Genomic DNA, 60,351 nt, shown 5'->3' with positions numbered 1-60,351 from the left:
AAAAGTGGTCCATCAAACTTTTATGTGGTTACAATTCAGTTCCCAACCACGTGTTTTTGTTTCCAAGTAGAATGATTTATTATGAAGCTTTAAAGTACAGTTTTTCTTTTTTCTTTTTTCAGACAACTTTCTCTTTTTTGTGTTTTTGAATGTGTTTTATGTATAAAAAAAAAGTAAATTACGTTGAAGGTGACTAAATTATAAGTTTATCTTTACGTTGAAGGTGACTAAATTATAAGTTTATCTTTTGATAATTCAACTTCAAAAATTATAAAATAATCAGTGAATTATTCGAATATTTTTATTTAAGTTATTGGACCATTATGTTTTTTTTTTTTAAAGTTTAGTTGACGTGATTCAAGTAAGGCTTCGATGATTAATATGGTGAAACAGTTGCCATTGACGAGTAAAAGAATCGGTTTCTTTAGGAGAAGTCTTTGAAGTGTTGTCCTTGAGAACACTGATCCGATTCCTCAAAAATAGAAGGTATAATTGCCCCGCAAGAGGATTTTGTCTCCCCTATACGGAGAGTCATGTACGTTTCACAAGTAGGAGTGTCTCAACCGACCACCCGCCAAGAGGCAATGTGAGAGTCTCACCTTGATGGGATTCAAACCCCTAACCTTTATTAAATAGGTCAATTGTTGGTGTATATAGTACCACTTTGACTAAAATACCTTCCATTGTTAAAGAACCGGGTTGGTGTCCTCGAGGACGACATTTAGAAAACTTCTCCCGGAGGAATCGATTCCTCCTCAACAAACATATATTTCAAATCCAAGCTGATTTGATGGCCAATGTTGAAGATTGAAGAAGAAAATCGTTCATATTTTAATTCGTAAATCGATGAAGTTCAAAGTCCTTTTATAAAAAAAAATTGTAAAAGAGAACGGAAAGTTTACTTTTTCAATTGGTGTCGAAAGTGAGAACAAATAAGGTCATACATAGACCATTTTAAAAGCTCGATAAGTTAAATAAAACTTTCAAATAATATAACAAACATTTTATAACTTTTTAAACTTAAATGACTAAAACATAAATTTATAATAATTTAATAATAATTTTTTAAAAATATATATATATTTAAAGAGATGTATTTTGGTTTATTTATAATAATGCATTAGAATAATGAAGAGCACAAGGAAATAAGGAATTATATTAGGAATATTTTAGAAATTCATTTTAAACTGCATATCGGGACAAGCTGTCGGGCAATCTTTGCTGTAAAAATCCAAATAAATGATGTAGTTTTAGTTTGCTGTTAATTGAAAGGCACAACTCTGCCACCAATTGGTTCTCGATTAAATTAAGATTCGAATCAAATTCTTTTAGAACACTTAGATAAGTTTAGAGTTGTAAATAAGACACTAATATTCACAAGTTATTCGAGTTCGATTAAAAAAAAATCGAATTCAATTCGGTAGTTATCGTTTGCTCAAACTATCGACTGAGTCGAATTCGAACTTAATAATAATTAACTTGAACAATTTGCGAGCCTTAGTTTTTTTTATATTTTATATTATTAAATTACGTTATTATCCTTAATATATATTATTAACCCCAAATTTCATTATTGAATCAAGTTCGAGCTCAAGTAACTTGACTATATCTTGAATCGAGATCAAGCTTGATAGTATTCTAATTTAGTTTGACTCGATTATACCCCTAGATAAGCCATAATGAATTTATATTTAATATTTTGAATATAAATGCAAGTATTTAGGTATATTTTTACTAAAATTTAGTGTTATGCATAAAACCACTTTAAAAAATTTATTTTTCTAATAAACTATTTTCAATAAATTCATATATGCATTAAAATGTAAATTAATTTAACATTTTTAAAATATTTTTCTTTTATATTAAAATTAAGGACTTTCATGAATAAAAATATTAAGTTAAGGACTTAAATAAAATATAATAATTTAAAGAATTTTAAATATATTAACATTTTTAAATATATTTTTAAATTTATCTTTAACCCAATATTTAATTGATAATACCAGACGTTACATGTGTACAAGTTTAATCGAACAACTCTCAAGAATCTTCAATAATATCGAACTGGTGTACGTGATGTTTAAAAATATTGAATCATAGGGACCATTTCAAGGTAGAATTTAAAGAAGCAGTACTAATTTTGCTATGTTGCCTGTATTGCTGAATCATTTTACCTTTTAACATTACCATAAATTCCTACTCATTTACTACTACCAAACAACAAATAATATATCCGTAAGTTATGTCCGAGATCATTAAATTATTAATAAATTTACGCTTTTAGTTATTTAACGTTAAAAATATTATAAAATAGCTATTAAACTATTCAAAAATTTTATCTAAGTTACTTTTTTATAATTAAAAAAAGTCTAGATAACGAGCTCCAAGTTACAATTTGACGACCGGTACAATGGGTCAATACCCATCGACAAGTAGAAGAACATACCTTAGATCCAAGCCGATTTGACGATCAACGTTGAAGATCGAATAAAAAGGCTATTTAGATTTTGATTTGCAGATTGATAACGTTCAAAGCTATTTTATAAGAAAAAAAAAAACTTAACTGTAAAAGAGAAAGGAATGAAAGTTTTCAGTTATTGCTGCCGGTGCGAACTAACTTAAATAAAAACTTTCAAATAGTTCAACAAACTGTTTTATAATTTTTTTACAGTTGAATGATTAAAACGTAAATTTACTAATAATTTAATAACATCGAATATAATTTATCCTAATATATATCTTTTTTATAACCATAAATATTCTCATTCCTTTTAAGTTTTAATTAAGAATGATAATAACTTTAAGATTCAAACTTAACCCGAATATTCGAAGAAAATCCCACATTCACCTTTTTCAACTAATTATTAATATGTGGTAACAATTTGTATAATGGACCCCATGATGTTCATAAAAATGGAAACGGTTAATATTAATTTTTCATCTTCAGCTACCCCACTAACAAGTTTTCTCAATATAAAATAATCAATAGGTCAATAGTCAATATTGGAACTTGTTCTGTCACAACTTTTGGCCAGCAGAGTTGATAGTTACATGACATCCTAATCCACAGTAAATTTAAATAAAATGGACTGAGGGAGGAAGGAGAATTATTTTTCCCAAAATGTAAAAAAAATTAATTTTTTAAATATAATTTAATTATACATATAATTATTTTTAAAAGATATAATTTAAAAGATTTAAAATTCAAACACGACAAGAGTAAAATATAATAGTAAGGATTGTTACATTTTAGAGAAAGATAGGAGTAGTAAAAAGTAAAAACTCATTTTCGATAAATTCGACTTGATTTTATAATATTATATTTTTTTTTAATTTTAAGATCGGGTTCAAGATAAATTGAAGTGACGGATGTCTTTTTAATAGTAATCGGATTGGGTCGGATCTAAATATTGAGAAAACCTAATTTCTATTATTTGTGCCACTCACCTTTGTATTCTTCTTCCATTTTTTACTTTATTTTTATATCTCTTTCATCTTTTTAATTAACTTAAAATATAAAGACAAAAGTTAATGAAAAAATAGAAATTATATTTCATACACATTAATACTATATTAAAAAATTGAAAATTTTCAAAATATGTATTAAAATGTGAAAATTTTGCATATTGATTCAGGTTGGGGTTAGGTACATTATTTATTTTTGGGATGGATTACAATTTTTTTTAAGTCAAAATCAGGTCACTTTCGAGGCATAGGTCAAGGTGGGCAAAAATCGGACCCATTTCACTTTGTTACCATTCTTAAAAAAAACTCAAATCCAAACCTTAAATATAACATTATTAGAGATATAGCCACGAACTTTAAACAACGAATACGAAAAATACCCTTAAATTAATATTTATTGCTTTATTAAAAAAAACCCGATTATAAATGACACCAGAATTATCTTAACTCGAATATTAACTTTATAATATTAATTTCAATTTTGAATCCATTGGTATGAACATGCATTGATCCATACCCCTATTGTGATTCATCTACATCTTCTTTAGTCACCAATATTTAAATTAAATTATTTTAAATTTAAACCCCCAAAAAAATTAAGATGTTAATGAAAGTGGATCTAAATCACATTTGAGGCACTTTGACTTCATACCTCCACATGATGAACTTTATCTCTCATACAAATTAAATTGGAATCAAGGTTAGTAGGCAACAAATGGGTCATATTAATTAGTTTATTTAAGATTGATGATTTATATATATAGAAGGATAGATTTATTTATACTGTGTAAAAATAAAATTAATTTTATATATTTTATAATTATTTATGTTATTAACTGTTGAATATATTAATATAATTGTACTTGTTATACATATAAACTTTCAAATGGATCTGCTATATATATCGTATCGATTTAGGTTTTAAATTTGGGTTGCATGTACTTGGTATTATTGTTGGTTTTAGATTTGGGTTGCATGAGACTTGCACATGACAGAGAGAAGGTATGTACTATTGTACTTTAATTACAATATGTATGCCATGTGATGAATAATTCAATTAAAAAAATAAAGCAAGATTCAAACAATTTAGAAAAGAAAAAAATAGGGAATTTTATTTTCCTATTGTATAACATAATTAATTGTAATTTAAAAAAAGAAATATTAGTTGTTGTTATAATGTGTAAAAATTCATAATTTGAGGTATTAAGATTTTTCATTTTATTTAATAATTTTAATTTTTAAAATGTTATGAATTAGTAAATCTTTAAAAAAAATATCAGTCGATGAGCTCCAAGAGATTGTTTGGCAAATATTGGAACAATACCTATCATGAGTAGAAGAATATACCTTAGATCCAAGTCAATTTGTCAATCAATGTCAAAGATTAGAGAAGAAAATTGTTCAGATTTTAGTTCATAGATTCATGACGTTTAAAGCCGTTTCATGAAACAGACTAAATTGTAAAAAAAGGAAGGAAAAAAAGCTTTCGATTAGATGTAATTTACCGTAATTTTTTTAATATATTTTTTTAAGATTAATCTCATCATAGATTACTGTTCTTTCTGATACAAAGTCTCGAATTATCTATAGCCCCTCCTCAACCATTAAATAGGAGAATAATGCGCTCCTACATACTCAAACTCACGCTCTTTTATACTCGTAACAATGTACATACCAATTGAACTAAAACTCAATTAGATTTTTAATATATATTTATGTTATATAATAATTAACTTATGAATGATGATGGGCAAGAAATGGGCCCTAGAAGAAATAATGGAGTGAGACAAAGGGTAATAATCAAACTCACCTTTTAGCCAATTTGTACTTAGCACACGTGCAATTGGATAAATCTAACACCATTACCATACAATTTATTATTATTATTTAATTCTAAAAACCCTAACCAAACACTATAATGACAAACCCAAATTACCCTTTAATTTTTTGATAAATTTTTAAAATAGTCACTTTTGTTTATTTCAGATTACATTTTAATCACTTACGCTTTAGTCACTTACGTTATCGTTTTGTTATGAAATGATCACTCTACCATTAAACTATGTTATCTCCCTAACGGCAATCCTACGTGACAGTCCAAATGAGTTTTAAATGCCAACTTAAATATCCAGTTATTGGATGAAAATAGGTTTTTGATTAAATAAATCTAATTTAGACTACCACGCAGGATATCCACCTAGGATCGCCATTAACAGTAGAGTGACATTTATAACAAAACAATAACATAAATAATTAAAATGTAATTTGAAGTAAACAAAAATAATTATTTTTATAATTTTTACTTAACTTTTGAATAATGCATAGACGAAAATCTCAAAAGGGAGTACTGTCTAATCAATCAAAGATAAATTCCATTATCTTTTCATATTGGGGCTCTTTATTTTCTCAAAAATGGGTCCCTCAAAGGGTCTTCTTTTTTTGTGAGTTTACATTCATTGTAACTTAATTCTTGCCTAATGTTGTATAGTTTATGGGTCTAGTTTTCCTTGTAATCATGAATCTACAAATTATTCAACCTCCACTTACTTGAAAATCAAATTATGAAGCTTCAAATCCCAATATTTTTTCTTTTTAATTTATTGGGTTAAATATTAAATTTATATATAAATTTTGGTTTAATTATAATTTAATACATAAATTTTAATTTGATGTAATTATACATTTTGAAGAATTGAATATGAACAATTATTTTTATATTGTTTGTCCATGCAATTAGAGGTGATCATAGGCCGAGCAGAGCCTCAATATATTTTTAAGCTCGTTTTCTAGGCCCAGCCCAAAAAATAGTCCTAAAATTTTGCCAAGTCCGATTCCAACCTGGCCCTATTAAATTTTTTATATAAAAACAAATTTAAAAAATATAATACATCAAATACACTAAAAACATTAAAATAAATATTTCTTAAAAAATTGAAAATAAATTAAAAAATTACTTATACTTAAATAACACTAAAATATATGCAACTTAGTAAGTAAATTCCTCTAAAATAGTAGCAAAATTATTAATAAAATAAGAATTATACAACATCCAAACAATAACAATAAAATACTAGTAATATAATAGCGAAACAACAACAAAAAAAAACAGGATTCTTTACTTGGGTTGGGCCTAGACCAAAAAAAGCTTATTTGAGCCCTGGGCTGTCTAGAAAATGGGCCTCGTTTTTTGCCCAAGCTCATTTTTCGGACATATATTTTTATCAAAATCTTCTCACTTTTCGGATGAACCTTCAGGCCAAGCCGGATGACTCAATCCCTGATCAAGTCTAAATATAATATATCAATATAAAATAATATTAATTCGATAATATTATTATAATAATTTATAAAAATTAAATCAAATTAAAATTTCGTATTATTATATATCCAACCAAAGTTTTTTGCCAAAAAAATTATAAAGAGATAATAAAATTCCTACTTTAATTTTAGTCGGCTGATTTAATTTTCCTGTTTTTCTGCCTTTTTTTTGCAACTTTTCTTTTCGTCTCTTTTCAAGTAAAAGCTCAATTTGAGATTTTCTTCATATAGAAAATATGAACTTTATTCCCATGGGTCATTAACTAATGCCAATCTCCTTTAATTTCTTTATATATTTTCTATATAATATACATTAATAATTCTAGCTTTGATTTTTGTTAATGGACCCTTTTGCTTCCTATAATTTTAGTTATAAAAATATTAAATCGAGAATTGATCAATATATTAATTTAGAATAAGATAAAAATCGATTAATCAATACAGCTCAAATTAACCAGCAATTAAATCAATTGAATTAACACTTTTTAACGTGGTATTCGTGTTATTTTCTTATCTAATTTTGATACTTAAAAATAACCAGTTAAATAGATAAATCGAGTTGTGAAGAGGTTGCATTGCAATAATAAAAACAAAGGGTTAGGTTTGGTGATAGCGTAAGCTCCATATTTAAAGGTCAAATCATGGTCCCCTAATCAAAATTTTGTTTTCCTAATCTTTCCCTAATTTCAGGCTGTGGGTTCCCAACATATCTTCCCTTTCATAATTATGGGTTTAAAGTGACATCAAGCTCTTAATACTTAAGCTTTGAAGCCCTCATTATTTGGTCAAATTTTGTGTACTAAAGAGATTAAATTAATTGATTATAGCCTCAACCTAATGGTGTATAGGTGTTTGTGACTCACAATTTCAAAAAGTTTTTCAACTCAAAACATAAAATATTGAAAATTAATATTTGGGTTAAATTAATAGTTAGTCCCTGAGCTTTGTAATTTTTTTCCAATTTGATTTCTAAACTTTTTTCTTGGTCCGAAGTTTGACAATTTTTTTATAATTTGACCCTTGAATTTAGATTTCGTTAAAGTGGGATGATGGGATATTATGAAATTATGTCACGTTATCCTTGAAAACTTTATATAAAATCTAAAAATAATTCAAAATGATAAGGAAATTTAAAATTTTATAAAATTTTAAAGACCAAAATTCAGGTATCAAATTGAAAAAAAACTGTTAAATTTTAAGAATGTGAACAAATCAAAATAAGAAAATTACTGAATTTAAGGACTAAATAATACTTTTCCTTAATATTTCATAATTTTTATAATTAAATTAAATTAAATATTATATTATTTTTATTATTAATTAGAAATTTTGGCTTGAATTGAAGATTCTCCGATCTAAAGCATGTTTAGATTTGCCGGCTTGACTTCGAGAATGTGCTATTTAAAGCATGATTAGATTTTTTTATATAATATTGAATCGAATTTAAAATCTTTTATATAAAATTAAAAAGTTTAATAATTCGAACCTCAAAAGATTTAAACCAAAATAATCAGAATAAGTGATTTAAAATGATTTTAAATAACATAAACTTGAGATGATTAATTCAAAGATCTCGATTGGAAAACTCGAACGATTTGAATTCAAAATGACTTTAATTGAAATGATCAAAATTCAAAATAACTCGAGATTGATCCAAATTCAAAATTACTTAAACCTCAAAATGATCCAAATGATCTGAACCTAACAAAATTTAAGAGTAAAGTACAATTAAGGTTACTAAAGTGTTAGTATGCTTACGTTTTGGTCACTAAACATCAAATGGTCATTGAAATATTCGGAAGCTTTCATTCAAGTCACTGGGCTATTAAAATCGTTGTTGTATAGCCTTTTTTGTTCGAACTGCTTGCATCAACCGAAAGCTCTCCTTCTCTTCTCTTCTACTATTCTTTTTTTTTTTCATGAAACAGTTTTAAATGTCACAAATCTATGAATCAAAATATAGAGAGTTTTCTCCTTTAAGCTCCAACATTGACTGTCAAATTGACTTGGATCTAAGGCATGCTTTTCTAACATCGATGGGTACTAATTCATTGTACTAATTGTCAAATCATCGCTTAGAACTCGCCAATTAAACTTTAAAAAGAAAACTTAACAGCTTAATTATTTTAAAAAAAACTTGAATGAAAATTTTTTAAATGATTCATTAACTATTTTATACCAAATTAACTGATGAACAAGTAAAATCCAAATTGGACTGAATCCTTGAACTACCCAATTGATAAGTGTAAGCCCTAACCCATATAAATTAAATTGATTAAACCGAAGGAATAATAACCCAATTTTCAGAAAAGATTCCATCGTTATTTTGCTTTGAGACATAACATGTTTGCATGTGAATCAACTTTGTTGAAAATTCCAAATTTGAGAGATTATGTGTTTAAACTATAATATCATTAACACTAAATTAATAGGTGGTTGGGTTGTCGGGTGTAATGGCAAGGCACATTGTACTTTTAAAGGGAGCGCATAAGTTTAAATCTTAAAGACAATATTATTGAAAAGAACAGCCACGAATCCTAAACAGAAATTGTAAAACGAACATGCATGATATAAAAAAAAAATCAATAGGTCAAACCAACATGCAAAGATTGATGAAATTAATCGTGTTATTTTGCTTCTTGCTTTGAACATCACCCACAATAATCTTTTTTTTATTGCTTGTAGATTTTTTTTTTCTTAATTTCTTCAACACAAAGAAATTTGAGAAGAGTATTGATTGAGTCTTAATTTAATTGGTATGGGCATTATTGCCAACACAAGAGGATGTGAGTTTAAATGCGTTGAAGCGCATTATACTCTTATTTATAGGTTAGGGAGGGGCTATGAGTAGTTTTAGACACTGTGTAAAAAAAACAGATATGATCAGAATTTCTAATAAGATTATTCAAAAAAAATGTGAGAAGGATTGGGAGTGAAAATGTGCAGTTTAATACCATTTTCCAATTTTAAAATATCCAAAAAAAAATTGGGAATTTTCCAAAAGTTTAACCTTTTGTGGAGAAAAGACATCAAATTTAAATGTGTATTTATTTTACCATAACAATTTTTTTTTCACTTTTTGTGTTTATTTTGTGGCAAATAATTTGGTGAATAAATAATTATTTAAAGTTAACGGAACTTTTAAAAAATTATCTTTTTCAATAAATTTTTCAATGGAAATTTTTCTTATAAGTAAAATTAATTTGAATCGAACAAAATATTACTATTTTAGTAATTCTTAAATTTAATTTTTAAGATATCAAAACTATTGATCCCAAATATTTTAATGTTAATAATATTATTTAATTATATATAATAAATTGTTCATATAATTAATATTGTTTACAATTTAAATTAAATTAAAATAATAAATTAAAATTTAAATAGTTTTATTAATAAATATTTAGAGTGCGATTTATAAATATTTAGTCAAAATATTTTATAATATAAATATGAATCTTGTTTAAATCATATTTACCTTCATTTGTTCATTCTAATTTTAATGTTTTACTATTCCTTCTCGTATATGTAACTTCAGAATTAAATTTTAATCTGATATAGATTTATCGAATAATTATCACATACATTATAGTGAAGAGTAGAAATTTTGCATTGGTTATTATTCACTATAACATAAATGATAGGAATGTTCAAACGATCAATTTGGTTATTACCCAATTCAAACTATTATTAATCGAATTAACCGAAATTCTAAAACTCCAAACTGTTAACCTGATCAGATAAATTTCGATTAATTCAATTAATTAACCGAAATAATCAAACTTTATAACTAAATTTCTTTTTCAAACAAGTTTGAAACATGAAAATAACATAATAACACTAAATTTTACATTAAAATATATTAGCATTACATTAAAGCAATATTCATGAATATTGTTCTTCATCAAAGTTTTTTCTTGGGCCCATCATACCAATAGTTAAAGGTCCATTTAGCTTATCTATAATGGACAAATATTTTGAGTTATAGATATATAATATATAATATTAACTTTGATTAATTAACTCAACTAAGTTTTAGTTTAATTGGTATCAGCATTGTTGCCGTTGTAAAAAAACATAAGTGCATTGAAATGCATTTATCTTTCTATTTAAAGGTTGGAAAGAATTGTGAGTAGTTATCAATGCTGACCAAAACTTAGAAAATTCAGCTCGATCAACTCAAACTCGAACTCAACCTGATTTTATCATAAAAGAAAAATCAACCACCTAAACTTGAATTAATCCAAACCAAAAGCAGCTCGAAACCAAAACTTGAACCCAAATTAATTTGAACCATAATGACTCAACCAGAAAAAATAAGTAAAATGATCCAAACTAGAAAAATAGCTCGAACTTGAAATTAACCCAAACCCAGAACTGACATGAACTAAAATGATCCGAAAATTTTAAAAATTAAATTGACTCAATCCAAATTGACACAACCAAAACAAACTTGACTCGCCCAATTGACAAACTACACATATGGCTAGAGATATGTGTCCAACATGATTATGTTGATTTCTTTTTAAGTTTTTCATGTACAGCTATATAAAGCATATAACATGGGCAATGGCAGCTTCAATTTGCATCCAAGATCCAACATAAAACACTACACAATAAATCAACAAGAGCGCCTATGTAATTCGGGTAAATCTCATTAATGAAGCCAATAGGCTCAACTTTCACCCTTCAACAGTTTTAGGTCATAATCTCTGTATGAAAATGAACTAAAAACCTATGTGCTCGGACTCTTCATTTTCTTGAAATACCTGTGTCCAACATTCATGTCGAACACACAGATATGAGAATGTTACCTTCAAGGATCTGCTAAATACATGAAAAAAACCTTAGAATATCTAACCATACCTGTATTGGTTATATCTGTATCCGACCAAGTCTGAACAACATAGCTACCCACTAAACGAAAGAACCAGAACCGTGGGTACTTAGGCTTAGGTTAGGATATTGTATGAAAATATGAGTGGCAAACTGGTAATAAACCAAAATGAAGCGAATTCATCTATTAATGGATCCAAATTTTGATGCAGATAAAAGGTACACTTTTTGCGGTTTTTCTTCAGAAAATACAAGAAAATGACAGCATGGAAGCAACAAAACATGTAACTAAGACCATCTAACGACTCAAAACAAGTATACAAGTCAAAAACAAAGGTGGAAGGTGGCCAGGTCACCTGCCAAAACAGCTAGTTATTGAAGAGGTAAGAGCCGATGTAAGAAATTTCAGCCCGGCAGATCCACCAGGGAAGTAAGAGATAGCGTAGTAAGAAAGGGCAAGAACCTACAAGTTTCGTGGAAACATCAAGAATTGATTTCAAAACTGGATGCTCATGCAGGCACTAAGCCAATAACTATATATCAGACAATGATTCGATAAATCTAACATGTTTAAGGTAAAATAATAATAATCAAACAAAAATGACAGGGTGCATTATACCTGTAACACAGAAAAGAGAACGGAAAGAATGTAGCTGTGAAGCACCATGGAAACATATATGGTACCCACCATACTTCCAATAAATCCCAGTGTAAAAGGAAGCCTCTGCAGCAATGGTGTGAAACATATATATTAGATATACACAATCGAAGAAGAAGAAGAAGAAGAATCGAAGTATAGCGTAATACCTCTTTTGATGACATGTGAGCTAACTGATTCTTTGGGCCTCTTAGAGCAAAGAATGACCCGATGATAAAGCCACATCCAAGAGTAAAGCATATTGCAAATTTTTGGGGCATGATCACCATGACCGGCAGAAACATGGTAAAAGCGATGAAAACAAAAAAGATCCCGCTTGCCAGAAATAAACCAAAATAGAGAAGTGCTTTTCCTGAAGGGACACTAATCGTGGCGGATTGGAAGTTTCCGGGAATATCCCTCACACCTTTTGAAACGCTGGAGAACCAAGAACCAAACAAAAAATACATTAACAGATAAAAGAATAAATGATCTTATGACATAGAGAAATCAAGATTAACATGGTCATTGCACTCGTAAGTCCTGAATCGAAACATTAAATACCATGGTTCATTAAATTAGAGCATCACATAATTGGAGGTTCTCTCGAGAGCTAAAACTCATATCAAGCAAGCTGGCTTGGGCTTAGTTCTCCATTGTTGTTGTAATTGAAAAGTGCTTTTAGAAAAAAGTGTTCTTCAAAAGTGCTGTAAAAAAATATGGTTTGTTAATTTCAAGTGTTCTTCATCGCTGCCAAAAATTACAGTGAGAAGTTAAAATGACTATTTTAGACATGATGTTGGAAAGTAAATAATAGATTAATTTAAATGATGTTTAAAAATTTTACATAATAGTACATAAATATAAAAAGTTAAATACTTTTTAAATAATTAGTATAAATTACTTGTTAAATTTTAAATTAAGCATAAAAACTATATTTTGCTAAAGTATTTGCTTAATTATTTATGGATTCATCAAAATTCATTAAAGATGATAATATAGCAATAGTTGTTAACATAACATTAATTTCACCTAATGACTACTCTCCCACCAATTGTTAAATATTTAATATTAAAAATTCAAAAATAAAATTCAAAAAGGAAATAAGTGAGCAGAAAACCTACATGTTGTTAGAAGCATGACCATTAAAATGGGATGTTTTGGTAATTTTATTACCTAAACGTGATACGCAGAAGCTAGAAGCAGCTGTATACCACCCAGATGTTTTTTTTCTCAAACACACTGTGTTTTCCATTGCTTCTGCTGTGTAAAAGTGCTTTTACCATTGCAAAAGCAATGAAGAACGGCCCCCTTAAACTATATAACATGAAGGACTCCTATCCAAAATATGAAGCAGATATGTTCTTCATTGTCGACTATGCAGTTTGATAAAGACAAATTAAGACCATTCTTTGGAATGGCACATTATGACATGGCTTTAAACGGCATGATCCGGATAAGGAAGATACCACCCTTCTAATTCATCATTAAACCAAGTTAAAAATCCTCTTCCACTGTGAGTCACATCGTTTCCAACCCATAAACCACCCGTCTAAACCATTATTTGCTTACTCTAGAACCAACTAATGCCATAAATCCTATGTTTTTTTATCCTATAACACTCAACAGAATAGAGAAAAGCCTTGAACCAAGGGTTCCATATATATATATATACATAACATACAGATTCATTTCTACATATCTATCATGCAAAGAGATGATTGTTACAAAATCATATCACCCTGACTTTACCCATATCCTAAATCCTAAAATTGATGATAAATTAACAAATAACCATAATTCAAAAATCAATTTTAGTAGCATCCAACAATAGCAAAGCAAGTTCTATTACTAAATCAACATGCTTTAAAATCCCAAAATCCTAAAGCCCTAATTCCCATAAAATCAAATACCCAATACCCATCATCCAAATGGAAATCACCTAGTAAAACACACAAACGCAATGCTAAACTTGCAATTACATAAAAAAAATCAAATCCCAAACTCAAATCAACCCTAAAAAACACGTTAAAAATCGAAGCTTTAATCGAAATTCCCCAGATCAAAAAAGAAGAGAGTGATGAGGGCTTACACGTTGAAGGTACCAGAGACAGTATCATTGGCAGACCTCATAGCAGACTCAAGATCGAACCCAAACGCAGAGCCATCTTCTGATTCTCTTGAAGCTGCATAAGAGTTCCAATCAGCTAAAAGCGATGATCCTTCTTTTCCCTGCCCATCACCTACACTACTGCTCCCTGAGAACCAAGCTTGCATCTTTTTTCTGGGGTTTGTTCGAAAGCAACAGGTCTAAAGCTTCAAAATTTTCGGTGGGTTTTATTTATTTTTTATGGATTATTTAAAGCTTAAGTGCAAGGGAGTGGTCAGGTTTGCTGTGTGAGAATAACTGTCCCCCTATGGAACTTAGAAATGAAGAAAAGGTGGAACTTCTATGTTTTTTCCGTTGTTGCTTTGACAAGGTCAGAACGGTGCCGTTTTCTGTGAAAGGCTGTTGGATATTGAATAATTCCGAATAGTGAATGTTTATTAATTATTATATTAAAATTGAGTCCAATCTCGATACGATTATCGCATGTGTTTAGAGAGGATAACAAGATAGTGGATGGATTGGTAAATATAGCGTTCTAAAGACAATTGAAAAAAATGTTTTCAAGCAACCATGGAATGAAATCCTTCAAGTATTACAAGATGAAATTCTTCAAGTAAAATAGATTTCATTTGTTTATGGATATATTTATTTGTAATGTTCATAGTGTGATATATTTTAATCCTTAGTGAATGATGGATTATGCACGTGTGACTCATATACTGTGATATCCTAAGTTCAAATAAGTAAAGAACCGAAAGCTGGTGTTTTGGATATACAATTTTTGCAGTATGTAACATCATTTATAATAGCGGAATTCATAAGCCAACTAATGGGTTGAAAAGTAAACGTTATCACAGGTCGTTTGTCTTTGTGATAAATGACTTGATTATTATTTGATAGTAATTGTCTTTTCATGAAAGAAAATACAATGGCTATCATGAGATAAAATAGGATCATGTTGTGATAAAGATATCTTATGAATGTAACACATTTATGAGAAGGTCATTGGACGAGCACTGATTAAGTAGATTTCGTAATGACAAAAAATTAGGGAAAGCTCGGTTACTATACTATAACAGAACGACTTCATGACTAAATAAATTTATAATTAATATGTAAAAAGTTGAAACTTAATTATAAATTATTTGAGCCTTAATTATATATGTCAAATCAGTTCATCTACTAGCTCGTGAAACTAGAAATGAAATACATGTAACACCAAATGAACGTAAATGATAAAGTTAGAGAACTGGGTCACATGAATCCGTTTTCTCATTGAGTATAGAAATGACTTGAGAATTAATTTAAGGTTTTTGAATTATTTCTTAATCAATTATAAATAAATATTTGAAGTTCGAAAATAAAATTAAACTAATTAGTCATAATAAATCCATTAAATATAGAAATTAAAGATATTTCTTTATAGATTCTTCTAAGATAAAATTGTCATGTTTTTAACAAAATTAAAATTGAATTGAGAAAATTATTTAATTAGGATATTAATTTAGTTAATTTAATTAATTAAATTAACAAAATCCACCTCATATGATAAGTGAGGGGCAACAAGCTTAGTAATATTTACTGGGTGTGTCGCCTATCATTCTCTTAATTTAATCATAGTTAAACTCTTTAAACTCTCCCTATATAAAGAGAGTCTTAAGTCATTATTCTCTGAAGAGAATATTTTAGAAAATTTCTAGATATATTTTCTGATTATGACTTAACTCAAAAGTTTAGAGAAATTATAAAATTACCCCACTGGTAATTTTTGTGAAAAATTTTCTTATTCAAAGTGAGTTCACACTTGGCAAACATGAGCTTGAGGATAACGGAGAAGGCTACTAGGTTGAAGTGCTCATCCTAGACGGATAAAAAATATACAATTTTGATTAAGTGTTTAATATCACAATCTTGATATTATTTTGGAAAAATTGTTCAAACTCTAGTTTTTCCCTAAATTTATTTTCTATTGTATTTTCTAAACTCATTTTTTCCAACACACCTCTAACAATAATGTCCATACCAATCGGGTTAATAAAATATCATGTTAGCAATTTACTCGTAATTTAACAAAAATTGTATCACATAGATAACATGGTCAATAAAATAAGAAAATTAAACCAAAATTAAATTTTGATGTGTATAAATACATCAAACTAATATTGATATATAACATTACAAATTAAATAAAATTTTATGTATAATTTTGATATTTACCGAATCAAACTATAATATATTTCTATTTTTTAATGAATTTGTATGCCACAAATTAATCTAAAAATTCCTATATCCATATTTATCCAAATTTAATTTATAATGTATTTTAATAAATTTTCATGTATTATTTTTTGGATAATCTCATTATAAGTTCAGATTATATCTGCTTTTTTGACATAATGTCTAAAATTACCTATAGTCCGTTTTCAACTCATAAATAGGAGAATAATACGTTTTAGCGTACTCAAATTCACGTCCTTCTACATTAACAATAATATATATTTTAATCAAGTTAAAACTTGATCAACATATATTATTATATGTTTGGATTTTTTTCCTTGACTTCTGTTTTGGGTTTATCTAATTGTCTTCTCTTTCCATGGGAAGAATAAAATATCTCAGACCCAAAACACTATTAATATTAAATAATATTTTTAATGTTATAATAATAAAATATAATATTATAGTATAGTGTAATGAGCATCTTCTATATTACTTTCAAACTTTGGGGTTGGCATTTGTTGTATTTTAATAATTAATTATTTATATAAGTTAATTGAATTATGTTTAAATTTGATAATTTTGTTTTGATAAGGTATAATAATAAATTTAGTTTTTAATATTTAGATTTTTTAATTTAACTTTTATTTCTTTTTTAATTAAATTAAATTATTAATTTTTTAAAAAGTTCAAATAATTTTTCTTTAACGAAAATGTTAATTAAAATATTATTTTTATATATGTTACGTCAATAAATACTTTAAAAATTATAAAAATTAAAATTTAAATTTAAATATTTATGAAAATTAAAAAAGGACAAAAAGATTTCATAAGCTATTTTTTGAAAACGCGTAGTCTTTTATTTATTTTTATTTTCCAAATAAAAATAATAACATAAAAATTGATATTAACAGATTTTTTATTTAAATTAAAATTTATAATTTAATTAAAAGAATAATTAATAAATTAAATCTCAATAAACTGTTTTCCAAACATTGCCAGCAAATCACTTGTCCACTGTCACCATGCCGTTTGCCAGCTCATCTTCCCGTTGCCGTTATCTGTTCCTCTTCCACGTCTTCGCCTCATCACTACGTACATTTCTCTGTCAAATGTGAATTTATTAATAAATTTTTAATAGTTTTTTTTGGCTTAGTACATTATTTGGTATGTAACACTTTTATTGTTGATTCGATTGCTAATTTAGATATTAAAATGTTACATTCGTTGCCGAAGCAACTTTAAAGAAATTTGGTTCGATTCCTTTATAATTTTAAGCTAACATGATCAATTGATGTTTATAATAAAGTCTCAATTGATTTTTCAGGCTTTAATCGAGCTTTCGTTAGCTCTTTCAATTATTTCAGGTCAAGTAGTGATTAATTTGTAAATCTTTTAAAAATTCAAGGGTAACGCCGGAACTTCTAGAATCTCTACATCGTGACGTGATTGTTTGATTTGTGCTCGTCGCAACCTCGATTATGTTTTTGCCTGTTTTCCATCCTGCAATTTATCAACTAGGACTTCATTAATTTATTTTATACCTTTTTTATTTTTATTTTTATTTTTTTGTGAAAAGACATGAACAGAAAGGCTACTTAAAAGGCTTTAAGATAAACTAAAAGGTTTATCTTGTTAGATAGATGTAGCCACCCTATCAGGGGGGACTTCAAATATCTGGAGAGAGGTCTGCCAAGAGAGGCTTATCTTCGCTAGATTGTCAGCAACTAGATTATACTCTCTAGGAACATACATGATTTCCTACTGTCCTTCAGAATGCAGAAGTCTTTTGACTCTTCTAAGCAAGGTAATGTCGTAGTCCACATTTTCTTCCATATTTAAGGCTCTGACCACTTCCATATTGTTCGTCTGGATCCTGACTCTCTTATACCTCTTATTTAAAAGAATGAGGATGCCATGAAGAATACCACAAAGTTCTGATTCCAAAGGTGAACATCTGCCCAGATAATATGTGAACCCCAAAATCCAATTTCCATCCTAATCATGAACCACTCCACTCGCTGAGGCATTCTCGGAGGTTCTGGTTACTGCTCCACCCGTAAATAGGAACACCCAATCTTCTGAGCAATGATGGTGAATCTTTAAATGCCTAGATCCATTCTTGGTTCCAAGCAGAAAAGATTCAAAATGTTGAGCCCAACTGAGAGACGACTTGAGGACATCCTATATGTACATGTATTTATATAATAATCTTTGACCTTCAATATGGCATGCTTAGATGTAACATTAATTATTCTTTCACTCTTTATACATATACTTTTAACAAAATTATTTTCTTGAGTAGTAGTTACTAAATTATTTATATCTCAGCCTACATAATTCGAAATTAAGATCTGCTTTTTGCTTTTGAAACTAGGCTCAATGAACTTTTTACCATAAATATTTCAGAATTTCTGCTTAAGCCAATTAATATAGTTTTTCTTCAAATATTCCCCTGCTATATTGTTAGGTTGCTCTGACCCTTATTCATTAAAAATTAAATATCTTTCAATACAAGTCTCGTATTATGTTGTCATTTATTTCCTTAAAAATAGACTCATTAAGATTTTAAGCATATAAATTTTGTCTTCTAAATTTTTTGTATAATTTATAATGATTTTTCAAAGTTAGAATAGGGAAACTTAAAATCATATTGGCATTGTCTTATAAAAAACATTTTATCTCAAAATCTACAATTCCATTGCTTGCTTTTATGTAGAACTAGACTTAATAAACTTTAATTTCAAATTTGATTCAAATAAACTCAATTTCTACAATTTTTGGTGAATTGTTTACTGAAACATTTTGGTCTTCTATGATTTGATAAATAAGTTCTTCTCATTTCATTATCCATACTTTTTTTTGAACAATCTCATCATAGTAACTTCTTAATAATTTATCTCACTTTAACATCAAATTGAAGGTAAACCTTCGTGAATTCAATAAGGTGCTTACCTATTTTCTTCCCGTGAATTCAACATTTCTCTTTTCAATCTAAAGTTTACCTTCATCTATTTCTTTTTCCCCTCCCATTATCCTTCACTTTCTCTTTGCTTCACCAAGCTTTTCTTCACTTTCTTCTTCAACTAGTTGATTTTCATAGTAGAAAACAATCTCATAACACTGTAGGATGTGAAATTAGGCTATGGTTTTAAGGTAGAACTCAAAAAAAACTCATGGAAGATTTTCTCTCTTTTTCTTTCTTTCTTCTCTCCCTTTTATTTTTTGTTGTCTAGTTGCTGCCGTCCCACCTTTCTCCTCCCTTTTATTTTTTGCTGTCGTCCCACCTTTCTCCCCTCTAGAAATCTCTATACTTTTCTTTTATTTCAATTTTAGTCCTTGTACTATCAACCAATCAAATTCCACCACATTTCAAGCATTATTTCCATAAATTCCCCTTTTTCTTTACACCTCATCACTTAGATATTCTAACCTCATGATTGCGTATCCAAATATTATTTAATAATGGAAATTTTTCACTTAGGTCCTTCACCCACAATTTGAAAAAAATTACACTTTAATCTCTGTACTTTTTCACTTTATTCAATTTAGTCCATATTTCGATTTTCAAACTTTATATATCAATATGTCTCCATTTCAAATTCATTAAAAAATATTTACAAAATTTTCACCCATTTTCTTAAAATGGTAAATTTTCACTTTTGCCCCCTTAACCTTTTCATATTTATATTTTATCCTCATACTTTCTAAATTTTTACGTTAGGGTCATAACACTTTTCATATTTTTACAATTTAGTCCCTTTCTTAATTTAATACATTATGCCATACTTCTTGATTCAACTTTCTTTAATTTTATACATTATTTCACCAATATTTTTATCTCGTATTATTTACAACCAAGGGGATTTTTGGGATATTACAAGGTACTTGTGTTTGACATTTTTTTAATATGGTACTTGTGTTTTTTTATCTAATGTGGCACTTGTATTTAACAAAAGTTATACATTTTGGTGATTAGAGTAATTATGTTAACTTTTGACTGTTTAATTTATGTTTTAGAGTTGATGGAAATTCATAATTTACTATTAATATTAGCAACTAATCAACTCGAAAAAAAAATCATAGTCATCATATTAAATTTAATCAGACCTTAAACCAAATTTAAATTGGTAAAAGTTGTCAAGTTTTGAAATTAACATGGACAAATAAGTTTAGGGACCATATTGAGAAAATTTGTTAAATTCAAGAACTAAATATTGTTTTATCCCTCAATTATATGATACACGAGTATGGCATAAATATAATTAAATATAGACTAGATTATGAAGCATCCACGGTGTGGGTGAATAAAATTACGAAACAAATATACTTATTAAATGTTTTTTTTTGTAAAATCTAGATGATACTTTAGTTGAAACGGTAGAGTTGAATGAAATTCATGGTGTATTTGGTTTAAGTTTCATTATTCGTAATTTAATTATTAATCTATAAAAATATAAAAAAGACAAAAATACTCATAATTAAATATAACTTACTTTGAAAAAAGAATGAGTTATTGATAATTTTCTAACTAGGCTGGGTCTCGATTGATGAGTAAAAACAACTCAATTAAAGTTTTATGAGTTTTTTTTTTGTAATTTCTAAATGAGTTGGCATTGAATCAATCATTTTGGACAATTCATTTTGTTTCTTTCATGATACATAAAGACTAATTATTTCAAAGTTCGTGATTACCTCTTCCAACAATATTGCCTCCAAGGTTTGAACCCGAGTCTTCTCTTAAGAGTGCAGTATATCTTATTATTAAACCAATGCTTGTTGATATATAAATTTAGGAGAAGGGTCCACTTACTAAGAGTCAAAATTGTAGTTTGCCCCCTCTACTAAAACATGGGTAAATTAGTCCCTGTAGACTAGTTCAAAGAGTAAATTGGTTTTTTTGTTAAAAAATTCATCAATTTCTACTATTAAAAATTGGTCTATGTATGTTAAAATGAGGCACACGCGGCAAGCCACATTTAACTATTTGGTTATTTTGTCAGCAACGCCAATTTTTAGCAGTAGAAATGGATAAAATTTTTAATAGAAATGATTAGTTTGCTCTTTTTTTTTGTTCAAAAAGAAAGTATCAAAGCAAAATAGAAACTTATTCGTTTTATCTTGTCATTGAGTTGGGAGCCTCAACCACCACAATATTATACACCGCCTAGCAAGATTCGTCAAAGATTTTCCATTCAACATTCATTCTCATGGCAAGGTTGGCCATATCGTTCGCTACTCTATTCTTTTGTCTTAATACATGTACCACACAAAATTCCTCTATTCGTTCCAATAAATCCTTCACTCTCCCCCAAAAAGTTCTGATATCGAGTATGATCGCTTAACAGGTTAACTACCTCTATATAGTCTATCTCTAATTTGCTCTTTAATCTAACATATAGAGACCCCCACAACTCAGCTTCCAACATCGGGCAAATCTCTAACTTGCTCTTTAATCTAGCATATAAAGACTAGTTTGCTTACTTTTTGAGTAAAAAGAACAAAATGCAATCTGACTTTCAATATAGGGACCTCTATAGTAATTTTACCAATTAAAGTACAATTTTATTTTAAAAAAATATTTCCTAAACTTGGATTGATCCCCATATTAGCATGAAAGCTCATTTTTTACTAAAATTAGCAAATTCTATTATATAGTAATTTAAATTAAGATTAATTTTTTTTTTAAATTGTTGGACAAGACAATGCGAGATTTTCTCCCACCCATTCCCATTAACCGTCAAAACTAACGTCGTTTAATCAAACCCCATTTATTTATTTATTTATTTTTTTGCCATTCCTCCTTCCAGTGTCTCATTTTTCCTGTCAAAAAAAATTCCGTTTTTTTCAATCTGCTCTCCCTAAAAAGCTTCCATTTTTTTTCCCTTTTTAAAATTCCTCTATTTCTCTCTTTCTTCACAACAACAACAAAAAAGTTTCAATCCAATCTCAATTATTCATGTCGGTATGTAATGTTTTTGGTTTTCTTTTTTTGTCTTCTCATTTCGTTAAAAAAGAGATTAGTTTTTGGTGTTTGATTTGATTTTTCTTTTATGGATTTGAGCTTTGGATTGTTTTGATTCATATCATTTTTGGGTTTTTTGTTCTTGGTTTTATTATATTGTTTTGATTGATTTTTGGGCAAGTTTTGTTTTTTTTAGGATTAAAACTTGATCCTTTTTTTTTTTTATCTTTTTATATGTTTTCTTTGGTGAGCTTTTCTGGGAATTCGTTTTGAACAATTTTTGTTTTTTATTTGTATAGCATTTTATCGATTTATTTATGTAATAACATAATTTTATGGTTGGTAATTTGATATTTTCTTTAAAAGGTGATTAAAAATTGGAAGATAGATTTATATTAAATGAAAAATGGCATTCATTAAGCAAAATGGGTGATCTGTTTATGTACCATTAATTTTGAATATAGTTTTTGGTTAAACATTGAAGCCACTATAGGATCATTCATGATAGTGAAGTTTTGCTTAAGGAAATTTAGCTTTTTATCATAATTATATAAATTTGTTCATATTATGAAGTACTTTATTGGATCTATGGCAATGCTTTATGCTTGGATATGTCACTTCAAGGTTGATATTTTGGTAGATTCCTTTCTATCTTGTTTTGAAGATAAGTTAAAACTTTTCACTGTATCCTCCATGAAAAGTATAAATGGAAATTCTTGTAACAAGAGTTGATTGCATTTTATTCTTCTATTTAAAAATGGGTAAATTAGTCCCAGGTTGTTAGATTAAAGAGTAATCTGATCCTTCTGTTAAAGTTTTCATATCGGTCTTGTACTATAATGTGCCACATGCATCTCAAGATGACATACATGAGCAGGATCAATGAGCTCTTTGATCTAATATATAAGTATTAATTTGTTTATTTTAAAGTAAAGGGAGCAAAATACAATCCGAATCCTAATACAAGAGCTTTTGTAGTACTTTAACCCCTTTATTGCTCATTTTGAAGGGTTATATTTAAACCTATATTATATTATCAAAATTTGGATGTTTTCGATTTTTAAAGTTCTTTATTTTCATATATGTATAGGATTTTTGGGTTGTCATATCTCCATACTCATGCGCCGTAGGCTTTAATGTCTAATTGATTGTATTGTGGCTATGGAGGCATGTCTTTTCTTTCACTATTCAGCCCACCTAACATCTCCCATTGATAAAAATTGTCACAAGTCAATGGCTGTATGGTTGTTTAAAACAGTTATTTTTGTGAACCAATAATGAGGTTTTGGTTGGTTTTAACTTTATTTTTCTCCAAGTATCTGTGTCTAATACCCGTTTCCGATGCTTATATAGAGATGAGTATAATATGACCTCAAAAAGACCGTCCAAATAGTTATGCAAAAGCCTTTATAGTAGCCTTATGGTAAACATCGAAAAATGGTCTATCAAATGCTCTAATTCCTTGTACCGGTTCTTTTCGAGTTTAAGAACCATCAAGGTAACCTTGTTTTACTATCGGACTATTGTTTGCTTGTTGATGAGTTTGGTATTGATATGTATATGATGGAGAACTTTTTAGGACTAAAAATTATGGCCAAGTTGTTATGATGTGCGGTTGAATATGTTGTAGCTATTGGTTACTCGGGGGAACCTTAGACATGCTTTAAAATTTGTCTGTTTGGTTATGAGGATGTTAATGGGTGCATTGTACTTTTTGCTTAGGAGGACAAGGGTCGGCCATTGCCGAAATTTGGTGAATGGGATGTCAATGATCCTGCATCGGCTGAAGGGTTTACTGTGATTTTTAACAAGGCAAGGGATGAGAAGAAAACAGGTGGCAAACCTGAGTCACCAGCAAAAGCTGATGCTCACAGTAAACCTGGACCGGATCCTAGCAAACCCCAGAGCGTAAGTAAACTTCATACACTTCATTGTTGCATTGTTGCCATCTTTGTATTATTGTTATTAACCAAATCCGTTCTTTTTCAGAAGAAATGGCTTTGCTGCGTTCAAGCACCACCGGCTGAATCTTGATGAAGTCTGGCACGTATACGAGCTTTCACAAGTACTTTCAAGCCCCTCACCATGGATTCTTAAACAAAGATAAGATTTAATTATGGTGGGAGGGGGAGAAAAAAAGATAAACACACATACTGTATCTATATGTACTAATTTGGTGGGTTATTATATTATTAGAAGCTAAGCTGAGTTTATTTGTTGTTGTCATTTGCCTTGTTCATGTTATAAGCTGTAAAGCTTTTATTGACATTCTTTTCTTCATGTCATACGAGGGATTCGCGTGTTTGTCAAACGACTCTTTCTTCTTCTCTTCTCTTCTCTTCTCTTCTTTCCACACACATGTATTTATGTATGTATATTTTCGTGGACATGTCATCGGCTGATAAACGAACTGTACGGAATTGATGTGTATATTTGGACATGGATATATATAGATATAATATGGTGAAAAACTTGGAACATATTGTAAAGTTGTGAGGCTAGGTATTGCGGTGGGGACGGTTCACATTGTGCGGGATGAGGAAAGTTGTTTCTTCGGTGGAAGGGGATATTTATAAGGGAAAGGCCCCATTCATCGAGCTTTGCCACCTAAAAAAACCTGTCAAATGTGACTATTTGATGGGCGTCTTCAAGGGATCTTCTCAATATATCTTTTGCAGATTGTATGAGCTTCGATAACAAGAGCTCTATTTTGCCACAACTTGGGCAGGGGTATAAAAAGGAGCTTTTAAGATGAATACCCATATATTAATAGATCGTTATAACGAGTGGAAGTGATCCGAATTTGTTTGAAATTTTTACGATTCACTCGATATAATAATTTGATTAAGAAAACAAATATGGGATTGGGGAGTTTTATTTAAAAAGGAGTGGATCTAAGTAACTAAATTCATCTAAAAATAGGGCTAGTATTCAAGTTGAATATTGAATAAGTTCTTAAAAAATATATTTTTTTTTAAATTTAATAATAAAAATATATAACTTTTTCACTATTAAATAAATAGTAAATTTGAACTTCCCAGCAGAAAAAAAAAAAAAAACCCACAACCTGGCCAAGGATAAGTACACCAAAAAGGCATATTTTTGAAAATTTAATACTTTTTTATAAGCTACTTGGTGGTTCTTTGATTTTCTTCAACCTGACCAATGGGCTGAGGAGTTTGCTACTGTATGACAGCAACTAGGGTCTTTTGATTTGTTTATACACTGCAACTAATGATTATTTTACGTTTTGTATTTACTAAAAAAAATAAATTAATTTTTATACGTTAAATTAAAAAATAAATTAATTTTTTTTGTTAAAAATATTATCTATTTTTATTGATAAAAATTAGCCCCTAAATACTAACAAAAGGTGTACCTGGCATGTTACATGTAACTGTCAGGTTATTCCATCAAGCACACTAATTTTTAACAGTAAAAATAGATGAATTTTTTAACAAAAATATTTAATTTACTCTTTGATCTGACGTACAAAGATTAATTTTACTTTTTCTTAGTAAAGGAGGAACTTATAACACAGGGGCCTCAATGGTATTTTTATCCAACTTTACTATTGCAACTAAAATGGGTAAAAGTATTGTAGATTAGAAATTAGATTATATTTTACTATCTATTTATTAAAAAAGAGGTAAATTAGTCCTTATATATTAGATAGAAAATCAAACTAGTTATTGTGTTAACAATTTTATCTATTTTTACTGTTAAAAATTAGCGTGAATCGATAAAATAAATAAATAGTTACATATAATGTGCCATGTGTACTTCAATCGACATTCAAATATAGGTCTTTAATAGTAAAAATGAATAAATTTTTTAACAGAATGATTAATTTATTTTTGATCTAATGTATAAAAATTAATTTACCTATTTTTAAATTAAAAAGATAAAATATAATCTCAATCATAGTAATTTTACCACTAAAATCATATTTAATTTTTATATAAATTTATTACATGATTTAATTTCCTTAAAATATGAACTGTTTTACTTTTTACCTTCTCATGCAATCGCCAACAAGCTTCTTTTATGTACGTTTTTCTTAGACAAATCCACCCTCTAGTACTAGTCAAAATTACAACCAAAAGGAAACGAATTGTGGGCTGGGGCTAGCCGAACTACAAAGCCGAAGAGCGGCTGCTACTCTCCAATGCTAGCGGTTCTTGAAAATTTGATTTTGACCCTTCTTTTTTTTTTTTCAAAATTTTCTTAGGGTTTTTTTTCCTATTCGGTTTCAATTTGGGTTTTCCCAAAGTTTTCCTTTAAAGGTAAGTTTTTTTTCCCTTCCCTCTATTGTTTCCTTCACTTATGGTCTGTTTTTTTCGGGGTATGAGTTGGTTTACTTTTGCTTGTTGAATGTATCATTTCTTCGAATTCATTTTCAGTGTTGAATGATTTTAGGTTTTGGGTTCTAATTTTTTTTTCAAGACGCTGACTTTTTGGTCAACGACATGTTTTTGTCTTTATGTTTATTTAGTGTAGATGTATGTTTAGAAATCTTGGAAGCTGTTTTAGTGAAACAAAAAAACACGGGGATGATGAATTGGAGGGCTTTCTTTATTTTTTATTTTTTATTGTTAGGGACTGATTTTGGATGCTTTTGCAAGTTTCAACGCTATATTATAAGTATGTTGAATCTTGCAAGGTTGAATTTTTTTAGCAATGGCTGGTTTGTGGTGCAGCAGTGAGGAATTCTTTATAATTGAATGGTTTTACCATGTGGCACACTGCTTTTTTCTTTTTGGTGATATTATTTTTTAGGTTGAATTGGGTGTATGATGCATGTTTAGCATTCTTGAAAGATTTATTAATAATAGTAGTGAAAATAAGAACATGGGAATGATGAAAATGGAGTAGGGATTACCTTCTGGAGCACTATTAAGTTTCAATGGCTGGCTGGTTTGAGAAGTGGTGGAGAATTCTTTATAGTTGTCTTGTCTTCTTTGTTAGGGGCTATTCAAGCTCTTCTAAATAATGGAATACAATCTCTGTAGTTATCTTATGTGGACGAACCTCATGTTTAGTACCAACTATGCTCTTTAGCCTTTAGTCATACATTGTTTGCTGCTAGGTTTTTGAACATGAGGCAAGGCGAGGGAGAAGCAATATCCACTGTTGAACAGGTTGGTGTTCTTATCCAAATTGCATGTTGAATTTGCATATCATCTCTTTTTCCCTAGTTGCCCTTAGCGCAACGTTTTGGTTCTGTGTTTTAACCTATAAAAAAGAAAAAAGGAAGTTGAGTTCATCAGGTTCTCAGATGTGTTTTGCTTTATGAGCAGGCAATTGACTTGATTTCAGTGGTTAAGGAGATTCATGGGCTGAGCTCACAGGAGCTGAATAAGTTGCTGAGAGACTCTGAAAATTTTACCATTCACTTTGTTACTGAAAAAGGTTTAGATGTAAAGGTACAAGTGCCTCATTTCATTATTGTCATGGTATCATTCTTCTGCTTTTCCACTGAAACATCTTGTATTGCATTGTGTTATCTTTCAGATTGACGTGGAAAAACTTGCAGGATTTCTTCCTTTGCACCTTATTGCAGTGCTTGTGTCATCTGATAGAGATGAAGCTCTGCTCAGATATTTATTATGTGGCATCCGGATTTTGCATTCCTTGTGTGAATTAGCCCCTCGCCATACTAAACTTGAGCAGGTTGCACTAATTATACACATCTGGTTGTTTTTCTATTCTAATAATTTTAATTCTCTTTTTTTTTCCATTATTTGCTGCGTTTGTTCTTGAATATAACAAGGACTTGATACAAATTGAACTGCAATAAAGGGACAATTTCATTATATCTCTGTACTTTTCAGTTTTCTTTGGAAAAATGTTAATACATCAAAATGAAGGCTGGAAGAAGGATACTGCTGCATAGGATAAATAAGTCACTGCTTAACTGTCAACTGTTTTCATTTCATTCATTTCAATGCCTGGACTTTGATCTTAGGTATAAGATTGAAATCATTCTTGGTTACGAGGGATACTGTAGGATAAATAAGTTTAGCTCCTTAATTTTAAACTTTCCTCGTGTTATTTCATCCCGTATTTTGTTCTTTGGACTTAGTTATAAGATTGGAAATATATTATTTAGATATAACTTGGATAACAACAACTTATATTCTGCCTCCAGTACTGTAATGCTTTATATATATAGCAAGCCTCAGCTATACCTTGAGATCGACATACATCCTTGATTAAGTCAAGAATAAATTTGCAACATCTTGCAAATTTCTAAAGGACTTCAAGTTTAAGCTGCACCTTTGCTCTGTGAAGGCCCTTAACTTAAAGACAGAACTATGGTTATTACAGATGGTACTTGTTTAGTACTATAACTGCATTGTTTACTTTATCTTATAACTCATTCTAATGCTTCATTTTTCTTTGTTCACCTGCCAATATACTACATAACGTAGAAGGTTTAGAAGATTTTTTGTTACTGTGGGGTTTTTTCTCCTAATACTTTTATAATGTTTACAGATTCTGCTTGATGATGTAAAAGTATCAGAACAGCTGATTGATCTGGTCTTTTATGTGCTGATTGTTCTCAATGATTATAGACAGGTTCTTTTTATCCTTTACTTCATGTCTTATCTTCCTCAAATTTGTTTTTCTCTTTATTCCAACGTGCTTCATTTTGTAGGACATCCATGATTCAGGTCCTGTGCCAGTTTTGCTTTCTGCACTTGTTGCATGTAGTTTTTATCTATTGACTGGATGTATATCTTCACAGTGGCAAGATCTGGCTCTTGTGATGGTGGCACATCCTAAGGTATGACTGAGTTGACATTATTATGAACTTATTTGAGGGAAAATGAGATGGTTTACATAAAGTTATTTATGGAATTATTATGCAGGGTATTGCTCTTATCTTTATTAACTTATTTTTCTTTACTCACCACTTCCTTAGCAATTCATGACAATACTATATAGTCTTATTGAGATCTTCAATCCATTATGTCTGTTGACCTAATTGATCTAAATTCCATTACAGGTTGACATGTTTATGGATGTAGCTTGCAGAGCAATTCATTTAGTTGTCAGGTTTCTCCAAAACAAGCTATCTGTTCAGCATATCGAAATTTGTGTCAAGTCGAGTTCAACAACTGAATCAATGGTTAACTATCTTTGCCAACAATGCGAGGCTTCATTACAGTTCCTTCAGTTGTTGTGCCAACAAAAACCGTTCCGGGAGCGCTTACTGAAGAATAAGGTTTGCATACCAGCATATTATTTATGTATTCATCTGGCATAAAGTAATGTATTAAGAGGTATTACCTGCATGCCTTTCTTGCTAGACGTAATTCGTTTTAGCCAAAATATTTATTTATTTACTGGCATTCCCTTGTGGAAAACAAGAGGAAGATTATGAGTCAAAAGAAACTGAGATCTAAAATGTTAAAATTTTCATTTAGGCAATTAAAAAAAATTATGGTTTCAATAAAGCGTACTCATCGTAATCTGTTAATAATTGTATGGAAGATCTTCAGGAGATCCCCGTGAAGGTTTGAGTCCTATTGACTTTACTTATTGAAGTATTTTTATGATCCACTGGGATTTATTGCATTTTTTAATTAGACCAATGTGATTTCCTCTTTGGCTTCAGGAACTCTGTGGCAAAGGTGGTATTCTTTTTCTGGCTCAATCCATCCTGAAGTTACATGCGCCAGATTTTGCAGAATCCTCTGCAATTGTGGCTGCATTATCTAGGCTGAAAGCTAAAGTCCTGTCAATTGTAAGTCCTAGGCTTGGGTATCTGTTTTGGCTATACATGTGGAGGTTTGAGATGTTTTAAAATCTTCTACGGCTCCTTTCCAATGTGGCACTAACATAAATGAAGTGACCTATTTATGCAGTTATTGCATTTGTGTGAAGCAGAAAGCATTTCTTACCTTGATGAGGTTGCCAGCTCTCCTGCAAGCCTGGATTTGGCAAAGTCTGTTGCATTTGAGGTTAGTTTTTGGATGGTTATGCAACTTTTTCTTAATTTTTTTGGATAGAGAATTGTACTCAGAATTGTCTGCCTAGATGCTTGCCTTTAATACAATAATCATAATGAGGCAGGTCCTTGAGTTGTTGAAGACAGGACTTAGTAAAAATCCCAAGCATCTCAGTGCTAGTTCTGATAGAACCTATCCTATGGGGCTTCTTCAACTTAATGCAATGCGTCTAGCTGACATCTTCTCCGATGATTCAAATTTTCGATCATACATCACTGTGTACTTTGTAAGTTATTATGGTCAGACTTCAAAATTTGCTCCTTAGGTTTTTGGAGATGCTATATCAGTACTTCTGAGACTGCTAGTAGAATGTTATTTTCAAAGATATGGTAGCTATAACTTCTCTTTTACTAGTTTTTTTTTATCAAAATTTGCATAATTCCCAGAAGATGAAAACCTTATAAACTTTTGTGGCAAAATATTCGAACTTTTTGCTGGATTGTCTTGTAAATTTGACACATTTGGTGTTCTATATTATCCCTTGTCTGCATGCTTTATGGTAAGATTTGTGACTGCCTCTTTTATGCTACTTCAGACTGAATTTTTGAGCGCAATATTTTCACTCTCTCATGGAGATTTTCTGTCCATGTGGTGTTCTGCTGATCTCCCTGTAAGGGAAGAAGATGCTACCCTGTATTATGAAGTCTTTGCTGCAGCTGGATGGGCTTTAGATTCAGTTTCATCATCGGATCTATCGAACACATCAAATCTGGAATTCACTTTTATCCCTAACAGTAACATGTCTCAGGCTTCCTATGTGCATCAAAGAACATCTTTATTTGTCAAAATAATTGCAAATCTTGATTGTTTTATTCCAAACATCTGTGAAGGTAAATTTCCACCTGAGTGATAGCAAGTTCTGTAGGAAATATGTGGGATTCTTTTATGTTAATTGAATTATCTATTTTAATCCACAGAGCAGGAGAGGAACCTCTTCCTTCACAAGTTTCTTGGGTGCTTGCTGATGGATCCATCTAAGCTATTACCGAGTTATGCCTTCATCACTGGTCCACAGAAAGCTTCTGCTGTTCAGAAGAACCTGCGTAAGTATCTTGTTGAACTTGGTTTCTTTTTTCCTCTTTGCAAAATTTATCTTGTTCCTTACGAGTAACCTGTTTATGTAGGTTCCCTGTTGAGTCATGCAGAATCTTTGATTCCTACTTTTCTGAATATGGAAGATCTGCAGCTCTTGAGGTGATCTGGGTTCATGTTTTATTTATGAAATTCCTGCTAAGTAGCATTAGAACTTAGTAACAGTTTGCTATATTATGCTTTCCTGTATAAACGAGCACGGGTTTCTTGCAACACCACAAAAATGTTTGAATCACCACATTCAACCGATGAGTATTCATACTAACTAAACCTTAATATAATTTCATCTTGTGTGGCATCTTTTTGATATGCTACCATGAGTGATATAGTTCATTTTTAAAACATCCTTAAAAGGGTTGTCCATACAATTTTACTTTTCTAGCAAGTGTAACACATTTCAGAGGCTTTGCTTGCTGTATTCAAATTGATCCATGTTTCAAGATCATTACTACCCACTTATCTGTTTGAGTTTATGGATGGTCCGACATTATTGATTTATCTTCTTAAATGCTCTTTTTCAGAGTATTCTTTGACAATTTACAATTACTGATGAATCCTTCTGAATTTGAAGAAAACCGAGTTCAGGTAAACCTTCCTTATCTTATAAATGATTAATATACTGTTCCTATCTTCGATCCCTCTGTCGTGTACGGTATTTTTCTTCGTTTTTATACTTTAAATGTTTTGAAACTATCTGCTTCTTTTAAAAGTATAGAAAAGTAGATTTGAGGAGTCAAGTTTTCAAGATCAATTTGCCAGAACAATAAGTGAATGTTGGAAGTTCATTTGGTAAAACAAATTTAAATAATAAGTGTTGGTGGTTCAAACTTCAAGCCATGTTTGACAAAAAATGTTTGATTGGTGAGACAAAGTAAGACATAAGACAGATTTAGCTCCAATTATATTTTGGACCAGTGAACTTCGTTATAATAATATCATTTCTAGCGAAATCTTTAGTGTCAGAAGCTATTATTTTGGCATTGGTGCACATGAAATCTCTTGGCTTATTTTTCATTTTCCTTTATCTTTTAAATCCAACACTTAGCATTGTTTTATAACTGATAGGATGATCGAAGTTTAGGGGGTTGCTCGTCTCCTTTACTAAGAAGAGAACCTCCAAATCTTAATAATCGAAATGGTAACCTGAAAGAAGAAATGTCTGAGAATTCTGCTTTCCAAGAAGAGCATTTTTATGTCAGAAACAGTCATATGGATCAAGCTGATGGTGTAACAAGGCGAGACATGATGGATGATAAAGATAAATCTATTACACCTAGTGGTTTGAAAGAGATTGATAGAGATGTGCAGAACGTTGAAACAAGCGGGTCAGATACAAGTTCCACAAAGGGTAAAAATGCAGTTGATAAATTAGCAGAGCGTCAGAGAGAAAATGCAGATGTTCGAGAAGATGAAAAAGTTGAAACCGTTCAAACTGAAGAAAAGCATAGAAGGAAAAGGAAGCGAACTATAATGAATGACGAACAAGTGACGATAATGGAAAGGGCCCTTCTGGATGAACCTGAAATGCAACGAAATACTACTTTGATACAATCATGGGCTGATAAATTAAGTCATCATGTATGTAAAATAGTTCTAGACATTTATTTTTGATCTAAAGTTAATTTGGTTATTCATTTGAAATAACATGTTTTTTTTTGTTTCGCAGGGCTCAGAGGTTACATGTTCACAGCTGAGGAACTGGTAAGGAAGACACCTCTTGTAGTATTTTACATGCCAAGAGTTCTAGAAACTATTCTGAGATTATGAGGTAGCTTCTTTAATGATAAAAATAAAGAATTGGGGAAAAAACAGAAATTCAGAAAACTTATAGTAACTGGTATGCTAAGAGTTCTATGGTAAGAAACATGTATTTTGTTGCTTCAAAAGCATTGATTGGTATAATTCGTGTTTATTAGTTAATAGATTCTGTTGATTAACAGTCTTTTTGCACATTTTTTTAAGTTCTTGGTACTAATTATTTTACTGCCATCAGGCTCAACAACCGGAAGGCTAGGCTGGCACGCTTAAGTAAGGATGCTCGTCCCCCTCCAGAGCCTGACAATGCCTTTGCAGGAAAGCAGGGTGGGCCACAACAAGGTCATTCATTAAGAGCTCCTGATAGTCCTGGTCAAGAGACTACCCCATCGAATACCAGAGGCACTCGAAGCATGTCAAGAATGAACACCAGTGAAAACCCAGTGGCTCCAGAATTTGTTGATTATGGTGCTGCAGAATTTGTTCAGTGCAAGCCAGGTCAGTTTATAGTGCTTGTAGATGGAAGAGGTCAGGAGATTGGCAAGGGAAAAGTGCATCAGGTGCAAGGCAAATGGTGGGGAAAGAGCTTGGAGGAATCAGGGTCGTGTGTTGTCGATGTGGTCGACCTAAAGGCTGATAGATGGGTGAAGCTACCCTACCCATCTGAATCCACAGGTACCTCATTTGAAGATGCTGAAAAAAAGCTTGGGGTAATGAGAGTTATGTGGGATTCAAACAAAATATTCATGTTACGACCTCAATAAATTTCAGTCTTTGTTGATTTTCTCTTTCTCATGCCACTAGCAATGAAATATAAGCCCATATAGCTTCGATCTCACAAACACATAACAGGTAATCCATTCCATGTTTTTAGGACAATACCCTTTACTTTCATAAACTAAAATTACCCCCCTCCGAAATGAAAAAGAATACATAATGCAGCTAGGTAGGAAATAGGAAGGTGGACTTACCTTTTGACATGCTAACCTATGTTACTCGGATTTTGGTTTGACTTGTTAGATATGTATGTGTCCGACATTGATATGTTTGTTAGATATGTAAGTGTCCGACGTTGATATGTTTATGTTCTTTTGGAGTGTCTTTGGAGATGATATCTCCTACTTGTGTACATGAATGTGTTGAATATAGGTGTTGGACAGGTAAAAGTATCGTGGAGGCCATTGTATTAAGTGTTGGATTATATTTTGCACCCTTTACTCAAAAAATATTAAATTAGTCCTTATATATTAGATTAAAAAGTAAATTAGTTTTATTAATTTTTTTTTTCATTTTTACGGTTAAAAGCTAGTTCATGTATGTCGGCATGAGGTACATGTGGCATACCAAGTATAACTGTCTGGTTATTTATTAGCCACGTTAACTTTTTACAATAGAAATAGATAAGTTTTTTAATAAAAAAATTAATTTATTCTTTAATTTAATGATCAATTTATCTAAATTTTGAGTAAAGGGGAACAAAATGTAATTTTACTGAAGTATCTCAATAGGAATGAAGGGATTTATGAAAAACCAAACTTGATGACAGAATCCGAACTCAGGTTTTGGGGTTCCTTATTTACTTTTTCTTCTTCTTTCTTCTCATCAAGGAGAGTAATTTTTAGTCAGCATTGTCACCATATTTCTTGTAAAAAGCAATGGTGAAAGTTTTTAAGTTACAGCTTATGTTATGGTCAGAACTCCTGAAATGCATGACATCCTTGGGGTTGGGTCCATTTACGGGTCATACAAACTGTTTGCAGCACAATGAGATTGAGTCATTGGTGATTTTTTTTTATGTTGAGCAATTTGAGGCATTTAAGACTATTATTGCTGCCCCCACAATTAATTGAGGACCCTAAAGGTTTGGTATTGGACAGAGAATGAGAAAGAACTGTACATAATGAAGTTTAGATTCTTTAATTTGATGAAATTATTTGAGGGCTTTTTAGGGGTTTATGTTGTGTTTGTTGCCCCCCAAAAAACCAAAAATCAAGGGGTATTTAAGAAAGTTGCCACTCCATCCTCATCCAAACATGCCCTCAATCAAATGTCAAAATAATTTATCATTTTTATACTTTTTGCTCTCCCATCATTTCACTTGACAATAAAAAATTCCCTCCAATCCAAATGATTGTCATTGGTGAAAGATCTTTTTTACCCTATCAACTCAATCATTTAATCCAAATGGACAAATCATTTCAATAACCAAAAAAAGGGGGATTTCTTTATAAAAGATTGTAACATATGACACAGGTTTTTGTGCTAATTTTCAAATTTTAATATCAGGTCCAACTAGTAAATTATATTCAAAATTATTAAACTATTGCTAAGTTTATATTTTGATCACTCAACTTAAAAGAATTACAAAATTGTAATTAAATTATTCGAAAGTTTTTAAAAAATGTTTGATTAGTGGGCCTCAAGCTACGATTTGAAGATTCAATGATTGATATGATGGATATGTACTCATCGATAAGTAGAAGAATATGATTTAGATTCAAGTCGATTTGATGATCAGTATTGGAGATCGAAGAAGAAAATTATTTAGATTTTGGTTCGTAAATTTATGACATTCAAAGTTACTTCATGAAAAAAATTGTAGAAGAGAAGAGGAATGAAAGTTTTTTATTGGTGCAGGCGGTGCAAACAGTTAACGTCATATGACTACAATTTTAACAAACCTATGATTTAAATGAAAACATTCGAATATTTCATTAACCATTTTATAACTTTTTGAAATTGAGTGATCAAAATGTAAATTTAGTAATAATTTAGCGACATTGAGTGTAGTTTACCTTAAAAAAATAGGGATAAATCTCAAAACTATACATGATCTATGGTTTAATGTGTAATTGTATACATGAATTTTAATTTTGTGTAATTTTATATGTAAAATTTTGATTTGATCCAATTCTTGTAAATTATTAACATAATTATTGATATCACATCATTTTATGTTTATATATTGCATACGTAAATAATTATATCGATCCAATATAAAAATAAATTGATATATTTATTTATTTAAATATGTATGAATAAATCAAAATTAAAGTTTCAAATATACATTTTAACCACAATCGAGGTTCATGTGTACAATTGCACTAAATTAAAGTTCATGTATACAATTAAACATTAAATTTAAATTTATGTATAATTTTGAGATTTATTCCCAAAAAGAGAAAAATAGTGTAATGAAATTTAACAAAATAATTTTAACAAAGTTAACAGTTAAGTTTAAATAAAAAAATAGTTGATTGAGTCTTAGCTCGATTAAAATACACATTGTTATCAGTACAAGAGGATGTGGGTTCGAATGCGTTGAAGGGCATTATCCTTCTATTTAAAAGTTGAGGAGGAATTTATGGATAATTTTAAGAACTATATAAAAAATAATAGATATAATTAAAATCTACATTGAGGTAGTTCAAAATCAAAAAATATCTAAAATAAAAAAAGTAGATAAAATTTTGCAAAAGAAAGAAAGATAAATACAAGAAAACAAAAGGGATTGAAGACAAATTACAGCATGTGAGAGAGAGAGAGATATCACATATAAAGGAAACAGCATCAGCCAACAAGATAAACAAGTGAACTCTTTTGAACATTTTTTAGTCATTTTCCTCATTTTTGTCACTACTCTCTACTCCTCAGTGATGGACTGAACGTGGCATGCCCTTTCCCCGTTCTACTCCTATACTAGTATCTTTCAGGCAGAACTACCCTTTGATTTTAAGACAAACTACAACACTGTCCAAAAAGTACAGCCTTGGAAACCACATTTCCTTGTCTTTATCTCTCTCAATCAAAGGAAAAAAAAGGAACAGTCTTTCCCTCTTTTCTCTCTCTTAAACAGCCTTTTGCTGATATATAAAAATTTTGTCTCAAAGACAGCTTTCGAATATTCAAACTTTTTCCTCTCTCTAACTTGTATCAGTTTACTATTTGAATCCTTCAATAATACTAAAAGTGAAATGTAGTAAAGCTCTTTTGGATTAAAACCCAGGAAAAAAATTATTTTCTTTTCCAAGAAGCTCCCCCCCTTTTTGTAAATCACATTTTCTTGGGAGATTCTTGTAAAAAGTTCGGATTTTCTTGGTGGGTTTTGGATTTTAAGTTGAAAGATTGAAAGGGTTTTTTGAGTTAAAAAGTAGTATGAAGATCAAGGAAGGTGATCATGAAGATGTAAATGCCTTTTAGAGAAAGGTGATTGTTTGATTTTTGATTTTTGATTTTTGATTTTTGATTTGACCCTTTTGAGTTTTGATGATATTTCTTTTGTTATTGGAATTTTTGTTACTGTTTTTTTTTTTTGTTGGGTTTAGCTTTTTATATGGTAAGTTATTTCTCGTTGCTGTGCTTTTCAAGTTTTGGCTTTTGCTAGGTTCTTTCCATTTCTTATTTCTATCAAGACTTGAAATGTCAATTTTGTCATGTTCTCGAATTCCCAGAATTTTAAAGATATTTTCTTTTTTCCCCCCTTTGATCTTGAGTCAGGGTTTTCTGGGAAAAAGATTAAAGCTTGGTATTCTGGATTAGGCTGTCTATTTGTTTGAGGATTTGAAAAGGATATTTAAGGTATGGTCAACTTCATTCATAGTGTTATCTTTTTTATGATGTTGAAATCTTGATGCTATTAAGTAATTTAAAATTTTAATCTTATTTTCATTGATGTTGCTTTGTGGAGTTTTGGCTTAATAAACTATGAATCTATGTTACTCGGATTCGCATTCGAGTGTCGGATATGGATGTCGGACACAGGTACTTTTAGGACAAACTATGGATCCTAACAATATAGCTGTGAGAAAATGCAAGAAGATGTTCCTACTCTAGTATGTGATTGTGCTTTAGCGTTACTTATTTAAGCTATGATAGATTTAGCCCTATGGGTTTGTGAGGGTTTTACCGGGCGACGGTTTAGGTCGTGATTTAGCCGGAACAACTGGTTCTTGCATGCCTTGATTCAAAGCGAGATAATTTCCTGCCACTACCATATAAAATTCATCTCGAGTGCATTAGATTTGTTTGAGATTATAGTTTGCATTGTTTTGACTGAGACATGTTTGGTTGTTGGATGTTCTCTATTGTGATTAATGCTATTTTTTTCTTAGTAGGAAAGCATTATGGTTGCGAAGGGACGCCAGAATGGCACAGGCTCTGCAAAAGTGGAGGTTGGAGAGATAGATACTAGTGCACCTTTTCAATCCGTTAAAGATGCTGTCACTCTTTTTGGTGAAGGTGCTTTCTCCGGGGAAAAACCCGCCAAAAAAAAGTCAAAAGCTTATTCTGCTGAGGTAAATGACTCTTCAAACTTCTCTTTTTAACCTGAAATGTTGTTTCAAGATGTCATAGTTTGAAACTTTTGAGATTTGGATATGATATTTATTGCATTTTCATGTTTTTCTTTTGCTTTTATATTCGGATATGATATTGTTGGATACGGGTATGTGTCCACTATGGGTATGTTCAATTCTTTCTATGTATTTCAAGGGTCCTTGGAGGTTTCATCCCCATATTCATGTCCGAGTATTTGTTTTACTGTTGGACATGAATGCTTCAAGTAGAATGAAGAGTTGGGGCAGCATTGTTTAATTCTCGGTTTTTTCTTATTTGGTTGTTGAACAGAGAATAGTGGCAAAGGAGACACAACTTCACGTTGCTCAAAAAGAGTTAAACAAGTTGAAGGAGCAACTAGAAAATGCCAAGACAACGAAGACTCAAGCACTCGCAGAGCTTGAAAAGGCCAAAAGTATGGTGGAGGAACTGACTTGCAAACTCAAAACCATTAATGAATCAAAGGATTCTGCAATCAAGGCTACAGAAGCTGCAAAGAGTCAGGCAAAGCAGATTGAAGAAGCAAATTCTGATGTTCTCCCGGGACCTGATGATGCTCGGAGCCAGGACTTGGAAACTTCTAGGGAGCAATACATGGCTGTGATTGCTGAACTCGATGCTGCGAAACAAGGATTGAGGAACCTTCGTCAAGACTGTGATGCATCCTTAGAAGCGAAAATTACGGCCATCAGCTTAACGTTAGAAGCTAAACATTCGGCTAAGGCTAATATCGAGAAGATTGGGGAGCTCTCTAAGCAAATTTCATCTTTACAAGGATCAATTGGACAAGTGAAGCTTGCATCTCTTGAAGCACAGCAAGAAGAAGCTAAATTTTTTGCCGAAAAGGACACACAGAGAGAACTATATAAAGCTACCATTGAAGATTCGAGAAAGAAGTTGCTTGCTTTAAAGAATGAATTTGACCCAGAACTTACGCGAAATCTTGAAGCACAGCTGTTGGAAACAGTTAATCAGATTGGGGATTTGCAGAAGCAGATGGAAAATGCAAAGGCTTCTGATTTGGAGTCTGTACGAATTGTTACTTTGGAACTGGATGGAGCTAAAGAAACACTGCAAAAAGTTGCTGAAGAAGAGAACTCGTTGAGAAGTATGGTGGAGTCTCTTCAGTTGGAACTCGAGAATGTGAAGAAAGAGCATTCAAAACTGAAGGAGAAGGACTTAGAAATGGAGTCCATTGCTGGGAACCTGCACGTTAAGCTTCAGAAAAGTAAATCCGAGCTTGAAGCTTTCCTTGTAGAGGAATCGAAAACAAGAGGTGCTTGTGAAGAAATGTTTTCAACCCTCCAACAGTTAACAGTGGAAACGGGAAAAGCACGGTTAGAAGGAACAGAGATGAAGAAGGAAGCCGAGAAATTAAAGTCGGAAGCAGAAGCCGCAAGAATTTCACTTGAGGAAGCCAGTAAGCAACTGAAAGCTGCTTTGGAAGAAGCTGAAGTTGCTAAAGAAGCTGAGATAAGAGCACTTGATCAGATAAAGATGCTTTCTGAAAGAACAAGTGCTGCACGTACCTCGACCTCAGAATCTGGAGCCAATGTCACTATCTCCAGGGAAGAATTTGAGGCTTTGAGCCATAAAGTGGAAGAATCTGATAATTTAGCTGAAATGAAAGTGGCAGCTGCCATCGCTCAAGTGGAAGCTATAAAGGCTAGTGAAAACGAGGCCCTCAAAAGGTTAGAGGCGACTCAAAAAGAGATTGAAGACATGAAGGTTGCAACTGCCGACGCTTTGAAGAGGGCTGAGATGGCTGAAGCAGCAAAGAGAGCAGTGGAAGGAGAGCTCCGTAGGTGGCGTGAAAGGGAACAGAAAAAAGCAGCTGAAGCTGCATCCAGGATCCTAGCAGAAGCACAAATGTCAACTGAATCATCCCCACAACACTATAGACTTCAAAAGCCGAACCCACCAGAGAAAATTCAGGTACATAAGTTGGAAAAAGAGAGGTCTTCCATCTCGAAAAAAGTCCTTTTACCTAATATCAGCAGTATATTCAATCGTAAAAAGAACCAAATCGAGGGTGGATCTCCTTCTTATCTACCTGGTGAGAATCCTTTCTAATATTTTTGTACATCTATCAATGTTTTTGTTTGTGTGCATCTGTTTTGAGGAATTTAAAGTGGAATATATCTGAGGATTATTTTGCTAGTACCGTGGATTCCTGTTAGGTTAAAACATGAATGCCGATGAAGCTTCGGCGGCAAGCAAACTTCAGGCCTTAAGAACAATGAATGGATGCTAGCATCCTCAATGATTTGTTCTTGGAGTTTTGGAACATGTTTCAAGTGAGGCTTCTTTTCATTTTGAGATTTTTGATGTTACAAATTTAGATGCAACCTATGAATCATTTCTCAATAGTGAAAGATACATAGTAATCAAAACTCCGATTTTGAGATTCAAATTTCAATATTTGTTCTTTTTTAGAAAAAATGTTTCAAAAATATGATTGGTTTACAATAACACATATTGCTGGATTATGTTATTAGTTGGTCGTGGATTTAATTCTCATACTTTAATTTGGTCAATTTTTAGTCTTATGTATTTTTCAAAATTTGAAGTCTTGGTTTTCACTAAATTAAAACGGTTAATTCATTAAATTTTGTTATTTTTAAAATCTAATACGGTGAACATGTTATCACGTGTAACGTCATGTTGGCTTGTTAATTTCACATATTGTTCACTAAAATTCAATTAATGGATTTATGACTCATTTATGTGAAGATCGAAATTTCAACATTTAAAAGTATAGGGACTATGAATGGTTCAAATGGAAAATATGACCTAAATTCACAACTGTAAATATAGTACAAGACTAATATAACTTTTTCTATTTGGGTCAAAAGTACATGAATTAAAATTAATCAGTTCGAAAAGTACATGGTTTAAAATTGATCGAATTAACGTATAGGGACTAAAATCACAATTTTCTTAAAGTACAATGATTAATAACATTATTTAACATTTTAAAAAGTATTTGGCTTAAGAAGTCTTCAAAGTATTCTTAAAACATCAATTAAGCTCCTTCAAACTTCTTATACTCAATTCTCTCAAGGACAAAATTTATTAATTAAATCCATTGATTGTTAGATTTAAAAGTTGATGGTTAAATCCGAATAATCTTGTTGATATGGTTGTTAACGGTGGTTGAATATGTCAGTAAACTTTTATCATTTTAGTCATTGCCATTACATACTTTTATTAATTGTCATTCCCCATTAATTTGTCATTTCATACATTCATTTTACTCATTTAACTTTAATAAGTTTTCATTTTGGTCACTTATTTTCTTTTTAGAATTAAATTTTTTTTCCAAAAAAATCCGGATTTTTACATGGAATTAAATTATTCAACTACTGACATAAAACCATATTTTTAATATATAACTCAATTCCATGTAAAAACACAGGTTTTTTTATAAAATCAAGATTTTTCCTTTTACAAAAAAATAAAAAGATGAAATGATTTTTTCCTGTCAAAATCTAAAGCTTCATTTAGTTTAAAAAACAGGGATTGTTTTCATTTTTATTTCTTTGAAAAATAAGAAACATTGAAGAACTTGTGAATCTCATTATGTATCCACCATTATAAGCAATCAATTAAGTAGAGCATGCACCAAATTGTGAATTAGTAAAATGAAAGAAAAAATGTGAGTAAGTTGTGCAGGAGTTGAGGATCTTTATTTCATTGCAAATGGCAGACATCATTGGTTGTGGGGGTGAATTAGCTATCATTTCTTTATCTGGGTTTAGGTCCAAGCTAATCCCACTAATATTTAGGCGATGGATAGGCTGTGTGGCAAAGAAAGTATTTAAGAGGTGTTTTCTACACAATTTCTTATAGCTATCAATAAAGGTGTAATTAGAAGTATTCATAAGTCGAGTTTGAGTCGAGCTTAGATATAATATTAATATATTTTATATTTATTTAAATTTAATCAGACTTAAAATATGAGTTTAAAATTTTATCTAAATTGTTTATATTTTTAAATAGTTTACCTACGCTTATTTTAAGTCCACCCATAGTATTTTTAAAATTTAAAATATATAATTTAACGTTTAATGATTTTATATATGTTTTATTTATTAAAATTTTACATTTAATTATCTTAATATTTTTCACTATTTACGGTATAAAAGCATTATATATTACTATAGATTTAATATATAAAACTCAAAAAAAGTGGGTCGGGCTAGGTCAGGTTTGGGCCTTGAATGTTTAAGCTTGAACTTGACCTATATTTTAAACGAGTTTAATTTTTTATTCAAGCCTATTTTTGAACTTAATATTTTTACCCAAACTTTTTCAAATTTTAGATAAACCTTCAGACTTGAATAAGTAACTTGGCCATAACATATCTAGATTAAAAGGTGATGGATATTTGAAAATTATATATATATATATATATATATATATATATATATCTATGTTATGCCTATCTTTATCTAAATATAGAAATTTATATATTAATAAAGAGGTGATTTGAGCTTGTGTAAGGAGACAACAATGACCAAACATTGAGGAAAACTACATTTGACGTGAGTGTCGCGAATTGAGCCTTTATTGCCTCTAATGTGCAAGACTTTAACAAGAAATCAACCTAGAGTTAACTATCGAGAGTGTCGTGACACTAAGGGTGTTGTGTCGCGACATTAAGCCCACAGTCGAGAGACCAAAACTCCAAGGTATTGATATCATTTAAGATTGTTGAAGTGAAGAAATCATAGCAACTACTGAGGATGTTGTGACACCAGCTAGTCAAGGTCGTGACATTGAAAACCCTTCAAAGCCAAATTGTGTCATTATCAAGGGTATCGCGACACTGAGGCCTGATATGTGAAAAATTGTAAGGGTAATTTTTTATCCAAACAAGCTTAAGTCACTTTTCATTTAAGGGCATAATTATTAATGTTAGTAGACTATAAATACTACCTCATAAGCTTTTGAGAGTAGATTTTGGTAGTTGAACATCTTTCTTTAGTTTTCATATTTTTATGTTAGGTTTCTTTTCTTTTTCATTTTCAGATTAGGTTTTCCCTTTTCTTTTTAGAATAGATTTTATTTTTATTGTTTTATTTCTTCCTTCTTGTTGAAGACTATGCAAAAGAAAGATGATTAAACTCTTGGGCTTCATTGGATTTCTATAAATTAAATGAACATTTGCTTAAACTCTTGTTTTGTCTACTCAACTCCCTCTTCAACACCTCGCTCTGCTAGTTCTACACTAACATGATTATCCTCCAACCTAACTGCATAAACAAATATTTTGTGTTCTTTATTTTTGTTTCCACAATCATTAAAAGTGTTAAGCCGTAATGGCCACTGTAGTCAAATACTTCTATAAACTATTTTGAGTTTCTATAAATAGCAACTATAGGTAGTAATAGGCAAAAAATCTAACTCGCCCTGCTCGTTGCCATCGCCAAATGTGATTCATGTGGATCATTTTCCCGAGTAATGGAAAGTGGTTTGATTTGGTTTGGTTTGTCTTTGATTTTAACATATTTAGTAGAAAAAAAATCTTACATGTTTGATAACAGTCCAATTTTTTCTTTCCATCAATAGCAATTATGTTACTCTATTTAGTTAGAATTCAATTTTAATTTCTAAATCTTATATTTAAAAGTTTTTAAAAGTTTTCTTCTTTTATTTAGAGTAAATTTACCCTCAAAATTTCATTATTGATGTGGTGATATTTTATTTTGCAAGGCATGTCAATGACTAATTTAAATTTTAAAATTTTATTTTAAAATTATAATTTAAAAATTATAAAAAATTCTTCTAACATTTAAAAATCTTTAAAATTTAAAAAAATTAAAATGTAAAAAAAAAACTTATTCAATAATGCTCTAAAACCTAGATTCATTAACCTTGAGAGGCTAGTTAATGATTTATTTAGTTGATCCCACAATTTTTATGAATTATAAAATAAAGAATTGCCCTTGATTAGAAAAAGATGGGCAATTAGCTTTATTTTTATTTAAAGGTAGAATGATTTTTTTTAAAACTATAGAAGAAAAAGTCATGTAACTATTATCATTTGTTAAATTTGTTAGAGTTGTATGATCTGAATCCCGTCATTTGTTAAGAAAATAAAATAGAGAGACAAAATAGGGAAATTTGTGAGGGCGAAATACGGACCATGCGGCACAAGTTGAATAAGTAAAGGACTATACTTGTAACACTCCAAACCTAGCCTAGAAGTTATGATCGGATATTGAGGAATTACATCAACTTGTTCAAAAGCTTTTGTTTTAATCAAACTCAGTGCATGTTTCGAAATCATAAAATTTGGCAAAACTCTCATAGATGTTTAGAAAAACCAAAGTCCGAAAACACTTATTTAAAACCCAAAATTTGAATTCAAAATTGCGTATTTTGAAAGTACTAATGTTGGCAGATCATTTTTAGTACTAAGGCAAACATTCATTAAAAACCATATATTTATTTACAGAAAACACTCAAGTAATTACTTAATCATTGCAAATAAAATTTCAGAGTCCTTAGTTTTGAAAACCACATTTTAGTTTGATTTTTCATACGATTATGCAGTTTAATGTTGACAACATCAAATCCAACAAAAAGAACAAAAACCAAAAACCCAATTCAAAAACAACTTTATAGTCCAAGAAGTCCAGAAATGTTATAAACATAAATCATCTTATTTATTTAACCGAGAAAATAATCCAAGCTTCTACATGCCGTCCGATCCTAAATTTGCTGAATACCTGAAATGGTCAAATACAGAAAGGGTGAGTTATAAAGCTCAATGTATAACCAAGCTCAAGCAAGAACACAAATAAAACAATAATCAGATCATAGTATCGCAGAAAACTCCATAACAATCAAATGAGCAAAACTAAAGATGCATGCTTATGCCGATGCAGAACTTTTCAGAAAACATAATATAGATTTTTCTAAAAAACATCCTACCCAACTTTGCTACGCATCAAATTAGAGTTCCCCCAGAACCTGTCCATCTAACACACCAACAGATAATTTTGGATGATGCCACCAGAGTTGCAGTTAAAATTGCTAGATCAAATATATGTGGTCGAGCCACTATATTGTAGCAAAGTTGCCAAAACATGTGTGTGTGGTCAAGCCACCATAAATGCAGACAAGTTGCCTGACAAATGTGGATAAACCACTAGATAATATAAATTATTAAACTGCCAAAACTTCCTCCATACCATGATATCCCAACCCCATGCAATGTGACATGACACGTATATACGAAACAAAATGATAAGCATGTTAAACAAACATTCATATTTGTAATAGAACCAATAAGCATATGATTTCATGCTTTGTAGATAGATATATCAGAATTACAAATCACCTTAACTAAAAAAGCCACAATGCCACGTACATGGTCATATAGCAGATTCAAAAGTACAAATTAACATAATTGCACATCATACACACATATACAAACATAGCAAATCAGAACATACCAGTAACTTTATTTAATTATGTTTAAATAAAGTCATTTTTTGGACTTATTCAAATTATTTCTCGTCTACTAGTAACTTTTTAATATACTTATTTATCATTTAATTATGTTTAATTAAAATTATTAGTATTTATTTATAACTCCTCTACTAATTTTTAATTTATTCAATGATGATGTGTCATATTATCATTTATTAATGGTAGATGAAACTCAATTACTAACAATGCATGTGTGTTAGATAAAAAGCAAATGGATGAAACCCATGTATTGGCCTAATGGTTAGGGTATTCATTGTTCCAAGTGTGGCTTAGGTTCAAGTCACGCTAGTTGTGTTATTGTTAATAATTGACGAAATAACCAGACAGTTAAAATGGCGTGCCACAAGTACCTCATGCTGGCATACAATAATAAGTTTTTAACAATAGAAATAGATAAAAATTTTAACAAAATGATCGGCTTGCTTTTTTATCTAACATGCAAGGATTTTTTCCATTTTTCAATAAATGAAGTAAATTGCACTCTAACTCTTTATACAATGATCTCCATGATACTTTTACCAATTTAAAAGAGATGATAAATACATTAACATAATATACCAATTATTAGGTTTATAAAGAGAAATCAGTGAGTGATTGTGTGGTGATGGGGTAAATGAGAGATATGAGAAAAAGAAAAAAAAAAGAAGATATAACAAAGTAAGAAAACAAGGGCCAAATCCACAACAAATTTCATTGTCATTTCCAGACAATATCAATTAACATATTGCCCCACCAGCTTTGAATGGACTCAATTTCATTATATCATTGGGTTTTATGTTTGTTTATTTATTTATTTATTATTATTATTATATAGATAAAAAGAAAGAAGACAATACTAGAGATAAGAGAAAGCATTATGGGTGATTTAAATTTATTAAATATTAGTCGATTTAATTTGATTGGTATGAATATTGTTGCTAATACAGGGGATATGTGTTCGAGTACAATAAAGCATATTATCCTCCTATTTGTGGGTTAGGGAGAGGCTATGGGTAATTCTAGGCATAATGCAAAAAAAAAACAGATATGATTAAAAAACTGTAATGAGATGATTTTAAAAAAATATTAAATATTATATATAAGATCCAGAAAATTTTAATTCCATTAATTCCATCTTTTAATTACTGCTAAAACTTAATTAGTGTGTGAAAGACTGAAAATTGGGTATCCATGTATGACCCACTAGTTAGGCATGTTTAGTCAAAATGGATTGGGTCACTTTGACTTGTTCAACTTTTTTTTTTTTATTGTGTTTGTTCATACCGAATTATTGAATGCACTATTTAAAAGTCAATCCCAAAATTTAAATTTCTTTGAAATTGCACTATGCAATTTTTAATTATTTTAGTATAATTCTGATTTTAGTTTCAAAAATTTATGATTTGATCCCTTTATGTTACTTGATATAATTTTTATTTTTTATTTTTATAATGTTATTATTAGGTGTAAATTGATAATATTGGTAATTGCTATCGCTAAAGTGGTAAAATAAAAGAAAATGTTATTCAATAACATAATTAGGGCCACATGAAAATCCAATCAACCATATTAAACTAATAATAAATTTACATGTCAGTCAAATACTTAAAGTTGTTTTTTTTTTAAATTTTCACGTCATCACTTCAACGACAAAATATTTTTCTCAACCAACAATAGTAACTATCGTGTTATCAATTCCAATTTACTAATAATTTAATAAAAATATTAAATTATGTCAAATTAAAGTTGAGAGATTAAATTACAAAAATTACGGAGCGGTTTTATACATCATGTTCATTTTTCTTGGTATAGTGTTTTTATGGTGTTTCTATGTAGGGGGAATGCAAGGGAGACAGGTAGGGGTTTTGGTCTCTCAAAAATGGAAAATTACATTTTAATCTCCTTAAAAATCATTAAATTTTATATATGGTAAAATTGTATTTGGGCCTTCAAAATGAAAAAAAAATTATGTTCAGTCTTTTTCAAAAATGATGAAATCATAAATTATAACATAATAAAATTATATTTTGTCCTTTCAGAAAATTATAATATACTCATATTCGACACTCACATTATCGATCAATATAAGCTAAATGTAGTTTCAGATTCAAACCTAAAACTTAAAGCTCTCATAAATTACAGCTAAGATAACTTTTTTTTTAGCTCAGTCAAATGATTACAAGATAAGACATTGGGATCACCCAACCTGACAAGTTCGACAAGTAAAACAACAATAGCGAAACAATGCCAAAACATAAAAAAGAGCACGACACCCCAACAATGAAACCAAAAAGCTCCACACAATATTAACAACGGGAAACCTACAAAACAAGAAACCACCATTGCATCAATTACTCGACATGAAATTTCTATTCGTACCTTAGCCACAACCAAAAATTACCACCCAAAACTTACAAAACCCTTCTCAATGTTTGCAAGTTTTGTAATTAAACATTGAGGCTTTATATTTAATCTTTCAAAAGTTACAAAATAGTCATTTAACAATTTAATTTTATCTTTTTTAATCACCAGTTGACTAACATAAAAATGGAAACACCCAAAAATCCAAATTAGTGGGGGTGATCAAATAAGACAAAATTGAATAGTTGAGTGACCAATTTCTAACTTTTCATAGTTAAGTGACCAAAAGTGAAATTTACTAATAGTTGAATGATTATTTTATAATTTTTCATGATTAGGTGACATAAAAATTATTTATAATTGGGTAAATACTAATAAATATAAAAAGGTTGAAGATGGAAAATGTCTGGTTATAGTATTTTATATAAATAACATAATATACAAATTATTAGCTTTATAAAGTGAAATCAATGAGTTGAATGATTGCTTGGTGTTGGGATGAATGAGAAATATGAGAAAACAAGGGCCAAATCCACAACAAATATCGTTGTCATTTCACGACAAACATCAATGAACATTGCCCCACCCTTTGACAACACCCACCTTTGAATGGACTCAATTCCATTATCTCTTCAACCTCGTTTTAAATTGGTCCATGTTGTAATTACATCATCAGACGATTGATATTATATCAATCAGGTCATTCAATTATTAAAATTATTAATTTAATCGTTAAATGACATGTCAAATCTTGTGCATAACTTTTAAAAGTAAAAATTAAAAATAAAGGAAAATTGAAAGAGATAGAGAAGGAGAGCGACATAGCTTTTATAAAAGCTTCGAAAATCTCAAAATCAAGGTTTTTACGAAATGCATTTTTACAATATTTATTTTTCTTTAAACTTTTCATTTTTTTAAACTATGCCACATAAGATTTGACATCTTATTTAATGGTTAAATTAATGATTTTAGTAATGAAGAATCTTATTGATATAATCTCGATAGTTTGCGGTTGTATTTAAAATATTTTAAATTTTAGATGAAGGTTATAGTTTATGGATGTATGGTGTAATTAACTCTTTATTAAATCTCATATTTAACGATAATGACATGAATTTGTAACGACCCGATTTTCATTTGTATTGAAAATTACAATTTCATTACCTCATTTTTGTAAACCAAGTTCGTAAATATTAAATAAAGATATTCATGGAGTTATTATTTAGGTGAATTAAATTTTGGATGAACAATTTGGCCGAAAATGTGGTTAACTAAGGCCTATGGATTAAAATTTAAAGTCCTATCACTATAAATTTTTAATTAGAAAATAACTTGGGGGCTTAAATTGCAATTAATTAAAGGTTCAATAAAAACAATTAAACCATGTTTGTAACATCTCGAAATAGGGCTTAGACGGAACAGTGGTTGCGAAAGCACAAATTCGAGATAGAAATAATTATTTTATAATTATTTTGAGGTTTATGATATGATTGCATGATTGTGTAAAAATTTCGTTATGAAATTCTATGCATAAAGTGCTTAAGTTGAGATTAGGGACTAAATCAAATAAATCACAAAACTTGCATTCTAGAAGTTTTTAGTATGAAATTGCTTTAGAATATTAATGAGGAGGTCTTAAATAGAAATTTGACCAATTTCTAAGTCTATGGACAAAAATTGGACATGGATGGAATTTTTGGAAAGTTTAGTAGTAAGGGCATTTTGGTCATTTGGATATTAAATGAAATAAAAATGGGAAAAATAACACAAAAATGGTCATCTTCTCAATTAGTTGCTGCCGAATTTTGCTCTCCTCCATAGCTGGGGTTTCTTCAATTTCCAAGCTCCATAGTAAGTGATTCCAAGCCCCGTTTTTAATGATCTTTACGTTTTTGGAGTCCCGGTAACTTGATTAAGCTTATTCTAGCAATAATTCAACCTAGGGTTCATATTTGGAAAAATACCCATAGATGAAATTTGTGTATTTTGGTGTTTTATGATAGAATATGAGGTTTTAAATTATGTTAGACAACTTGTGCTACTCGGTTTTAAGTGAAAACGAGTAAAATGGCTTAATCGGTAAAAATACCTAATAGTCATAAGTACATGTTAGAGTGTGAATTTGATGTTGCCATAGAAGGAAAAAATGATCAGCATGTCATAAAACATAAGAAAATAGGATGAAGTTTAATTTACGAGCCTTGGGGCAAAAGTGCAAATATGTGAAAGTTTAGAGGCAAAAATGTAATTTTGCCAAAGTTTGAGTCACAGACTGTTTTAATACATGTGAGTATTAAATAAGCTAAATTTTTTATATAGATCAAGAAGAACAAAATCTGGAGTTAGACCAAGGAAAGAAGAAGATAGTGGACTAAATCGATATAGTTGATCGTATTCTGTTTTGAGGTAAGTTTGCGGTAAATAAATGTAATATTCTATTATTTTATGTTAATTTTGTTAATTTCCAGCATGTGTATATTTATTTTATGAAATTATTCAAAGAAGACTCAAGCATGAATTGACGGAGAAGTAATTTCAGAAAGTCCCGGTTGAACCTTAGGAATGTGTAGGATACAAATGTCATGACATTAGGGTTTAAGGATACCATGTAAGACCATGCTAAGGCATGGCAATTGGTAAGGTTTATAAGGCAAGGAAATCATGTAAGACTATGTCAAGACACGGCATTGATAAGTTACTATAAGGCAAAGGTTCCATGTAAGACCATGCCAAGGCATGGCATTGGTGAGTTCATAAGGCAAGGATACCATGTAAGACCATGTCAAGACATGGCAATGGTAAGTTTCAAAAGGATACCACGTAAGACCATGACAAGTCATGGCAATGGTAAGGTACCCGTGTATCCTTAGTATTCCAAGTGGTTCAACAGGAAAATTTAAAGAGAATATCGAGGTAAGGTAAGGTGAGACAAGTTCATGCTAGAAGAGCAAAGGTAAGTACATAATGTTCATGTATGCTTGATAAGGAAAAAGGTAAGTAAAATGTATTAATAAATTTGATTAAGTAAGTATTTAAGTAAGTGAGTAAGTGAAGAAGTTTAAAATATGTCTATGACAATTAATGAAGTTGCATTAAGTAGTAAGATAATTCTTATGAATGTTGTTATTTATTTGCATGCAAACTTACTAAGCTTAATGCTTACCCCCTTTATTTTCCTTCTTTTTATAGTTTTGTCAAGCTAACTCGGGGATCGTAAAGTACGTCGGAGGTCCAGGCACACTATCACAAGGGTTATTTTGGTATAGCTAGACGTTTCATTTTGAGTATGGCATGTATAGTATCGTAGCCATTTTGTGTGTATGATCTTATGATATGGATGATGAATGGTATGTAAATGTTTGATAATGATTAGCTGTTGGAATGGCTAATCAAGGACATGTTTGGTGTTATGTATGTGTAAATGCTAGTTATTCCATGGAAATCATGAAAAAGGTGAAATTAGCACAAAACAGAATCAGATAGTAGCAGTGACGTGAATTTGAAAAATCACTAAAAATAGTAAAACTGGAATTAAATGATGAATAAGTTATGAAATTAAATATTATTATGTCTATTTTCAAATGGAAGAAACAAAATAGGTAAATGAGTTATACTTTATGAGATATTTAAGTTTTTGTGAAATAGGGCCAGAGCGATTTCTGGATCCCCTTTTTGAATTTGGAAATTAACCATAAATTGTAAAAAAATTATTAAGAGTCATACCTTACATGCATGGATTCCTTATTGAGTCTATTTTTAAGGGAAACAAACGGTATGGTCATTGAAATTATGTACATGGAGAAATTTGATTCGTAGTGCACAGCGGTCAGAGTAGTCATACCCTGAAACAGGGGAGACTTTAACTAATAAACTGTACTAAATGGCTCAGCCAAAAATTCTGGAAATTTTATGGAAGAAATATAAATTAGTCTAGTTTCAGAGTAAATTTACGGAATTGGATTTCGTATTTTGGAACTCAAGATATGAATTTTTAAGCGACTAGGACGTAGATTGCCAGCTTGTCTGGAAGTTCTAAAACAAATTGTTTGAGCTGTTTAAGTAATGAATTAAGTCCGTTAACACCTCATGTTCGACTCTGACAACGGTATCGGGTACGAGCGTTACATTTATTGGTATCAGAGCCAAGGTTTAGTCGGTTCTCAGAATATTTAGTATGAGTAAGAGTCTAGCTATACATGCCATACTTATGTATTGATAGTGTGACGACTCCTGACGATTTTAAAATGTTTTCTTTTATAGTTATGGATTAGAACAAGCTGGTGCGAGATGATGTAGAAATAGCGTGCCGCTCCCACGAAGGGCGGTGCCGCCAAATAGTAGTGAAAGGCCCATTCTGGTTAGTCGGGGAGGAGGGCTCGAAAGCCTTCTTCCAAGCTATGAATGAATGGTTTGCTTAGTTCGTTGGACGAATCTGGTATTTAGACCTCCACCCTTCATGATCATCGGACCACCCATGTAGCTCCTCCGGTCACAGTGCGGTTATAAGAAAAAACCACTAGTTGATAAAATTAGAAAACAAGGGCCAGAAGAGTTTGAGCTACAAAAGATGATGATCACGAAAAAGCGAATTTTGGCTCGAGAATACTATCGAGTCTTTGATGAGTTATCACCACACACGAGGAATGTATGAAATGTGTTGTATCACTCCTTAGAGATTGACCTACCATTGGTGGAAGACACTTGTATCAGTTGTACCAAAGAGAGTCACTTGGGACTTCTTTCGGGAGGAATTAGTAAAAAGTACATCGATCGAGGTTTGTTGACGAGAAAAGAAAAGAGTTTCTAGAGTTGAAATAGGGCAATATGACGGTGGTGAATATGAGCGAGTTTATTAGACTTCGTGATTATGCTCGAGAGTGTGTGTCTCTGAGAGGCTATTATGTGCAAAAGATTTGAGGAGGGCTTAATGATGATATCGATTATGCATTGGTGTCCTAGAAATAAAAGAATTTGTTATCCTAGTTGAGAGAACACATAAAGGCGGAGGAGCTTTAAAAGAAAGGGCAAATTTGAAATTGAGACACAAGACATGAAGAAAAGACTAATGAGCAAGTCATTTAGGTCTACATCCAAGAGGCCTAGAGAGTTCTCCACTAGATCTAATTTTTCAAATTTGGATATTCTAGCGAAGCAGGCGAAAGATTTATGAGTCAAAGCTCGGACCACTTGATTGCAAGTGTTGGCGGTGTTGACTGATAGACGAGTGTCCCGATGTGGTCAACATCACCCGGTCGATGTCGAACAAGCGGGGCAGGTTGTTTCGATGTGGTGCACGGACCATTTTATTCGAGAGTGTCGAGATGATAAAAAGGGAAGCAACACCGAGTGTAAGATCAGGAAAAGCTTTTGTCAGAGGTAGACCACTGAGAAATCTGGGAGTTGGGGAAAATAATAGAGGTGCATCTAGAGATTTAGCAGTGAGGCCAGATGTTAGAGCACCTCGAAGACTTATGCTATCCGTGCTCGCGAGGAGGCATCCTCCCCCGATGTGATTACGGGTACATTTTCTCTCCATGATACTAGAGTTATTGCTTTGATTGATCCGGGTTCAACCCATTCATATGTTTGTATGAAATTGATGCCTAGTATGAGTATGCCTATAGAATCTACAGAATTTGTGATTAAAGTATCGAATCCATTAGGCAAGCATGCATTAGTAGATAAAATATGTAGAAATTGCCCTTTGATAATTAGATGCTACTGTTTTCCGGCTGATCTCATGCTATTGCCATTTGATGAGTTTGATGTGATTCTTGGTATGGATTGGTTGACTACACATGATGTGATAGTGAATTGTGGAAAGAAATTCATTGAGTTGAAATGTGAAAATGGTAAAGATTCTAACTCGAGAGGTAAAGTAATTAAGGAACAAAAGTATTGCACTTGTGAAAGTACTATGGAATAGACATGGGGTAGACGAGGCTACATGGGAGCCCGAAGAGGCTATGCGAAAATAGTACCCAAATCTCTTCACAAGTAAGATTTTTGGGGACGAAAATCCCTAAAAAGGGGGAGAAATGTAACATCCCGAAATAGGGCCTAGACGGAACAGTGGTTGCGAAACCACAAATCTGAGATAGAAATAATTATCTTATAATTATTTTGAGGTTTATGATATGATTGCATGATTGTGTGAAAATTTCGTGATGAAATTCTATGCATAAAGTGCTTAAGTTGAGATTAGGGACTAAATCAAATAATTCGCAAAACTTGCATTCTAGAAGTTTTTAATATGAAATTGCTTTCGAATATTAATGAGGAGGTCTTAAATAGCAATTTGACCAATTTCTAAGTCTATGGAAAAAAATTGGACATGGATGGATTTTTTGGAAAGTTTAGTAGTAAGGGCATTTTGGTCATTTGGATATTAAATGAAATAACACAAAAATGGTCATCTTCTCAATTAGTTGCTGCCGAATTTTGCTCTCCTCCATAGCTGGGGTTTCTTCAATTTTCAAACTCCATAGTAAGTGATTCCAAGCTCCATTTTTAATGATCTTTACATTTTTGGAATAAGCTTAATCAAGTTACCGGGACTCCAAAAATGTAAAGATCATTAAAAGCAGGGCTTGAAATCACTTACTATGGAGTTGAAAAATCTGACCTTGAAGACCTATTTGATAAAATCACCTGTCATTCATAACTTTCATTGAATACTTTGTTCTTAGAATCTTTCCATTTTTAATTTCAACTTTTTATTTCATTTCATATCAAATGAGTCAACCAATCAAAATTCAACTATGCACAAAAAGACTTTCATAAAGGGCAATTTCTATATTTAAACATCATCAAATTATATTAATAGGCATACTAATTCATCTTTCAAAACATAGCAATTCACATAATTAATGATTTTAACCAGTCCTCAGTGATTTTTTTGGCCTCCTTGCTAAATCCTAGATGCAATTTCTCAGCATGATCAGTTTTGCTTCCTTTTATCAACAATCGAATAAAATGTGCATGACCATTTTATCACTTGACCGGTGATAACATAATCGTTTTTTGCAATCGAGTGGTCAGAGCTGACTCATAAATATGGTTGAATATCAGGATCTAGTGGATCATGTACCTAAATGACTTGCTCATTAGTCTTTTCTTCGTGTCTTGTGTCTCAATTTCAAATTTTCCCTAATTTTGATTCTTGAGGTTTTTTATTCAAAGATGTTAACAGCATTAATTCATTACTTAAACAATTTCAAACAATTTATTTTAGAACTTCCGACAAGCGGCAATAGTATAGTTCCAAAATACGAAATCCAATTCGTAAATTTACTCTGAAACTAAACTCATTTATATTTCTTCCATAAAATTAACCCCTGTACACTACTTCAATTTGATTAGCCATTCTTATAGTTCATCGTTATCAAACATTTACATACCATTTGTAACGCCCCCACGCTCGAGACCGTCGCCGGAGTCGAGCTTGAGGTGTTACCGAACATAATTTATCGAATTAAGAACTTCGAATCATTTATTTCTACATTCACAGCTTTCTAGCTACCTACATCACAGTTACAAGAAAAATCATATCTCGAGTTAAAAAGCTATAAATCAAGATCTGTAAATTTTCCTTAAATCTAGACTCATATATATATTTACCAATTTTTTTCTAGAATTTTTGGTTGGGCCAATTAATATAGTTTATTAGTTAAAGTTACCCCTATTTCAGGACTTAACTGGACTGACCTCTGTTTACTACGAACCATATTTCTCTCTATGAAAAGTTTATATGACTATGAAGTTTATTTATTCTGAAACTAGACTCAATAAGGATTCCAGGAATATAAACTACACCACCTAATTATTTTTGTACAATTTATGGTAAATTTCTAAAGTTGGAATAGGGGATCTAGAAATCGCTCTGGCCCTGTTTCACTAAAATTCAAATATCTTATAACATATAATTCCTTTACTTGTTTCATTTGTTTTATATGAAACTAGACATACTAGGATTCAATGTCATATTTAATCCATCACCAAATTCAATTTTTATGATTTTTAGTAAATTTTCAAACTCATGTCGTTGTTGCTGCAATATTCATTTATGGCAAATTTCATCTTTTCATGAGTTTTATGATCTAGATAACATATTAAACTTCCATGACATCAAACATGATCTAACTTAGCATTTTCCATGACTTATCATTATTAAGCATTTTCTCAACCAAATCATGGCCATATCACAAAATTATTTACAAAAATAGGTGTATTGCTATACATGCCATACTTAAGTTTTACAAGCCATTTACCAAAAAGAGTCCTTCGGATAGTGTGATCGAACCTTCGACCTGTCCCGATTCCTAAGCCGGCTTGTTCAAAACTACAGTGAATGAAAAGGAGGGAGTAAGCATAAATGCTTAGTAAGTCATATGCAAATAACAAGTAACATAACAATACAATTATACCAAACAACCTTAGCATGGTATCACCAAAACATATATCACATTTCTAAACATCATTAATCATCTTACCACCTTATCATTGTTGTATCTATTTTCAACCCGAAGGTTAAGTACATACCTGCCCAAAGTGTTCATTTTACAATACTTACCAATACGTCACCTGCATCTTAAGTGTTCTTCCATTTCACTAGAAATTTTACCCGTTGAACACATAGGAATATAACTCAGATACATGGATAATTTGCACATAAGTACCATATTTGTAGTCAAGCTACCATGTAACCCGCCCATAAGTGAACTCGGACTCAACTCAACGAGCTCGGGCGTTCGCATCTATAAGTGAACTCGGACTCAACTCAACAAGTTCGGATGCCTAGTTACATCTCACGAACTTGGACTCAACTCAACGAGTTCAGACATTTCACATCCATAAGTGAACTCGGACTCAACTCAACGAGTTCGGATGTTCAACCATCCTAGTGACATGTCACTTGTATCCTAATCTATTCCTAAGGTTCAAACGGGATTTTCCTCGAACACATCTCCTTGCCATCTTCCGTAAAATACCGAAACCAATACTCGGTAGCACTTTATATTTAATAAATAATACACTTAATTTGCATTTTATTCGAAAATAACCACAAAGCATATATTTCATGATATAAATCAGCATATCATATATTTAACATAAATAACTTAAAAATAACAATTATGCTACCTTATTTACACATGAACTTACCTCGGTACAAAATTTTTAACAATCGAGCCTATTCCTCGTAAACTTTGTTTTTCCCTCGATCACGACATGAATCTCGTTTCTCTTGATCTATAATACCAAATTAATCTTATTTAATACATACATTCATTAAAACAATCCTTATTACGAACTTTGGCAAAATTACCATTTTACCCCTAAACTTTTGAATAATTACACTTTTGCCCCTAGGCTCGGGAATTAAACTTCATCCCTTATTATCATGTTTTATGACATTCTGATCATTTTTCCCTTCTATGGCAACATAAAATTCTTACTCTAACATGTATTTATGACTACTAAATATTTTTACCGATTAAGCCTTTTTACTCGGTTTTACTCAAAACCGAGTAGCACAAGTTGTCTAACAAAATTTAAAACCTCAATTCTATCATAAAACACAAAAATACACAAATTTCACCTATGGATATTTTTCCAAATATGAACCATAGGTTGAATTATTGTTAACATAAGCCAAATCGAGCTACAGGATTTCAAAACATAAAAATCATTAAAAGCGGGCTTGAAATCACTTACTATGAAGTTTGAAAGTTGAAGAAACCCCAGCTATGGAGGAGAGAAAAAATCGGCAGAACAATATGGAGAAGATGATCATTTTGGGTTATTTTTCCTATTTTTATTTCATTTAATATCCAAATGACCAAAATGCCCTTACTACTAAACTTTCCAAAAATTCCTTCCATGTCCTAATTTTTTCCATGAACTTAAAATTGGTCAAATTACCATTTAAGACCTCTTAATTAATATTTCAAAGCAATTTCATACTAAAAACTTCTAGAATGCAAGTTTTGCAACTTATTCGATTTAGTCCCTAACTTTAAATTAAACTCGTTATGCCAAAAATTTCTTCACAAAATTTTCACACAATTATGCAATCATATCATAAACCTCAAAATAATTATAAAATAATTATTTCTATCTCGGATTTGTGGTCACGAAATCACTATTCCGATTAGGCCTTAATTCGGGATACACCATTTATCAGCCATATCATAAGATCATACACACAAAATGGCTACGATACTATACATGCCATACTCAAAATGAAACGTCTAGCTATACCAAAATAACCATTGTGATAGTGTGCCTGGACCTCCGACGTACTTTACGATCCCCGAGTTAGCTTGACAAAACTATAAAAAGAAGGAAAATAAAGGGGGTAAGCATTAAGCTTAGTAAGTTTGCATGCAAATAAATAACAACATTCATAAGAATTATCTTACTACTTAATGCAACTTCATTAATTGTCATAGACATATTTTAAACTTCTTCACTTACTCACTTACTTAAATACTTACTTATTTAGTCAAATTTATTAATACATTTTACTTACCTTTTTCCTTATCAAGCATACATAAACGTTATTACCTTTGCTCTTCTAGCATGAACTTGTCTTACCTTACCTTACCTCGATATTCTCTTTAAATTTTCTCGTTGAACCACTTGGAATACTAAGGATACACGGGTACCTTACCATTGCTATGACTTTTCATGGTCTTACGTGGTATCCTTTTGAAACTTACCATTGCCATGTCTTGACATGGTTTTACATGGTATCCTTGCCTTATGAACTCACCAATGCCATGCCTTGGCATGGTCTTACATGGAACCTTTGCCTTATAGTAACTTATCAATGCCATGTCTTGACATGGTCTTACATGATTTCCTTGCCTTAGAAACCTTGCCAATTGCCATGCCTTAGCATGGTCTTACATGGTATCCTTAAACCCTAATGTCATGACATTTGCATCCTACACATTCCTAAGGTTCAATCGGGACTTTTTGAAATTACTTCTCCGTCAATTCATGCTTGAGTCTTCTTTGAATAATTTCATAAAATAAATATACACATGCTGGAAATTAACAAAATTAACATAAAATAATATAATATTGCATTTATTTACCGCAAACTTGCCTCGAAACAAAATACGATCAACTATATCGATTTAGTCCACTATCTTTTTCTTTCCTCGATCTAACTCCGGATTTTGTTCTTTTTGATCTATATAAAAAATTTAGCTTATTTAATACTCACATGTATTAAAACAGTCCTTGACCCAAACTTTGGCAAAATTACATTTTTGCCCCTAAACTTTCACATATTTGCATTTTTACCCCAAGGCTCGTAAATTAAACTCCATCCTATTTTCTTATGTTTTATGACATGCTGATCATTTTTTCCTTCTATGGCAACATCAAATTCACACTCTAACATGTACTTATGACTATTAGGTATTTTTAACGATTAAGCCATTTTACTCGTTTTCACTTAAAACCGAGTAGCACAAGTTGTCTAACATAATCTAAAACCTCATATTTTATCATAAAACACCAAAATACACAAATTTCATCTATGGGTATTTTTCCAAATATGAACCCTAGGTTGAATTATTGCTAGAATAAGCTTAATCAAGTTACCGGGACTCTAAAAACGTAAAGATTATTAAAAACGGGGCTTGGAATCATTTACTATGAAGCTTGAAAATTGAATAAACCCCAGCTATGGAGGAGAGCAAAATTCGGCAGCAACTAATTGAGAAGATGACCATTTTTGTGTTATTTT

At 30.8% G+C, this 60,351-nt stretch overlaps 4 protein-coding genes and 2 long non-coding RNA genes across 11 annotated transcripts; 4 read left to right on the top strand and 2 right to left on the bottom strand.

Annotated features, from left to right (window-relative positions):
* Nucleotides 1–11,779: 11,779 nt before the first annotated feature.
* On the bottom strand, nt 11,780–14,791 carry LOC108487401 (protein transport protein SFT2-like). Its single transcript, XM_017791734.2, has 4 exons — nt 14,349–14,791; nt 12,427–12,694; nt 12,239–12,343; nt 11,780–12,082 (listed from the first exon to the last, which is right to left on the bottom strand). Exons 1-4 carry the CDS (start codon nt 14,531–14,533, stop codon nt 11,972–11,974), a joined length of 669 nt encoding a protein of 222 aa, XP_017647223.1. The 5' UTR covers nt 14,534–14,791; the 3' UTR covers nt 11,780–11,971.
* Nucleotides 14,792–22,361: 7,570 nt separating this feature from the next.
* Nucleotides 22,362–24,859, top strand: LOC108487583 (protein NOI4-like). Its single transcript, XM_017791954.2, has 3 exons — nt 22,362–22,548; nt 24,271–24,456; nt 24,538–24,859. Exons 1-3 carry the CDS (start codon nt 22,543–22,545, stop codon nt 24,580–24,582), a joined length of 237 nt encoding a protein of 78 aa, XP_017647443.1. The 5' UTR covers nt 22,362–22,542; the 3' UTR covers nt 24,583–24,859.
* Nucleotides 24,860–26,551: 1,692 nt separating this feature from the next.
* LOC108489472 (nodulin homeobox) lies at nt 26,552–34,677 on the top strand. Its single transcript, XM_017794043.2, has 17 exons — nt 26,552–26,834; nt 27,638–27,689; nt 27,849–27,974; nt 28,063–28,221; nt 29,047–29,130; nt 29,210–29,338; nt 29,561–29,779; nt 30,173–30,301; nt 30,423–30,518; nt 30,631–30,792; nt 31,102–31,396; nt 31,484–31,609; nt 31,691–31,760; nt 32,180–32,243; nt 32,724–33,236; nt 33,325–33,359; nt 33,652–34,677. Exons 2-17 carry the CDS (start codon nt 27,648–27,650, stop codon nt 34,175–34,177), a joined length of 2,775 nt encoding a protein of 924 aa, XP_017649532.1. The 5' UTR covers nt 26,552–26,834; nt 27,638–27,647; the 3' UTR covers nt 34,178–34,677.
* A 2,343-nt stretch (nt 34,678–37,020) lies between these two features.
* LOC108489551 (WEB family protein At5g55860-like) lies at nt 37,021–41,160 on the top strand. 6 transcript variants are annotated; one of them, XM_017794189.2, is made up of 4 exons: nt 37,021–37,619; nt 37,911–37,991; nt 38,528–38,707; nt 39,039–41,160. In XM_017794189.2, the coding sequence occupies exons 3-4, from the start codon at nt 38,537–38,539 to the stop codon at nt 40,818–40,820; spliced, it is 1,953 nt and encodes a 650-aa protein (XP_017649678.1). In that variant the 5' UTR covers nt 37,021–37,619; nt 37,911–37,991; nt 38,528–38,536; the 3' UTR covers nt 40,821–41,160. The 6 variants fall into 6 exon arrangements, with proteins under 6 accessions (XP_017649678.1, XP_017649680.1, XP_017649679.1 ...); XM_017794188.2 differs by having other exon boundaries at nt 37,022–37,619; nt 38,525–38,707; XM_017794191.2 differs by lacking the exon at nt 37,911–37,991.
* Nucleotides 41,161–45,358: 4,198 nt separating this feature from the next.
* LOC128293052 (uncharacterized) lies at nt 45,359–45,884 on the bottom strand. Its single transcript, XR_008283077.1, has 2 exons — nt 45,690–45,884; nt 45,359–45,484 (listed from the first exon to the last, which is right to left on the bottom strand). It is a non-coding gene; the product is annotated as an uncharacterized LOC128293052 (long non-coding RNA).
* A 4,388-nt stretch (nt 45,885–50,272) lies between these two features.
* Nucleotides 50,273–52,043, top strand: LOC128293260 (uncharacterized). The gene is made up of 3 exons (XR_008283410.1): nt 50,273–50,441; nt 50,910–50,996; nt 51,780–52,043. It is a non-coding gene; the product is annotated as an uncharacterized LOC128293260 (long non-coding RNA).
* Nucleotides 52,044–60,351: the final 8,308 nt, after the last annotated feature.

The sequence above is a fragment of the Gossypium arboreum genome, chromosome 5 (assembly GCF_025698485.1).
Source record: "Gossypium arboreum isolate Shixiya-1 chromosome 5, ASM2569848v2, whole genome shotgun sequence".
Taxonomy (NCBI): domain Eukaryota; kingdom Viridiplantae; phylum Streptophyta; class Magnoliopsida; order Malvales; family Malvaceae; genus Gossypium; species Gossypium arboreum.
Note: the sequence above shows the minus strand (reverse complement) of the source record. Positions and strands in the feature narration are given on the sequence as shown.

What these genes read in the sequence shown, in the direction of transcription:
- LOC108487401 (XM_017791734.2), bottom strand. Translation starts at nt 14,533, where the DNA reads ATGCAAGCTTGGTTCTCAGGGAGCAGTAGTGTAGGTGATGGGCAGGGA. An exon ending in CTCACATGTCATCAAAAGAG is followed by an intron (nt 12,344 to 12,426) that starts GTATTACGCTAT and finishes CCATTGCTGCAG; the next exon opens with AGGCTTCCTTTTACACTGGG. An exon ending in TTCTCTTTTCTGTGTTACAG is followed by an intron (nt 12,083 to 12,238) that starts GTATAATGCACC and finishes CGAAACTTGTAG; the next exon opens with GTTCTTGCCCTTTCTTACTA.
- LOC108487583 (XM_017791954.2), top strand. An exon ending in ATCCTAGCAAACCCCAGAGC is followed by an intron (nt 24,457 to 24,537) that starts GTAAGTAAACTT and finishes GTTCTTTTTCAG; the next exon opens with AAGAAATGGCTTTGCTGCGT.
- LOC108489472 (XM_017794043.2), top strand. Translation starts at nt 27,648, where the DNA reads ATGAGGCAAGGCGAGGGAGAAGCAATATCCACTGTTGAACAG. An exon ending in TGATGGTGGCACATCCTAAG is followed by an intron (nt 29,339 to 29,560) that starts GTATGACTGAGT and finishes ATTCCATTACAG; the next exon opens with GTTGACATGTTTATGGATGT. An exon ending in TGCTGTTCAGAAGAACCTGC is followed by an intron (nt 31,610 to 31,690) that starts GTAAGTATCTTG and finishes CTGTTTATGTAG; the next exon opens with GTTCCCTGTTGAGTCATGCA.
- LOC108489551 (XM_053028636.1), top strand. Translation starts at nt 38,118, where the DNA reads ATGAATCTATGTTACTCGGATTCGCATTCGAGTGTCGGATATGGATGT. An exon ending in GATATGGATGTCGGACACAG is followed by an intron (nt 38,175 to 38,527) that starts GTACTTTTAGGA and finishes TTTTCTTAGTAG; the next exon opens with GAAAGCATTATGGTTGCGAA. An exon ending in CAAAAGCTTATTCTGCTGAG is followed by an intron (nt 38,708 to 39,038) that starts GTAAATGACTCT and finishes GTTGTTGAACAG; the next exon opens with AGAATAGTGGCAAAGGAGAC.